This window comes from Mesocricetus auratus, unplaced genomic scaffold (assembly GCF_017639785.1).
Source record: "Mesocricetus auratus isolate SY011 unplaced genomic scaffold, BCM_Maur_2.0 Super-Scaffold_100028, whole genome shotgun sequence".
NCBI lineage: Eukaryota > Metazoa > Chordata > Mammalia > Rodentia > Cricetidae > Mesocricetus > Mesocricetus auratus.
This window is the reverse complement of record NW_024429209.1, coordinates 4,602,758-4,663,705: the sequence shown is the minus strand read 5'-3', so window position 1 is coordinate 4,663,705 and position 60,948 is coordinate 4,602,758. Positions and strand designations below refer to the sequence as shown.

The window sequence follows — 60,948 nt, the reverse complement described above, 5'->3', positions numbered from 1 at the left end:
AATGGGCCCTGATGCCCGTGTCCATGTGTGTGAATATCGGCCGCAGCGTGGTAAGAAGGTGAATCACAGAGGGTGTCCTCAGCAGATTCCATCTACTGACAGCCTGAGGACAGACAACGCAGTGGAACATCCATGCCTGAGGACATCCATTCTGGTTAGGGCTTACATCTATATACTGTCCCGCTACAGAGAAAACAAGAGGGTTAGACAAACAGGCACAGGGGCCTGGAGGGAGGGACTGCGTGGCTCATGATTTTAATTTGTTAACTTTGCTTGCTGGCTGGGCAGAGGTGGCTTGTTATGGAATAATAGTTTCAGATGTGTTTCATTTGTTTATGCTGTGGAACATTTGTTTAATGGTGCAAAGATGTGTTGCATTCTTTTATGTTGCATTTGTTTAACTCTGTAAAGCTGTGTTACTTTGCCTGCCTAAAACACCTGATTGGTTCAATAAAGAGCCGAATGGCCAAACAGCAAGGCAGGACACAGAAATAGGTGGGGCTGGACAGTAGAGAGAATAAACAGGAGGAGGAATCCAGGGAAGAAGGAGAGGAGCAAGCAAAGGAGGGGGCGATGGTAGTGGACAGCTACCCAGCCAAGGGCGGGGGGGCAATGAAGTGGAGAGCTACCCAGCCATAAGCCAGCCACAGAGTAAGAAGGAAGAAAGGTAGAATAAAGCCCAGAGGCAAAATGTAGTTAAAGAGAAAAGGGGCCAATTTAAGTTAGAAAAGCTGGATAGAAACAAGCTAACAAGCTAAGGTCAGACATTCATAAGTAAGAATAAGTCTCCGTGTGATTAGTTGGGAGCTGTGTGGCGGGCTACCTGAGAGTAAACATAACATAACCAGCCGTGGCTGCTCTGGGCTAGATTCACAAGAAGGCTGGCTGGAGTCAGCCTTTCATTTGCAAGAGAACCTGTACATAATTCATACACCACACAGTGTCCCCCTCACCGGGGAAAGACAGGCAGAGACAGGTCCTGAGCCTGGAGGCTGCAGGTGTTCCCTCTAGTTGCTCTCAGGGGTTTGCTGTGCCCTGTCTCCCATCTACCCTGCCCTGTGGAGACTAATGACAACTCTGGGCCTCACCAACTTCGTGCCTCCCACCCCCGTGAGCAACAAATTCTGTCTTCCATGGCCTTAGTGTCTCCAAGTTGTCACTCAGTCACTCCCACAAATAAACTTCCTGGGAACGAAGAGGGCAGGCCAGGGAAGGGTAGGTACACTGCAAGGTTTGGTTAACATAATATCTTTTTGTATCCATACATTAGGGACACCCATATGTCGTTGTGTCTGTGACATGTTCCACAACAAAAATGGGAAACGTTAGAATCATTTTTAATAGGGTCCCGTATAGCCCAGATTAGCCTCAGATTTGCTGTGTAGCCTGGAATGGTCTTGACCTTTTCGTTCCTCCTGAATTCGCCAGGTGCTGAGATGGCAGATGTGGGACACCAGGCCTGATTCATGCAGTGCGGGGGACCAAACTCAGGGCTTGGTGCATGCTCAGCAAGCCCTCTACCAGCTGAGCTACACCCCCAGTACCCATAATACTTTTATTTGCTATAAAATATACATTATGAGGTGCAACCCAGGGTCTCAGGCATAGTAGGCAAGCTGTGCCCATAAAACACACTCCCTGTCTTCCTTCCACTTTTTTTTTTTGGAACAGGGTCTCACAGGTTGCCCGGGATTAGCCTTGACTTTCCATCGCTCTGAGTAACTAGCACCACAGGCCCGTGTCACCAGGCAGAGTGCAGGTGGAGTGTATGAATCGCCTTATGCAAATGTCACGGTGAAATCCAGTGTTTGGTGCAGTTAAGGTACACTCATAAAATGTAGTAAGTGCTCAGGAATCTAGATTCACAGAGCCCTGGAGGCCAATCTGAGATGCTTGGATCCCATTCTCTGAGGCCTGGGAATCCCTGGAGAATTTTCAAAGGACAGGATGGGGCAGGGCCCAAGGATGTGCTGAGGTGCGGTGGGATATCTCAAGAATCTCAAATACTGTCCTAGATGGGGGAGGGAGAGCAGAACTTCCCTGAGGCAGGAAGGGGAAGGCATTGACCCTAACATGTGGTGGTGAGGAGACAGAGAGGGGAGCTGGGGAGAACAGAGTGTCCATTGACCAGCTGGGAGCTGGCGTGGGGAGAGTCCTACAGACTTGTTCTAGGAGAAGCTCTGGGATGGGAAGTGGGAGGGAGGAAAGAGAAGGAGGGCCAGAAGCTGCAAGAAGGGAGGCCTGAGAGCCGAGAGTAGGCTGTGAGACCATCTTCAAGTTTCCCCGTGCCTCAAGTCAACCTTCACTCCCCGCTGTCAGTCAGCGCCTCACCCCACCAGGAACACAGGCCTGCTTGTCTTCTCAGCCCTCCTGTCCTCACTGCCAGGAGAGGCCTGGCTTCCAGCAGGGGCGAGCTCTTTCCGCTTGGCATCTCAGTCTTTTCCGCTTTTAGGATTCTCTGTCTTGCAGTCACGAGAGACCTCCTCTGGGTCCCACATCTCTCTCCAGCTGACATTCTTCAGCCCGACCTCCTCAGAGTTTCACTTGTCTTCTTATCCAACTTCCACTCTACAGAGCTCACATCCGGCCTACCGTGGTCCCCTCAGTGGTCCAGTGTTGTGGGCGCCTCCTCAACAGTCTCCTCACTCTGGAGACTACTGCTCGGAAGCCCTAGGGGTAGAATTGTGCTGCTCTCTCAAAATTCATACACTGAAGCTAATCCTCAGTTCCACAGAAAGGAGACATATTGGAAGAAATATTTATCCATGGTGTTTTGTTTGGCAGCCCCGGCAAATTGACCCAGCATGCAAGGGTGGCTGAGTGTTGCCCTCATCTCTCCATTTCCTGTACCAGAAAGCTGCCTGTCCCACAGACGGAATTCAGTAAACAGTGGTAGTTTCAGTACACAAGGGGACATCTTTCCAAACTCAGTGGCTACTGCTTTGAGTCACCTGATACTTTAAAGCGGGGGGCAGTGGGTATTGAAGATACAGAGAGGAATACTGTGGAAATCAGGCCTCTCAGACCTCTTCCAGGAAAGCATCAACCCACAGTCGTCAGATGCAAAGGAGCTGGGTGGCCTTGTAACCCTGCCAGGGACTGTTCTGTGCCTAATTTGTGTTTTCTTTGTGGAAGCCAGTGTGCAAAATGACCTCCTTTCTTCCCTGTCCTCAGAGGGTGACAATCTGGGGGCTGTGACGAGATCTGAGCTACAAAGAGCTGCTGGAGTGCTTGGTCTAGGAAAAGGGCCTGACAGTCCCCTCTCACACCTAGGAAAAGGGCCTGACAGTCCCCTCTCACACTGACTAAAGCCAGCCAGTTAGAATGTTTCAGACACACATAGACTGTGACTTCAGATGCCGGGTCCCTGCCCTGGCCGTTTCCAGCCACCTTCTCTTGGGGTAAGTCAGTATCACATTGTAAAGCAGTGCCGTGGCCCCAGGTCTATGTGGAGAAACTGAGGCTTCCTGTGCAACTAGCAGCCACCCCTCCACCATGGAGGGGAGCCATGCTGGCAGAGGATCTGTCAGCCATCAAGCCTGCAGGCAGCACAGTCTGCCAGCATCTTAACTGCAACCTCATGAGAGGTTTGTGGCCAGAAGCGCCCAGCCAAGCTGTTTCCAGGCTCCCATCCTTAGAAGCCGTGGGAAGCTAAGTTCCCTGCTGTGGGAAGCTGCTGAGCTGAAGAGGTGCTGGACATCCAGCATCCCACCTAATACCACCTGGAGATTAGCGCCACCCAAGTCCTCTCACCGCCAACAAAGTACTTTGGACATAGTCCAGCCCGTGACTCACTAGGGGCATAACTCTCTACCACCAAAGTACCCTGTGACCTTACCCAAAGGGTTCTAGTCACTCTATGTAGGCTACTGGCCACTCAGTTTTCCTGTAAGATTCTGTCCCACTATCTAAACCCCTTCCTGCAGCCTGGGGTTCCAGCCTGGGCACCCTCTCAACAATCATAGTCACCAAGGATAGGGGGCCAAGTCCTCTCCAAAGACCCAGCATGGTGGCACCTCTCTGTAACTCAGATCTCTCCAGCATTCTGAATCATCATGCCCATGATAGAGACATCCCACAAAAGCCCCATCACTCTCCTCCCTCCAGCCTGTTCCTCCATCTTAGTAGGCACGTCTCTACTGAGCACCCCTTATACTGCTCAGCAAGAACAGGTGACCTGGCCCTGGGAATATGGCTCCCAGGGGGGATCCAATGGAGGAGACACAGACTGGAAGGAGAGTGAGTGACAATGAAGGGAAGGAAAACATTGGGAGCTGAGGCAGAGGCTGCACCAGACAGGTTGTCCCTCCACCTGGAGCTGAACATTCAGCACCAGAGGCTGAGGCCCCAGCATGTGCTGGCCCCACCCTGTTCCCATCCTGAAAGCCACAGCATAAATAGCATCAGTCAGGCTTTCAACACTACAGGGAAGAGGCCTGGGGCATCTGGGGTGGTTCTGCAGCCACACCATCCCCATCATAACAGCCCACATAAGCCCTTCCTCTCTCTAGGTGATTCTGACAGGCTCTGGGCCATAGGAAGGCAAAGGTAATTAATTCTGTTTTATTGTTACTGTTATTGTTTTGGAGAAAGAATCTTGCTACATAGCTTTGGCTGACCTTGAACTCACAATCCTCCTGCCTCTGCCTCCTGAGTATTTCAGGTGCATCTGCCCCATGCCCAACTCATGATATTATCAATTTGATATACAGTTGAGTTTATGTCTGTCTCTTTATTTTCAAGTTCAAGGTTTATACTTTTGGCTCCTCATCTAGTTTCTTGGATCATGTAAAATGCTTACATGTGTAGCACAATTAATAAAAATCCAGAGACAGATATTGGGGTTAAATCTGAAGATCAGAAAAGCAAAGTGGCCAGCCATTCGAGAATGCTCACCTCTACCAATGCTAAGACCAAAAGGGCGATCCTGTCCTCAGACTGCATCTCCAGACTGCACTGCTCCTCAGACTGCCTCAGACTGCACTGATTCCTGTCTCCTCCTGTCTTATATTCCTCTCTAGTTCTGGGATTAAAGGTGTATCATCCCCAAGTGCTGAGATCACCTTTGTCTGAGCTCTGCTTTTCTTTTAGACTGGATCAATTTTGTGTAGCTCAGGCTGGCCTTGAACTAACAGAGATCTGTCTGCATCTGTCTCCCAAGTGCTGAGGTTAAAGGTGTGTGCTACAACTGCCTGGCATTTTTTCTCTTTTAAATTTTTATCTCTTTAAAGATTTATTTTTATGAGTGTGTGTGTGTGTGTGAGAGAGAGAGAGAGAGAGAGAGAGAGAGAGAGAGAGAGAGAGAGAGAGAGAGAGAGAAAACGAGTGCAGTGCCTGTGGTGGCCAGAAGAGGGCATCATATCTCCTGGAGCTGGAGTTAACAGTGCTTGTGAGCTGCCTGATGTGGGTGCTGGGAATGACCTTGGATCCTCTGGAAGAGCAGCAAGTGCTCTTAACTGCTGAGCTCCCTCGTCAGACCCCTTTCTACTTTCTTAAATGAAAGGTAGCATATGCTTATATTTTACTTTTTGCTTATTAATAGCCACTGAGAAATCACTCAGTCAGTACAAGTGTATAGAGACCCTATTGCCTTTATGGCTACATAAGATCTCCTTGGTGACACCTCTCTGTAGAGTCATGGTTGATCTTCATGGTCAACTTGACTGGAGCAAGAATCACTTAAGAGACTGAGGCATACCTCTAGGTGTGCCTGTGAGGGTATTTTGCAGGGGAGACCTTCCCTGCATGTGGGTTGCCCTGGCCCATGGGCTGAGGGCCTGGGTGGAATAGAAGAGTAAAGAGGAGAAGGCAAGCTGAGTCTGGACATATTCTCTGCCGGGCTGTAGGTAAGAAACAGTGGCTTCATGCTCCTGCATTTGGCCACCAGGCTTTCCCTCCACAGTGGGCCACGCCTCATGGAATCCTGAGCCAAAGCAAGTCCTTCCTCTCACAAGTGGTGTCTTAAGTATGTTTGGTCACAGCACCAGAAAAGTACTAACAAATGGACATTTGAGTATTTCCGACATGTTGCTATTATAAATTCAGGAAGTAGGCTGTGTGTCAGACTTATTTATATTTGAGGAATTGTTTTGTCAGAACATAACCTAGAAGTAAAAGATCCACACTGGGGGGGGGTAAGTGTGTGTGCTGTTTTTTAGATGGTTCTCTTTGTGAGTCAGACTTCCGCTACTGTAACAAAATCAGACAGGAGGATAAAATGCAGAGAGGAGGTTATTTGCCTCATGTGTCCAGAATTCCAGCCCATAGTCATCTGGCCTGGCTGCCTTTGGACTTGTGGTGCAGAGGACATCGTATGCTGAAGGTGAGCTGCTCATCTCATGCGAGCAGTGAAAGAGGGAGGGAGGGGAGGTTGGGTTTCCTTCCCAGATACGCCTTCTGTGACCTCAGGCCTCTCAGATCCTTGTCTCCCGTCTTAGGCACTGTTCTATTGCTGTGAAGAGACACCATAACCAAGGTGACTCACAAAATAAACCATTGAGTAGGCTTTCTTACAGCTTCAGAAGGTGAGGCCATGACCATCTGGTGGGAGCATGGTGGCAGACAGACAGGCAGGTATGGCACTTGAGCTGTAGCTGAGAGTTTACATCCTGATTCAAAAGTTGGAGGCAGAGGTCTGGGCTGGCGTGAGCTTTTGAAACCTCAAGGCCCACTCCCCCAAGTGATGCACTTCCTAATCCTCCCCAAAACAGTATAGTGATCAACCCCTAAAATACATGCCTGTGGAGTCGTTCTTATTCAAACTACCACACTTCCTAAAGGCTCTACCACATACAGCAGCACCAAGCTGGAGGTGAACTAAGCCTTTCACATAGGTCTGCCACAGCCACCAACACTGTGATGGTGCCCAGTGCCAGGATTTGGAACCTCTGCCAGCATGGTGGAAGAGGTAGAATGCAGCAATACAGTCTGGGTTTACATTAAGCCTTCTCTCTGTGTGTGTCCCAGGACACATGCTGGGTAATCCCCAAAAGCTCCAGCACCCTGGGCTTGCTTCCGAGCCCTTTGGAGTCTGATAGCTGTGGTTGTTCACTGCATCTTTGGGGTCAGTGGAATCTCTGCACCGGGCCACTCCCCTTCTTTTTGGTCCTTGAAGGCAACCAGTCCTCCTGACTCCTCTCTCCACAGAAGGCCAAACTGCTCCCCCACTGCACACAGGCACACAAAGACAGCTCTGAGTGAGGAGTGTGACGCAGCCTCTGAAAAACGCTGGAGTCCTGACTTCCTGCAGGAGCCAGAGGCCAGCTTGGCTGAGGAATGGCAGAGCCAGGACCATGGCAAGAAGTGTGGGGGCGGGGAGCTGCTGGAGAGAACTAGGGCAGGAGACAGGGGGTTTCTTGTGGACCTCTTGGCTCAAGGTCATCAGTTCTGTCCTTCCCTGCTTGGCTGCTTGGGTGACCTGCCTAAAACTCAGAGGTGACCATGGCATGCAAGGATGATAAACTTATTCCAGATTTCCAGGGTAGTAAACTCGTTGGGATTGGAACCACTGTACTTTCCCAACTTCTAATACAACCTAATACACTCTTACCCATCCACCCACCCACCCATCTACATATCCATTCACTATTCATCTGTCCACCAACCTATCCACTCATTCATCAATTCACTCATGTGTCCACATGTTCACCCATCTACCCATCTCCACCCACTCACCCATTCACCCATTCACTGTCCACCCATGTATTCTCTTGTTCACCCGTCTACTCATATATCTACCTACCTACTCGCCCATTCACTTCTCATTCATCATCCACCCTTCCATCCATCCATCCATTCATCCATCCATTATCCATCCTTCCATCCACCCATTTTCTATTCACTACTCATCTATCTACTAATCTAGTCACCCATTCATTCACCAACCTGTCTGTCCATCCATTCATCCATCTACCACCCGCCTACCCATTTATCTATCCACTTTCTACTCATCTGTCCATTCACCAAACGATCTGTTCATTTATCCACTCTTCTTTTCACCCAGTCACTCATCCACTATCTACACATCTATCAATGTATCTATCCATCTGTTATTCACTTACCCTTCTACCAACCCATCTATCTATCATCCATTCATTCATCTACCAACCCACTTATCCATCCATTCGTCTATTCATCTATCCATTTATCCATCCATCCATCCATCCATCCATCCACCCATCTGCATCACCTATATAAAAGTCCATCTACTATCTACCCATCCATTCACTCACTCATCCATCACCATTGTTTATCTCTTGATATCTAATGAGCCCTCTCACACTCAATGTGGAATAATAGTAAACTTTCTTATTTCTTGGAGTTTCTGTGGACTGGGTTTTCTGGAGCAGCTTCACAGGGTGGTCCTGGCCCAGGGTCATGCATGGAGTGACAGTCAGGTTGCCATCTTGGGATGCAGCCACTCAAAGCCTTCCCTAAGATGAGGACCTAGTGAAGATGGTCCCATGGGTGCTGACCAATAGCAGCATCCCTCAGGACTCTTCATCTGAGCATGCCCACAGGGATGCTTGGGTGTTTTAGCCACGTGATGTTGGTGTCCCTATGGCACATCACCCAGAAAGCAGCAAGACAGAACCACATTGTCTTTTATGACATTATCATGGAAGTCACAATTCACCTTCCTTTATGTCTCAAAGTCGAGCCCACATCAAGGATCTTCTGCCCTTAATGAGAAAGGTAAGAAATTTGTAAGCATATTCCGTAGTTAGGGTTTCTATTGCTGTAAAGAAACATCATGAGCACAGCAACTCTTACAAAGGAAAAAAAACATTTAATTGGGGTGGCTTACATTTTTAGAGGTTTAGTCCATTATCATCATGGTAGGACATGGTGGCGTGCAGGCAGGCATGATGTTGCAGGAGGAGCTAAGAGTCCTACATCTTGACCCACAGGTAGGGCATGGTCTGGGACTTGGCTTGAGCATCTATGAGACCTCAAAACCCACTCCCACCTTGGCACACTTCCTCCAACAAGGCCATACCTATTGCAACAAAGCCACACCTCCTAATAGTGCTACTCCCTATGATCTTATGGGGGTCAATTATATTCAAAGTACCACAGCTTGTTTTAAAATCACCATGCTATGCACCCACCTAGTAGATAAACATATATTGAGCACCTGCTGTTTGCCTGGCTCTGAGAAAAGCTCACAGTCCAGACTCTGCAAGAGCAGATCATGTGGAATCATTGGTGGGATTCTGATTCCACTGGGCACAGGGGGCCACATTACTGAATAGATGAACAGCTGTGAGCTCTGGCAAACTGGAGAGCAGGTGCCCCGAGTTTTAGTTCTAGATCCACTCAAATGATAATCTTTTCAACTTTATGTTTGCCTGGTTTGATCCACTGCCAGCCTTGAAACTCTGATGCAGCCACGCTAGAATTCTGTCTTCCCCTCAAACATTCATTCAACAAACATAGGCACAGAGCCCCTTTCCAACCTTGTAGAAATGACTAGCAATGGCCAGTTGCATACATTGTTTCCTTGGCTTCACATGTCTCTCATCCTTCTCCCCATAGCAAACTTGTATTTCTCCTTGAAAACCCTAGTGGAAGTGTCCTTTTCTCCGCAAAACCTTCTCTGACTTGACCCCTAGGGGGTGTGGTTGGGTTCCCTCCTCTAGACTCCAGCCATGTTTGTGTCCACAGCTGAGCCATGTGATGTAGCCTCCCACAACAGAAGGTGAACTCCTGAGGGGGTGAGTAAGAAGCCCTGAGTGGTGACATCCGGAAGGATGGCAAGACTTCCAGAGGTCTTGATCTTCTAAGGAGGAGTAGATACTGGGAAAAAGTCATCTTCTGGGACAGGGGAGGACAATGAAGGAGGCAGGAAGGCCCAAGTAGTGCCCGGGGCTGGCGGGGCTGCTGTCCTTCCTCCCTCAGCTGGCAGCTCATAGCTGCCTCTCCTGATGAAGAGGGGCACAGCCTGCAGGCCTGAGTAGTCCTCCCTGGGTCTGTCCTACAATAACAGGACACGGCTGGGCTGGAAGGGAAAGAGAGGCTACAGGGTGTCTGCCCAAAGGGTAGAGGCTGAGGAAGTGCAGGGACTACCTCGCAACCCCCAGAGCCTGTGGGATCCACCATCCCAGGGCTGATGGTCTTCGGCCCCAGAGCAGCCCCAGTACTGCCCCACCCATCAGTTGGAGGAATCCCAGGAAACCCCTCTTTAGTTCACTCCTGACCTTTCACGCCTCCAAGGAGAAAACTCACTCCCTGTCTCACGACATGCGCTGCTCCATCTGCCTGTCCTACTTTTCTCTGGTGTCTGTTATTGGTCCATTATCTTGAAATTTTAACTGAAATTCTTGAAGAACTGAATTAACCTCTTTTCTTCACAAATTGTTCTGGCTCAGGGTATTATGTTACAGCCATAGAAAGTGTGCCAGGGAATATGTTCACAGTGGGCTGCCCACAAAGCTGGTCCTGAAGGTTCCCAGGACTCTGGCTATTACTTGAGGGGACCTCCGTGGATTGTATGTGCCTCTGATGTAGTATCTACTCATTCTCACTAGGACCTTAGGTGTATGACTTGCTATGCTGGGCTTCCTCACACATGCAGGGAAGTGCTCTACCACTGAGTCACACCCCCACCCTATCAGGGCTTTTAAGGCAAGACTCAGAGCCAGATCCACAGCCTTGGGAACCTGTCTTACACCATGTCAGCCCACACTAACATTTCAGACCACAGATGACAAGTGAATGTCAGATCCATGATCACTTACGCTGACTGGTAGCAGCTGCCTGTGCTGTACACTGAGGATCTGCGACTGCCTTTAGGTTCTACTGGAAGGTCTGTGATTGATTAGTAATGTCTGTCATGGACAAGGAAGGATAAGTGTGTACATGAGTGCCGAGTGTCTGGCATCCTCACGATAGGAACAAATATTTAGTAAGGGGATTAATAAATTCTAATTCCCATGACATTCTCTCTAAATTTGGTAACTCCCTTTTCTCAAGATGAGCTTGTGCCCCCTTGGTGAGGATTCCTAGCATCTGGCCCCAAAAGTCTCAAGGTCACAAGCAGAACTGTTGCTTAAGACTTCTCATAACCGAGGCTTGGTTTTCACCCTTCCAATGAATTATCTCAGGGGATTCCCACATCCTCCACCAGGACCATCTGGGACCTCCACTGCCCGCCGAGGGAACTGGCTCTGGGTAGGATGCAATCTTCTCAGGACCACTCAAGGAATCACCAGCAGAGACTCTTCCCGTGTCACCTCCCATCCTCTCTCCAACAGATGCCAGACATGAGTGGTGGTGGATTTGACTTCTCCAAGTCTAGCCTAGCAATTGGACATGGTTCAGTTACTCACTGGCTGAAGGGAGAGGATGTGAATGCTTAACCAACCCTTGGGAATCCCCTGGAAAGTCCAGAGGGACCAAGTCCAGCCCAAGAGTTGAGCTTGGATGCTTGGGGGTTGATTTTTACAACCATTGGTCCCTGCACAAGCCACATTTCTTTATGTCTTTTTTTTTTTTTTTGGTTTTTATGAGACAGGGTTTCTCTGTATTGTTTTGGAGGCTGTCGGTCCAGCCCGGCCTCGAACTCACAGAAATCCGCCTGCCTCTGTCTCCCGAGTGCTGGGATTAAAGGCGTGCACCACCATCGCTCGGCCTCTTTATGTCTTATAACTGAACTCTTCTGTGTCCCTGGAACTGAACAGAGCCCTTATATTTGCCTGCTTGACGAACCTTGGCAGTCCTGTGCACACAAAAGATGAATCTGAGGCTCAGAAGGGCATTCTATGACTCAGACCCTATAGGTGTGTGTGTGTGTGTGTGCGGGTACATGTGCGTGTGCACAAATAGAAGTGCACGTATGAGTGGACACACTCTTGGGTGTCTGTCGAATTGTCACACCCAATCAGCACATCAGCACAGCACATTTTTGGAAGAACACTCGCAGGCATAGGGTACGAAGCGTGCTGAGAGGCCCAGCAGTGCACTGCACTGGTGCTTGCCATTGAGAGGCCGGTTCATGTCTGCTCCCCCTCCTTTTAGGTGACCAGCTCTTACTCAAATGGAATCCCAGGCACACGTAGGCATGTTCTGATTAGACTGGCCTTGCAAGGCTTTGGAACAGTGACCCAGGCAAGAGGAATGTCTGGGATTCATTCAGGCAGCACACCAAGGTAGTTAATGGCATGATTTCTAGAACGGACAGCCTTGTTGAGCCAGGAATGCAGCTTTCTACCCGCCTGACTCTGCCTTGGGCTCTTCATTTGTAAAACGATGCCAGTGGCTGGACCCGGCCTGCAGCTTGCTTGCAAAAGTGTCTGATGCTCAGAAAGTTCCATTTTAGTGTGTTCATGACTTGAAGTAATCCCACCGGTTTTCAGGGGCTTCCAGATCATTCTGGGCAGTGAGACTCCTGGAGTATATTTGCTCCTCTGCTTCCCAGAGGAGGGACCCCAGGTTTCTCACAGACTCTCTGAGCACCTGAGGCCTTTTCGATCCATTTTTCTCTGCTTAAATAATTCACAGCCCTTCCTGTCTCCCATGATCCTGGGAAACTGACCATTGTGCCCATTGTCCATTGCTGTCCAGAACTCACAACCCCCACCTCCTAGCTGAGTTTGGCTTGTAAACCAAAGGCAGTTTTCTCTTAAATGAATGCATTCCTAGGTTGGGGCTCTTGGTAGAGTGCTTGCCTAGCCTGTATAAAGTCCCAGAACCAACTAACACACAATACGGTTCTGCATGTCTGCTATCGCAGAGCTTGGGAGGTTAGAGGCAGGACTGCCACCACCCCCACACACTCAGTTCTGGCCACTCTTGTTTTGATATGTGTGGGGTTATCTGTGTGCCATGTGTGTTCCCGGGGCCCTCTGAAGCCAAAAGAGGGCGTGGGGTCCCCTAGGACTATTAGTCACAGATGGTTGTGAACTGCCTTGTGGGTGTTGGGAATCAAACCTGGGTCCTGGAGAAGAGCAGTCAAATCTCCCAGGTCCCTTTGCTGGAGTTCCTGACCATCAACTCCATTCCTTCTCAGCAGGCACGCACGCGCGCGCGCGCGCGCACACACACACACACACACACACACACACACACACACTCACACACACACACACACGCCCCCAGGACAGGGTATCTCTGCGCTGCTCTGGCTCAGCACTTGGCACAGTATTTGATAATAAATGGTAACTCCAGAGTCATCCCACGGCGGGGCTTTCAAACAACACACCTTCTTCCATCATTCTTGGTTCCAGAGACCGGAAGTCCTGGGGCAAGGCATCGGCAGGGTAGGTGTCTGGGGTGCCCTGTGCTCTGTTTTACAACAATCGGGTCTCTGTCATGGGGGCTTCAAGTTCTTGAAGGCTGTGTGTGTTAGCTACTACTCCAAGCCTGAGATTAGGCCGTCAGGATCGATAGTGACCATTTCTCCCCGATTCCAGGAGAAGATGCTATCCTCACCAGCTTTGCCTCCACAGCCTCCCCATTTTACAGATGAGGAAACCGAGGCTCAGGTGACAAAAAGACTTGAAGATAGGGACAAGAAGCCAGCTCCGACTCGGCAGTCTTGGGTGGAGACTCTGGATGGAGAGCCGGGCAGCGTTAAGCACCCCTAGCTCCGGTGGCCTCGGCAGGGGGTGCGGGGTGGGCGGAACGCTGTGCTCCCATCACCCGCGGCGGCTGCGGCTGCGGGGCGGGCACAGGGCGAGGCGTCGCACAAAGGGCCGCTGTCCCACCGCCGCCCCGCCCCCCGCGGGTAGCTCGCCTCTCCCCACTTCCCTCTCTCAGTCTGGGTCCCCTCTCAGCTTCCCTGTCCCGGGCAGTCTGCCTCTCGGGATGAGGCCGGGTTGGGAGTCCTCCGCCCACAGTCCACACTAGGTCCAGGGCTAGGAGAGCCAGAGTTACGCTGCTGCGGGACAGAGACTGCGGATCCACGCGGGGACCAGAGGAGCATCACCATGGTAACGCCCTCCTGAGCCTGGACCACCGCATTCTGCTGGGTTTTCTCCTGGCACAGCCCCCGGGTGGGTGTGGGTGCAGGGACCCACAAGTTCTTGTTCTGTTTCGGTGCTGAACTGCGCAGCCCCAGCAGGGCTAGGACTCAGATCCACCCCTGGGCCGCGTCCTGTCTGAGCCTCTCTGCAGGGATGCACGCTTTCATCTGGCTCCAAAACAGAATGCAAATCTGAACTGGAATTCCGGACCTTGGGCCATGCAGAAAACTTGGGTTGTTTTTAGCGTTTCAAACTTTATACCGATTTGACAGTGCTGTGTCCTGTAAAGGGTTTGGAATGAGGTGGGAATAGAAGTCTCTTCCCAGCACGGTGCTGGGAGAGGGCGGACCTTGAGGGCAACAGAGTGCCTAGGAGGGAGAATCTTGCATGCCATTGCTATTTTAGATGCCTGAGTTTAGCAAGTTAAATGTGCACATATTGGATGTTGGACTGTGGGGTGCTCCCATGGGCGTGAGGTGTAGAGGCAGCCGGGGAGAAGGCAGAAGGGTACAGTACCTCTGTGCCTGGGCTTCCTGGACCTGCACCCTGGGAAGGGGACCTTAGGGAGAGTGGTGCCTTTGTGCCAGTATCTGGGAAGAAGGAATCAAAATGAAGCCTGTTCCAGACAGGTTCAGGATTGGGCAGAATTCACAGGAGCAATTTTGCAAATCTCAGGGGATTTGGACAGAGCTGGGAGACAGGCCGGGGCGTCCACTCCTTGATTCACCATGCTGGCTTGGGTGGGTTTCCCTTCCTGTGCAAGTCCACACCCAGAATTCTATAAAGAGGTGTGTTCCACCATGCAAGCGCACGCAAGTCCCTTTCTGCACACTGCATACGGGCACACAGGCCTGTGTACATGCCTGTTCACGCTGAAATATGAACAAACACCTGTGCACACAGACGGCACAAAGCCAGACACCGGAAGCATGTGTACACACCGCTCTTGGAGCAGTTTGAAGTACTTCGGAAGCCTCTCTAGTGAGATCCGGTGCTGGGCACTCTATGACTAGGGGACATACCACTCCCACCAACTCTAACTGTAGACAGTGGCCTCTCACTGCACAGATGGGAACCTGAAGCCCCCGGACCCTAGGTGACCCACAAAGTCACCCTTCCAGTAAGTGCGAAGTGCCACATCCAGAGTTCTAACCCCACACAGCCACCTTAGTGCCACAGCCAGAGTTCTAACCCCACACAGCCACCTTAGTGCCACAGCCAGAGTTCTAATCCCACACAGCCACCTTAGTGCCACATCCAGAGTTCTAACCCCACACAGCCACCTTAGTGCCACAGCCAGAGTTCTAATCCCACACAGCCACAGCCATCTATTGTTGAAAGTCTGGTTTTGATGGAACCACTTATCCATTTTTAATTTGAGCCCCCCCCATGAACCTCAGACTTTCAGGTCAGGGACCAGACCCTGGGGTGCTCCTCAGAATGACTGAGAAAGCATCTCTTGAGTGGACAGGAGGGGTGTGCTTTCCTCTTTGTCTTTATGTGCTGTGATGGGAGGGAATGTATGTGTACACATGTGAGGTGTGCATGGTGTATCACGTGTGTTTGTACACGTGCCTGAGGAGGGCCTGGGCTTGGGCAGGGTCCTCCTCTATCTCTTCCCACCTAGTCCTTAGAGTCAGGGTCTCTTCCTGAGCCTGGGTCTTGCATTTTATTGGCTAGGTTGGAAGGCATCAAGATCCAGGGACCCTCCCTTGTCTGTCAGTGCTGGGGTTAAAGGTGATAAATGAATCGACAGCCAGGTTATGTGGGCTCTGGGATCTATACCACTCTCCTCTCTCTTTAAATAGTGAATGTTGTCATCCACCCACTTCTCTGATCTCCAGAGACACTGTCTCTGGATGACAGGCCCACAGCACCACACACGGCTTTCTACAGGGGTGCAGAGAATCTGACGTCAGATCCTCGGGTCATACTGATAGCTCATTCGGCAAGCACTTTACAGTCCCAATCCCTGTAGGAAATGACTTTAAAAGCTTATTGCATAGCCAGGTGCACGCCTTTAATCCCAGCACTAGGGAGGCAGAGGCAGGGAGATCTCTGTGAGTTCAAGGCCAGCCTGGTCTATAGAGTGAATTCCAGGACAGCCTCCAAAGCTACAGAGAAACCCTGTCTCAAACTCCACCCCCACAAAAAAACCTTATTGCATTTTTATTTATTTGTTTTGTGTGCATGTATGTGAATGCATGTGTGTTGCAGCACACACATGGAGGTCAGAAGACAACTTGCAGAAGTGGGGTCTCTCCTTCTATCGTGTGGGTTCTGGGGATCAAACTCATCATCAGGTTTAGTGGCAAGTGCCTTTCCTTGCTGAGTCCTTTTGCTGGCCCCTGGAGGAGATTTAGTGCTGTGATTTTTAAAAGTGATTGAACCTAGGGCCTCATGCATGTTAAGCAATTGCTCTACCGCTAAGCCACGTCTCCAGCCCTCTTTTTACTTCCTTTGTTTGGAGACCGGATCTCACTAGGTTGCGTGGGCTGGCCTTCTACCTGCAACTCTTTCTCATACTTAGAGAGCAAGTAGGCGAGCCCAAGCCGAGTCTGTATTTCTTGCCTGTAAGCACAGGTGCTATGGAAACCCAGAGGTGGTGTTCTGTCAGGACTCTGCAGGGTGGTTAGGAGTGGTACAGTGAGAGCTGAGAGGGTGCAGTGTGAGCAGAGAAGACAGATGCCCGGGAAGGGATGCCATAGGTAAATGAGGTGGCACTTGGAGGAAATTTTTATGGAAATGATTTAATGGCACAAACACATGACGATAAATAAAGCAAATTTATTCTGAAAATGGATGGGGAGGAAAACCAAACATTAAATAATGAAGAATAAATATTAAGCAAATAACAAATCCAGGTAATGTGAACATAGCAAGAAAACCTTACTCGTGGGGCAAATGGATGAAGGGCAGCCCTGGCTAGAGCAGAATCCATTTAGGAAGCAGGGAAGGTAGAATGGGAGCCCTAAGCATTAGACGACCAGCTGCTGGGGCATAGGGAACCATGTGATGCTATTGAGGGCCACAACTGGAGATCTGTGCCTACAGGGAGTCTCCAGGGAGCCTCAGGAGAAGGTTCTGTTCTCTGACCAGAAGGACAGCATGAGCCTCTGCTTATTAACCTGTAAAATGGGGATACCATACCCAGTCCACAGAATTATCAGGGCAATCACGTAAAATCACACATGGAATGGACTTAGCGCAGGCCACACCCTGAAGGCTTGTTCAGGGCAACTCAGAGGCAGCCCTAGGAATCAACTTTGTCACCTTCTGGTTTGAGTGTGAAGATGTGTCCCAGATTAGAGTCCCAGGAGAGAGACAGGGACACACATAAGACTAGGGAGGGTTCAGAGAAGAAGAAATAATTTGCTGGATGCCACATGACTGAGCTGGACTTGAATGTAGCTCTTTTGACACCCACTCCTGTCCTGGTTCACTGTAGCTGGGCTGTTCTTCCAGTTTTGAAAGTTTGTTTACAAAGAGCTGATTTGAAAGCTGGTTTATAAAGAGCTGAAGTCTCACCCCAGCCTCCATCCACCCACACACAGACCAAAAGCGCAAGCAATTTGAGTTGGATGGGAGCAGGAACTTCCTAGCAGCCAGGAAACTGACTTTGGGACCTCAGCCTAGACAAGTTCAGGAGTGTCCCGGGAACTGAAGATGGCAGCCAGACACCTGCTGGGCAGCAGCTGGCTCACAGCTGTGCTTGCTTTGGCCAACCTTCAAAACGCTGGGAGACCACTGAGTTCTCAGTAGATCATCCTAGGCGGGGCCTCAGCGACGCTTCACCCTGTGTCTCAGGTCCACTGCTCCTCTGAAGTGGATGGTCAGGGGTGTTCAGCCAGGGTCTGTGGGTGGGCTTTTTCACATTCATCTGCTTCTGGTTTTCATATCACCCGCAAACCCTCTCAGTAGACTGTCCCCAGCAGGAGCAGGGACATGGGATGAGGTTGGACCTTTGAAACTTACCCAGCAACTGACAACTAGTCCATTTAGAAACCACATCCTTAATCCACAACCTCCTGAACAAAATCATATGGAGAATTCTAGAAGAATCCTAGAATAGATATGCCCAGTGCTTTTTAAAAATTCTTTGAGAATTTCATGCAAGTATACAGTGTGTTCTGATCATATTCACCTTCACTTTCCCAAGCCCACCCCCTACCTCCCACCCCACCCCCAATTCTGTATCCTATGTTTGTTTGTTTTATAACCCATGGAGTCCAATTTGGGCTGCCCGTATGCTCACGGGTGTGGGGCCATCCACTGGAGATTGATCACTCTACCAGGGGCTGCCTCCTCAAAGAAAACTCCACCTCCTGCAGAAGTCATCAACTGTCAATAGTTCCCCTCAGCAGGGGACGGGGAAGACTCATGAGTCTCTCCCCCCAACTCAGAATGTTGACTGGCTTGATCTTGTACAGGTCTTGTGCAGGCAACCGCAGCTGCTCTGAGTGTGGCAATTCTGTCATGTCCAGGAGACACTGTTTTTCCCAGCAGTTCTGGGGATGCTCCTGGAACTTGCCTAGGCTGAGACCCTAAAACCAGCTGGTCATCTCCAACCTCTGGCCCTTAAAATATTTCCTCCTCATCTTCCGCGATGGTCTGACCCTTGCAGAACAGGTGTGACGTGGATGTCCGTGTGTGGCCGAGCACACCACAGACACTTGTTCTCTGCACTTTGAGCAGTTGTGAATTCCTACCTTGACAATTGTCAGCTGCACAAAGGAAAGTCTCTGAGGAGGTCGGAGCACTCTGGCTTTTACAAGCGGGGAAACTGTGGCCCAAGTCACCTGGCATGGCATAGTCAATGTTTCACCTTTCTTAGCTTTTTCCTTCTCCTTCACTTGTGGTGGGAGATGGAACCGAGGTCTGTACACAGCGGGCAAGTGCTCCCCACACCCGAGCTGTGGCTCAACTTAGGACCCTGCCCACACCAGCCCTTCCTACTCCTTTCCCTTCCCAGGAGGAGGAGGAGGAGGAAGCAGCCCTGCCAAATCTTGGTCCCGAGGAGTCAGTGGGAAGATCTGGACCTTTAAGACAGCCCAGCCCACATCTCAGAAGAACAGCTAACAACATCTGGCGAGACCATTTAAAAACGGAGCCAGCCTTAAACACACATGATCACACTTTTATGTTTTCCCCCTGGTTATGAAAGCTACACTCACTGTTTCCAGAATGTTTGGAAAATATAGCAAGCTCAGAAGAAAATTAAAAGACCACTTTGTGAGGCCCCTGCCCCTCGATGCCTCCAGGGCAACTTTGCTTAATGCCCGCTTGGGCTTTGTTTGGACCTAGTCCCATTCTGGGGCCATACCATATGGAAAATTTTCCTTAAAAGCATTTGCAATCAAGCTTAGTTTTAGAAATGAAGCTGTTGACTAAGAGAGAGTCTCTTTGTGGGGGTGACAGAACTCCTGTATATTGAGCTGGGTAATGGTTGTAAGGATCAGTGCCTAGGTAAAAACATATTCATCTGCGTACTTTGTATTTGCTGACTTTGCTTGATAAAATTCACATTTGGGATGACAACAGTTCACTCACTGCAAAGATGCTCTGATATATGCGTACAGGTCACATCAGTGTGCACACCTGCGATCCCTGCACTTAGAACGCAGAGGTAGGAATTGGAGACCAGCCTGAGCTACATAGTGAGTTTGAGATTAGTCTTAGCTTCTGGTGAGATCCTATCCTAAAAGACCCAGGTTTGGAGGCATGGCTCAGTGGTGAAGGTCAGGGGCTGTGGTTGTAACTCTCATTGGCACGCACAGACCCTGGGTTCCACCAGCTCTTCAAAAAGAAAATGAGGGCTTCGTTTCATATATCCATCCCTGGCTGGTGTGCTGGGCTCTTTCTCTGTTGCAAAGAGAGCTGGTCCTGCCTCCCTCCTTTTCAGCACCCATCTATGCCAGGCTCCTGTGAGGAGCAATAGACTGCTGGCTGGGCTGCCTTACTGGGAAGGAATGGAAACCTGTCTATCAAGTTTCACAGCGATCATTTAGAGCCTGGCAGCAGCACTTGGACTCCTGTGGTCCAGGACTGGGCTGCTCAGTTCATTTGTGATGGCAAGAGGCCAGCATTCCTCCTTGCAGCCTCGGGGGCCATTCCACTGTGTTCTTCCTGAATTCTTGGACAGTTCTGAGTCCCAGGAGTCAAGCCTGTGTTAGGGAATGAGCCACCAAGAGTGTAGCCTGTCCACTTGTCGAAATTTCCCACTGTCCAGCCACATCTGAAGATGGCTAACGTGTATGGCAAGTGGAAGCAGCCTGTGCAATCCAACGGAGGCTCAGTGAGCAAGCTTTGCCTTCCTTCTTGTGGTTTCTTTAGGCACCACCAGAATCCAAGACAGACCACCATGAAAGGAGTGGATCCCAGACTAAGCAGGGAGCCAGTGGCTGGAGGCTGGGCAGGGAACGAGCTGTTTTCACCGCCTTGGGTCTGGGTTGGATTCACACTCTGTCTTTCTTCTTCTCCCTAAGACTCTGGGCAAGCTTGACTCCAACTCTTTACCAGCAAGATGGAGTGCACAGGCTTAGCAGTAGCGTCATTGTATGTGACACTGAGCAAGAGACTGTGAGTGTAGGGTCTCTTTCTCTCTCTCTCTCTCTCTCTCTCTCACACACACACACACACACACACACACTTTTGAGATAGGAACACAATTATGTACCTGTTATTGTTTGAATAGAAATGGCCCCAAAGACTAATGTGTTTGAATGCTTGGCCCATAGGGAGTGACACCATTAGGAGGTGTGGCTTTGTTGTAGCAAGTGTGGTCTTGTTGGAGGAAGTGTGTCACTGTGGAGGTGGACTTTGAGGTCTTGTATATGTTCAAGCCAGGCCCAGTGTGGCAGTCTCTCCCTGCTGCTTATAGATCAAGATGTAGAACTCTCACCTCTTTCTCCAGCACCGTGTCTGCCTACATTGCCATTATATTCCACTATGATGATAATGAACTAAACCTCTGAACTGTAAGCCAGCCCCAGTTAAATGTGTTCCTTTATAGGAGTTGCCATGGTCATGGCGTCTCTTCACAGCAGCAGAAACCCTAACTAAGCCTGGGCGTGAGTGTTGACACACACCTTTAATCCCAGCACTCAAGAGGCAGAGGCATGTGGATCTCTTTGAGTTTGAGGCCAGCCTGGTCTTCAGAGCAAGTTCTAGGACAAGTTCCAAGCTACACAGAGAAACCTTCTCAAAAAACCAAAAAAGAAAGAAAGCTTAACTAGCAAAGTACCTTTATGCAGAGTGGGTATATATGTGTCTTAGTTAGGATTTACCATTGCTGTGAAGAGATACTATGACCACAGCAACTCTTATATGCAAAATAAAAACTGAGGTGACTCACAGTTCAGAGGTTCAGTCCAGTTATGATCATGAAGGAGGGCATGGTGGCATGCAGGCAGATGTGGTGCTGGAGTGGAGACAGCTTTACATCTCGACTCAGAGGCAACAGGAAGTCAACTACTGTCACCCTGAGTGAAGCTTGAGAAAAAGACCTCAAAGCCCGCCCCCACAATGACACACTTCTTTCAATAAGGCCACACCTCCTAATAGTGACACTCCTTTTGGGGGCCATTGTCTCTCAAACCACCACAACGTGAAAAACAGAACAACAGCTTTCATAGTACAGATGCTGAATATCATGAGTAATTGCATTTCCAAAAACGAAGCCAGCAGCACAGCTAATGATGAGGCCCAGACAGAGCAGGTCCCTAGTCAAGGCCTCAGAAGGAGGCAGAAGCCATGTAAGCTGGTGTCCCAGCATGGACAGGGTGGAGAAGGCATGAAAGTATGCAGCCCAGCAGACTCACTGTGTTTGGGTCCTTGGATGGCATTTGTGATCTTTCTCCCACTGTCCCCAGGTTGGTGGGAGTCATAGCTACTTTTCTATTGTTGTAAAGATGCCACGATGAAGGAAACTCATAAAGAAAGGGTTTATTTGAGACTTACAGTTCCAGAGGATTAGAGTCTATGGCCATCAGGCAGGAAGGAATGGATCTGGAGCTGAGAGTTAGTTTGCATCTTATCTACAAGCACAAGGCAGAGTATGCTAACTGGGAATGGCTTTAGCCATTGAAACCTCAAACTCCATCTCCAGTGTCACACCTCCTCCAACAAGGCCACACCTCCTAATCCTTCCCAAACAGTTCCACCAACTGGGGACAAGTAGTCATTCTCACTCGGACTATGGCAGTGGGAACAGGGGGTGGCTGGTGGGTGAGACTGGGGCCACTAGTAAGGCCAGCAGTGAACCCCTCCCTGTTCTACCACACCAAGGATCCTTCCCCCAGCCCATTCCCACGCCACAGCTCACAGGGTGCCAGCATTGTGACCCATTCTCCAGCAGAGTGCAACTATAAGCATGAGTTCTTTCTCTCGTTTGCTAATTCTGCCAGCATTAGGGGTGTTCTGCTCTGGGGAGACTACAAATGGGAAGGACCAGGGCCTCTGGCTTTGGAATCTGGTGGAGAGCAAGCCATGCCTTCTCCCCTGCCTCAGAGTCCCTGCTTTCTTGCCTTCTGTTCCTCTTTGCCTGTATTCACAGGCTGTGGAGATTTGAATGTGGGCACCTTTGGGGACTGTCCTTTCCACCCCCACTTGCCATTTGGGGGCCAGAAGTCAGTGTGGGAACTTCTCTGAGAGGGTGCCAGAGGAGGGGACATCTCTCTGGAGAGAGGCAGAGGTGAAGCCAGAGTGCAGGCAAGGGCTGGCCTGAGTCTTGAGTTAAAGGAAGAAGGAGTTTCCAGATGAGGTGAGAGGGAAAGAGGCAGGCAGGCAGGTGTTTGAGAGGAAGGGACAGCACTGACAAAGGTTGGAGGTAAGATTCCCCCTCCTATGGCGGAGGCATAGACAGAGGCAGTGGGGCTGATGGAGGCTGGCGTCAAGCAAAGGGGGAGCCCTTGAGGGATGTTGAGCAGGGGCCTGATGTGTTTGAGAAAGGCTGATCTGGGGTCCTGGTGGAGGAGTTCGGAAGACTAAAGGCAGAGAAAGAGGTTGCATGAAATTGATGCAAGAACTTGGCAGGGAAGGCATCATAGGTGGGTGAGCTAGAAAGGGAGGGGGTCATTGTGGCATGGCTGAAGGCTGTTGGGGGTGGGGGATCAGGAAGACAGCCGCAGAAGGAATGCTGCCTTGGAGTCTTGTTGTGGGAATTCATTCCGCCCATAGCTTTGGGGTACCGGCCTTAGGGCATGATCTGGGATGCTATGTGAGGGACGGATAACCCTGAGAGGAAGCAGGATCGTGCTCGCTTGCTTGGGCTTGGGCTCAGCATGGTTGGACACCAATTGGTGGAGAGGCTGCATGGAGTCAGCGGTGGCTGGATCAATGGCAGCTTCTGCTTTGTTCTGTATTTCCATAGCACCCTTAATAAATCGGTTTTTATTATCTCTGTGAGTTCATGTACCATCTGACACCCAATATGGGGCACAAACCCACAACCCTGAGATTAAGAGTCTCATGTTCTACCGACTGAGCTAGCCAGATGGGATGAATTCCCACAACAGAATCTGGCCGGGTTGTGGGGCTATCACTGGATAAAGGTGGGGAAGTCGGGGAAGTACATACAGGGTTGAGAAGTTCCTAGGTTAGGCTGGAGTGAAGTGAGGGTGTAGCCCTGGCCATTGGAGTCAGTAAGGCCTCACTCACAGGAGTCCTGGAGGTCATAGGAGTGGTCACCGCTCCTATCCTCACTGCTACTATAACTGCTCTCCCTCCCTGTTGTTCCCAGCAGGACCCTTCAGCCCTTGACATGGCCATCCAGCATGCCCTGGCAGGCCTCTATCCACCTTTTGAAGCCACTGCCCCTACTGTCCTGGGCCAAGTGTTCCGGCTACTGGACTCCGACTTCCGGGGAGATGGGCTGAGCTTCCTCCTGGATTTCCTCATCCCTGCCAAGCGCCTGTGTGAGCAAGTGCGGGAAGCAGCCTGTGTAAGTTGGGGACATCTTGTGGCTGCCATACAAACTCTCCCAGAAGGTCAGAGGACTGGAATTGGGAATGGAGGAGGTGGGCAAGGTGTGTCTCCCCAACAAGAAATATGGTGACTGAGGGGAGGCTTCCCAAGAACCACTGCTTATCCAAAGGGAAATGCCACCTGTCCATAGAGAAAGAGGGTTACCTGACTCATGGCCCTCTTACACTAGGGGCCAATGACATTTATATTCTATCATCAGGGAGGAAATACAGATGTGCAAGAACCTGGCCCTGGGGACCTGCCTGGGTGTTGGTACCATCTGGTTCTGGCCCTGGTGAGGTTGCTTTCACAGAGGCAACAGAGAATGTTCCAGAGCTTTCCTGAAGACACTCTCACTTTTATCCCTGAAAACCTCTTGAGATTTCAGGGAGGCAACTCCTTGGGTGAAGTGGAAAGGAAAGTGTTTCAGGCAATAGAGGAAAACAACTTAGCCCCCACTCAGGCCATGAGTTTACCCAGTCAACCCACTGGAAGACACACGCTGCTTCCTGCTTCTCCCAGTTGGCCAGCATCCACAGCAGCTCTCAGGAAGGATCTTGATTGGCCAGATTGTGGTCATATGTCCATGGATGGGCTGTTGACCAGAGGAGTTGGGTATTGTGGTTCTCTCTCTCTCTCTCTCTCTCTCTCTCTCTCTCTCTCTCTCTCTCTCTCTCTCTCTCTCTCTCTCTCTCTCTCTCTCTCTCTCCTGCTTTAGGAAAACAATGGAGAGATCACCAATGAGTCAAAGTTCTGATTCCCTCCACCCTCCTCCCTCAGGGATTTGCCAATGCCCCTGAGCTACTTTTAGTTACCCTGAAACTACTGCCACCCGGCATCAAGAGCCACACAGCCTATCTTAGGACCCACAGCACCAGGTGGGAAAGCCACCATGTCAACTGGTCCTGGACCGGAACAGTAGAATGCAGTGTCTCCCAGAGCCTTTGCCGCTGGCCTCGCCATGACCCCCTAACTTTGTTTCATGAAGATCCTCCTCCCCACCTCTTTTTTCCTCTTTCTGACAAGCCACACAACTGTCACTTTGTTTGGCTGCTCAAAACACATTTGCAGGGCTGGAAATGTAGCCCAGTTGGTAGAGTGCTTGCTGAATATGCACAAACCCCTGGGCTTGGATCCATTCACATAAATGGCATGATGATGCTTGCCCTGTGATGCCAGCCCTCAGCAGGTAGGAAGAAGCAGTTGGATGAGACATTCAAGTCATCTTCAACTACATGGTGAAATCTAAGCCAGCCTGTGCTTCATGAGACCCTGTCTTAAAAGAAAGAAAAGAAAGTCAAAACCACTTGCCCTGTCCTCCTCTTTCTCCATGGCGAATTCACAGCCTTTATTTTTAATTATAGGCACATTTGATTTGACTGTCATGGATAAATTCATGTCACCTCAGACAGGAGCAAAGAGGGACTCACAGTAGGTCCTTTGAGGTCAGGTTCTCTGTTTCAAACCAAGACTTGATCACTCATGTTACCTCTTTGAGAAGCAGCATCACCACCCCGACTCCCATGGCTAAGAGAAAGAGACTATGATGACAGAATGTAAAAATGGTGGTGGCCTTTTTAGGGTCATCTGGCAAGACTGTGGCAGGGTCAAGTCTCCTGACTTTCCATTCAAAACTGTTTCTGTGTCATTTTAACAGTTCGACTTGGGACTGAGGAGGTGACTCAGTTGTTAAAAGCTCTTGCGACACAAGCCTGGTGACTTGAATTTGATGCCTGAAACCCATGTAAAGATGGAGGGACCAAACCCTGGCCACTAAGTTTTTCCCTGACATGGGCACGGCCTGCTATGCACACACATCCACACACTCTTTTTCAAAGGGCAGGTATTTTAAAAAGGAGTGAATTCAGTTTCTCTGAACACTTCCCAAGCATTGTGTTTTTTTTTTTTTTTGCATCTGTCTTAGTTTGGGTTTTTATTGAGGATACTGGGTTCAGTCCATTTATGATCAAACAAAACTTAAGTCCAAAAGGATCGAAGACCTCAACATAAATCCAACCACACTGAAACTCTTAGAAGAGAAAGTGGGAGATACTCCTCAACGAATTGGTACAGGAGACCACTTCCTGAACATAATACCAGTAGCACAGACACTGACATCGACAATTAACAAATGGGACCTCCTAAGAAGCTTCTGTAAGGCAAAGGACACAGTCAACAAGACAAAAAGGCAGCTCACAGGATGGGAAAAGATATTCACTAACCCCATATCTGACAGAGGGCTGATCTCCAAAATTTACAAAGAACTCAAGAAGCAAGTCTCCAAAACACCAAAGGATCCAATTAAAAAGTGGGGTACAGAACTAAATAGAGTCCTTACATCTTGACTCAGAGACAACAGGAAGTCGACTGACTGTCACCTTGAGTGAACCTTGAGAAAAAGACCTCAAAGCCCCCACAATGACACACTCCCAATAGAAAGTGTGACCCGGATTAAAGGTGTGCCCTCCAGCCTCAAGGCCTGGGATTAGACACATGTGTCATCCAAGCCTTCTCCAATAAGACCACACTTCCTCCAACAATGCCACACTTCCTAATAGCGCCACTCCCTCTGAGCGTATGGGGGCCAATACATTCAAACTACCACAGCACCCATACTCAATCTATCTCATGTCAGCCTAGGAATACTGCTGTATTTTATTTATGTAACTCCAATTTGCACATAAAGAACTCAGATCTCAGAGCAGAACAGTAATGTGTATAAACAACCCATTTAGACCTCTGATACTTGCCTTCCTGGCTTTAAAGGGAGGGGAGGATACGGCTCCAGCTGGGTTAGGAGAAGTTTGGGGTAGATGGGGAGGAGAGGGTCATGAGCCAAGCAGGGTTGCCATGGAAGGTACCTGCTGATTAACTAATGTACCTGGAGCACCAGACTTTTCTTCAGGCCAGGAGGCTGGCAAGCATCTTCAAAGCCAATGCCAAGGGTAGGAACAAGTGGTCCCACATACCCTGACAGCAAAGGCCTCCCCAGTACCTGGCTCTGGGCATCTCTCTTGCCTTTGCCTATTCCCTGGATGTTTGAGGTCCCATGTGGGAAAGGGAAGGGAGCCTGGAGCCTGTGCCTCTGACGTCGCCTTCTCTCTGCAGGCTCTCTATACCCACTGCCTCTTCCTGCATGAGGGCTGGCCACTGTGTCTTCGGGATGAGGTTGTGGTCCACCTGGCACCCCTCAACCCACTCCTGCTGCGTCAGGGCGACTTCTACCTTCAAGTGGAGTCCCAGGAGGAGCAGTCTGTCCACATGACACTCAAATATCTCTCCTCAGACCTCCGCAAGGTGGACAACAAGTCTATTCCTGAGACCTCCTATTCTCTGATTTTCACCCCAGAATGGCTGGAAGCTATTAACAGTGACTTTGAGGGACGTCCCTTACACAACTGTCTGGTGGCTTCAGAAAATGGGATCACATCTGTGCCTTGGACCAGGATTACCAGTCCAGAGTTTATAGATGACAAACCTCCAGTAGTGAATGTCCCTTCCTCAGATGGGGACTCCTGTCCACTAGAGGCCCTCCATCTGGGCAGCTTCCAGGAGCCATACCAGGCCAGCTCTCTGGGTAGCGAGGGGTCTGCGGCCCAGGGCTGGGCTAAGGATAAAGGGAAGTTGTCTAGAGACAAGTATCCTGGGCTCATCAAGGTGGCACCAGCAAGGCCAGGGCAGATGCCCTTTAGGATGGACAGTGAGGCCAACCAGGGCCTGGAGGGGGACTATGTGGCTCTCCTGGGCTTTCCCCAACAGTGTAGAATGGGGTCTCCAGACAGGGAGGTCGCAACACTCAGTGTGGACACTCAGGGATCACAGGAGGAGATATCCAGAACTAAGGGGGTACCTATACCCAGAACTAGGGAGGCACCTCTGCTTGGAAGGGTTCTACATCCCCCAGGGCCTGATGAGGGACCTCCCTTGGGAAGACTGGCATGCATGAAGCCAGCAGATTCAGGAGAGACACCCAGCAGCAGGAACTCAAGAAGAAAGTCTAGACACAAAGCATCTGCCCACACTGGTGCCCTGCAGAAGCCGCTGAACTGTACCTCTGGCCTGGGAGAAGATACTGAAGGTAAGCTAGCAGTCTCTAAGATGCAAAGGACTTTGGGAACGCCATCAGCCATGGTCCAGCTCAGGCCTGGGCCAAGACAAACATTCTCTCTGCTCCTGTCCTCAGCTGCCCCTGCAGCCCTAGCTTCCGAGACAAAGACAGAGGAGACCACACCAGAACACAACAGAGCTTCCAAGCCCGAGGCTTTTTTCTGTAGGAACACCTCCGTTTGTGGGTCCCTGGCTCCTGGGCTCCAGTTCTCCTTCTTGAAATGTCAGAGGGCACCCCTCTTGCCCCCAGAGAAAGTCCTACTCCAGCATGTCAAGAAGGCCCTGAACCCCCTCAATTCTCTGCAGCCTTGTGGAACCAAGGCCCCAGGGAAAGGTAAGAGCCCACACTCAGCAGGGCAAGAACCTGACTTATCTGGTGGAGGAGGCTCTGGCCATGAGAAACAGGGGCCATATGGTTGTCACAGTCTCAGGGGGCTAAGGAGGTCTCCCCAGTGTAGAACTGAGCAAGGCTATTCATTAGGTCTGTTTGGGTTTATGTTCCAGCTTAACCTCATGCAGTGTGACCTTGGCCAGACACTTAACCTCTCTGAGTTCAGACCTCCTTCTCTGCTGGAGGGTGGGTGGCGGTGTCTTTTACATCACAGAGTTGCTCTGATGGTTCAAAGACAAACCAGAAAGAAGGGACTTAGCATCACCTGGAAGAGAGCAGATCATGCTACAAGCTGTATTATCGTTTGGGTGGAAGACAAAACACTGTCCCTGGGAAAGTCTCCTCCTGTCTGACAGCCCTGGCTTTGTTGTTTTTCCCCAGATGGAACAGCTCTCCCCAGAACATCTGGCTCAGCCCCACTGTCTGGGGAGCTGACTGGCTTCCGGAAAGATTCTTCAGGTCCCTCAGGAGGAGGACTTAGCCTGGAGGAGTGTTCCAGGATTGGGACTCTGGGAGTCAAGCTTCTCCACTCCAGGATAGCCTGCGTGCCAGGTTCTGGGGTTCAGGGGAGAGTGGAGGGGGCAGAGCATACTCAGCTGCGGGTGGGTGAAGAGGGGGAAGGCCCAGTAGGCTGCAACGTTTCCAGCAAAAGGCTTGGATTAGAGGAAAGCCATTCCTAGGTATCCATCCACCCATCTGTCCACCCATCCAATCATCTATCCATCCATTCATCCAGACTTCAATGAGGAAGCCAAGGTGTGTTTCAGGCTTCCTCAAAGCTGAGCTTGAGACAAAGATTCTTGGGAAAGCCCCATGAGAATGGGACAGAGCAAAGCAGAGGAAGGGACAAGCAGGGTGGTGCCAGGCCCCGGGGAGGTATGGGTTATACCAGCTGGCTGGCTCAGGCGTGGGGTCAGTATTTAACATCTGGGCCTGTTAGACATTAGCTGCAGGCTGATCCTGGGTGTGTCAGTCATTACTAACGGCAGGCTGATCCTGGAATGGGTTGTGGGGTGAGCCAATAAGCTAGTACAGCTAAGGGCAATTCTTCAGGGAAGGAAGCATCTATAAGCCTCTGTTAATAGTTCTTCCGGCCTCTGGTGAACAAGCAAGTGCCACACCCACCAAGAGGCTTTGGACCAGACATTGACAGCTTCCATGCTGTGAGTGTCTTACTCTAGATTCCTAGCTTTTCTTTAACTGTTTCCCCAGCCCTAGACACAGCACTGTGGATTGTTAGGAAATGAGTCTACGTGGCTCCTGCACCCACACTACTTTATTTTAGCATCAGAGAAACGTCAAGGAAAGTGTCTAGAAAATGGGAAAACAGATAGTGCCCCTGGCCCAGGCTTCCAGTAAGACAAACCAGGAAAGCTTAGGGGTTAACCTCTGAAATGTTGGGAGCAGCATTTCAGAAACAGGAAACAGCAATGCAAAGGCCAGGAGCAGTAAGGACCCTGATGCCTTGGGGACTCACTGTCCTGCCACCCTGCTATCTCGGACTCCACATCTCCCCGGTCCCAGATCCCTGCGGATCCCTGAGGCGCCATCTGCAGGTGTCCCAGTCATCTGCTGATGCTTTGTTGAATTTTCCAGTAGCTATAGGAGCCTCCTGCCCTCCCACCTGATGTTCCTATCTCCTTGTGACATGGGTCACCCAGCATGCCCCTAGCAGAAAGTTTTTTGGGGGCTAGAGATGGTGTTTCTGGCACTGCCCACCAGGCAAGGGCAGTGTTTGGGACACAGAGAGCTCCTTGCTCCAATGAAGAGCAAATCAGGTGGACAAGAATGCCTCCTGTGTGGATGCTGCCTGTTGCCCTGTTCCTGACCCAGGCAGCTTTTGGTGGGCAGGCAGAGCCAGGCTCTGGTCACATGGTTGCCGTGTCCCAGGGCACCGAGCATCTGACCCTTTTGAACTTGGTCCCAGGGACTGGCTCCATCTGTACTGCTTGGGAGCCAGGGAGAAGACGCAAGCTGCGGCACTGGTTCCGTCTCACTCTGCAAACTCCCAGGCTTACAGGTTTGGGCTGCCTTGCTCTAACATCCATGTGCTGGCCACCTCCTCAGGCATCCATCCATGCTCTGATGCTGTCCTGAGCCAATCCCAGGAGGCGGTGGAGTTGCCGGGGCAGCTTCCTGCAGGACCCCGGGCTGGGGAATATGGAAGTGATGCCTTGGTCAGAGCATCGGACAGAGAGGATCTCAATAGCTGGAGACAGGAGGGTGGGGCACACCAGACAAACAGAGCTGGATGAAGGAAGGTCCTGCCAGCTAGGCTGACTTCCTGGGCCATGAGCCCTGGGGGATGACAGTAAGACACATGCCCCCCCTTCCTAGAAGAGGAAATGGTCGGTCAAGAGTAAACAGCTGGAGAAGAAATCACAAGCCCAGCCTGCTGTAGCCTGTGTGAGATGGTGACAGAGTCCAGTTGCCACGAATGTACTCACTGCTCCTGGTCGAGCGCTGGACACTCTCCGGAACTGAGGCCCTTAGTCCCCAAAGAAACCTCACCTACCCAGAACTGAATTTGCCATCTGTCTGTCTCATCAGATAGATGAAATTAAAGCTCGGAGAAGCATAGACTTACAGGGACACACAGCAGGTCAGGATGTGAATGTGTTTGTGTGACCCCGGAGCTCACCGCACCAGCTGTACTTCCTGGGGTGCACACACTACAGTATGGAGCATGTACCGTACAGGGACAACCCCGCATAGTGAGCTAACTGTGCTGGAGAAGAATTCAGAGAGACTTTTCTCCAGAAGGCTTTGAAGCTGGGCCTTTGGAGGATGAATAGGAGTTTGGGAGTCACAGAAGGAAGAGAAGAAAGGGCATTCCAGGCAGAAAGATCAGTGGAGGCAAAGGCTTGGAGAGTCACAGAGGAGGCTCCCATGGAGGGTCCCCCAGAATTGTCATTGCTCTTGTGTCTTCTCTCCTTCAGGTGGTAGGGACAGAGTGGGGCGGCCTCTGCTTCTGGTGTCGACCATGCACGAGGCCTGGAAGGTACCGTGGTGTACTGCTTTGGAGGTCACGGAGTTGCTGTCCTACTTATGCAGTGTTCCTAGGTAAGGGGACGTTATCATACCGTGACTCCTCAGCCAGGTGTGTAGTGAAGAGGCCCCAGGTCCTTCCATCCGCCAGGTGTTCACAGAGCCAGCCACAGCTGGGAGTTGGGTGACAGACGGGCTCTGTCCCTTCAGCCGGGGCCCTCCTGGGTTGGTGGGAGAGAGGGAAAGCGTGCATGGAACATCCCACAGACATGCAGCGGGAACCCACCGCTGTGGCCTGACAGTGCACCCGAGTCATAGAATGGCTAGACGAGCTGTTGAAGGCGTTCGCTCAGCTCGTCCCCAGCACGTCTCACTCAGTGGGCCTGAGAATCTGCATTTCTGGTAAGGCGCCTGGCGACTCCGGTGTGGCTGAGTGGGAGACTGACCTTCGAGAAGCACTGTTGTAGTGCAGAAAAGCCGAGATGGTTCGTTTCAGCCGGGAAGCCAGGGAAGGTTTCTCCGGGGCGGTGGCATCTTAGATAGAAATGCTGTTGAGTAAATAAGAGACAAGGAGAGAGCGAGTGAGTGGGTGAACGAGAGGCTTAAAGAACAGGGTTTGGGGCCACAGCTCAGTCAGCAGAGCATTTGCCTTGTAAGCAAGGCCACCTGAGCTCTAACTCAAGAAACCCCGGCCACGTGCGTGGTGGGGCGCATCTGGAGGTACAGAGAGAGTAGCCATTTGGAGGCCAGACAGAGTAGCCTAACTAGCATGTTCCAGCCAATGAGAGACCCTGTTTCAGTGAGAAAGGTGGACAGGCCCCGAGGATACCCAAGGTTGTCCTCTGGTCTCAGCACTCCTACATTCAAGCACCTGTGCACACATAAACACTCAAGGATAAGCATGGGTGATGCATGGCCCAGGCTGATTCTCAGCCCCTGGCCTCTCCCACTCCTACCCCCTCAGCCTACAGTTCAGCCTTCATGGTTGGGGAGAGGCCTGTCTGGCTTCTGAGACACAGGCTCCTAGTAGGACATGCAAAAGTGGCATTTCCTTACTCTGGAGCTGTAGAATCCCAGCCAATTGGAGGTTCAGCATCTAGGGAGAGGTAAGGGGGCCATGAAGTTCCTTGGAACCTTCCTTGCCACCCTCTTCCCAGAGTTCCCTGTCCCCTGCAGGTCACAGGTCCACTGCAGGCCACCAGACGGCAGATTTTTCTGCAGGTGGAAAATGGCCACCGTCTCTGAGAAGCGGCCCTGTGGTAGACAGAGAGAGCCCTGGAACATCTCCCCATCCTCTTTGCTCTGTGACCTTGTGGCGATGACTTTCCCCCTCGGCGGCTCACCCTGCGCCCTTGAATGACCAGGGAGCCCGGGTAGGGTCACAAGCCACTGGGATGAAGGGAATACATGATGTCAGCTCCTCACACAGTCTGCTGCCTGGCTAGTCTGTGTCAGTGTCCCCACCCAGAGAGGGATCTCCCATTTGACATAGGGAAGCAGCCCCATCCACCCTCCCCACTTGGGTGATAAGAGCAGGGGGCATTCTGGGTGCAAGCGGTGTAAGTTCAAGTTCAGAATAGCTTCTGGTTGTCTGCCTTGAGGCCAGAACTCTTCATTTCCCTGTATGCGTTATAGTGATTATACGAAGCAGGGGGTTCCTGCGTCTCACTTGGTTGGTTATCTCTCGAAGTCTTCTGAACTGCTTGTCTCTGTCTTCCCAGCATCTCCCTCCCTCCTTTGAACAACTCCTTAAAGGAGAAAATAGATTCAGTTAACTTTCCTCATCTCACTGGGGAAAGATATGTCATATGACTCCACCTAGCCCAGTCATTGGCCATGGAGTTTGGGTCACTAGTGTGGGCTCTACAGCTCAGAAAACCACAGGTGGGGGTGGTGAACCCCAAACAAACTGGGAGTCCTGCCTACACAAAGAAATAGACAGGAGATTTTTTTCCATTTCATTTATTTTTCGCTTGGAACTCTGGGAAAGGAACCCAGTGAGGCTCACACACAACCTCTGAGCCACGTTCCTGACCACAAAAGGGTGGTGACTGCAGCCACGTGGTGACCATGATGATGAATCACCTGGGGCCTGTGAGGTGAAGGGGGGGGGCTGTGGATTGTGCAGGAGGAATCATGGGTGCTTCCTGGAGGAGGCATTGGTCTCCAGAGTGAAGAAGACTTCTGCTCACCTGTTTCCCTCACCTTCCCACCAGGTCCTCCTGAGCCCCAGGCTGCCTTGCAGGACCTGATTTCTGTCTTCTACCCCCAGGCTGGACGATAAAGTCAACGGGCTACTGGTGGTGATTGATGCCAGGAAAGGGCCCCTGAGTCCTGCTCTGGTCAGTGCCCTGCAGAGCACACAGGTGAGTGCCAGGTAGGGAGCCTTAGTCTAGCTGGTCTTGGGAGTCCCCAGGGGACTGTGGCATGCCCAGAGCCTGGTGGGCTTATGGCTTCGCAAAAGGTGTTGGCTGGCTCAGTATCATAAAGAGCTTTAAAAGTAGTAGCCGTGAGTGCTGGAAGGGATGCTGGTGAATGACTCCCTTCAGAAAATGCATTGTATCATGGGGCCTTTAGGTGAGAGGTAAAACTTTAGAGAGAACCGGTGCATGATGGGAGAGACAGACACGACAGGGACCTTAAAGAGAAGGGGGAAATTCCCTTTAGAACCCAGGGAAGAGCTTCATGAAGAGTGAGGAAGAAAGAGAGTGAGGGAGAAAGAGAGAGAGAGAGACAGAGAGACAGACAGAGAGAGAGAGAGAGGAGTCTCCGCAGAGACCCCCAGAACTAATCCTGCTAACAATCGCAGGAATAAGAGAAGCATCAGACCTTTAGAAGTTTGGGGTAGTGGGAAGTTCTTCATCACGCAACTTAGCTCAATACACTGTACGTGACAGAGAGCGAGGAAGAGCCAGGCACCAACTACAAAGGAAAATCAAGTCACAGACCACTTCTTAGCTATCTGACCCGGAGAGGGCTTCAGGAAGGCGTGGCCTGGTCTCTTCAGGATCTGACTTTTTAAGAGTGAGCACTGTCATAAGGGCAGCCCCTTGTTCTAAAAGCCAGGAGTTGCAGCACGCAGTGCGTCTGGCCCCATCCAAGGGCTCAGGGAGCCCCACTATCTCTACCTCTGCCCAGGTCCTCCTACAAGGCTGCCACTGTCTCTACCTCTGCACAGGTCCTCCTACAAGGCTGCCACTGTCTCTACCTCTGCACAGGTCCTCCTACAAGGCTGCCACTGTCTCTACCTCTGCACAGGTCCTCCTACAAGGCTGCCACTGTCTCTACCTCTGCACAGGTCCTCCTACAAGGCTGCCACTGTCTCTACCTCTGCACAGGTCCTCCTACAAGGCTGCCACTGTCTCGCGGCCTCATTCCACTTGGTGGCAGTATGGCTCCCAGCAGTTTGGAAATCACAGTCATCGTGGGACACCGTGGGAGAGGTCCCAGCCAAAATTTCTCAGAGAATCATTAGTGTTGATTGGCTTACATTGACTAAGCCCCATGTTCTGGGGATACATGGCTCTGGCCTTGGGCCATGTAAACCCCCTGACAGAGAACAGTCTTGACTAGCCAGTATGTACAACGGAGCAGGTGAAGGTTTGGCGTACGCTTACCTAGCTGTCTAGCGTCTGCCCTCTTGTCTTGTAGATGGGGAAACTGAGGGCTCAAGGAAGCCTTGCAGTACAGCTTGGGTTTGCTTTCTCTTGATGCTAGTGGCTCACTCTAAACACACCACACAAAGTTCCCACCCGGGGGACCCACCAGGGAGAAGGAGGAGGTGACAAGGGGGAGAAGAGACAGAGCAGCCCTGAAGAGGCTCTCTCCTTACAGGCTCTGACTCCAGCCTCCATCAGTAAGGTGCTCCTCCTGGTAGAGAAGGCCTCCATTCTCCAGCCACCTGCACTGCCCGTCCAGGTGAGTAGAGGCCTGGGCAGCAGCAGTATTGAAAAAGAACCAGGCTCCAGAAGGATGAGTTCTGCAGTCGATTGATGGTGTCTGCCTTGAACGCAGACTTGGAAGCAGCAGTATGTGTGCCCTGTATGTGCCGTTCCATAATCAGTCTGGTTCAAATGATTTCTCAAAGCTTCCAGACCAGACTTGCTGCTCAGAGCACCACTCCAGACCTTCCCAGTGGGAGATGTGGTGCTTCACAGGGATCTAAGCAGGACCTTCTACCATCTCTGGGGAGAATCTTCTGCACCCTCTGACTCTCTTTTTATCTGCAGGTGGAGGTACTGACTTCGCTGAAGGCCCTCAGAAACCATGTGGACCCTACCCAGCTGCCTGAGGCTCTGGAGGGCCCGTTCCCCTACCACCACAGCGAGTGGGTGCAGTTCTTCCAGGTGTCTACCCTAAAGCCTTCAGTCTCTAACCCTGACTTCTCCTCTTCCCTTCACTGCCTGCCCCAATGGGTCCCTCAACTCTGTCAAAAACAGCGTTCAAGAACAGACAGTCATTCAGCAAACATATACAGTGAAGGTACAGAGTAGTCCCAGTAAGGCCTTGAGCTCTGGGGCCAGCTTTCTGGGTTCCAGTCCAGCTCTGCTCTGACTTTGGGTAAGTCTCTGAGCCTTGCTTTCCTCATCAGCAAAATGGGGGATGGAGAGGGCACTCAACTTGCTTTGTTGTGGGATTCTTATGAGGATGGCACTAATGTTAGCAGAGGCTACCTGGCACACTTAGAGAGCTTTGCTGTTGCCAACTGAAAGTAAATTGACTGTGTCTGCTCCGAGGAGCCATGGGCATGTCACATATGGTAGGTTAGCATGCATCGCCTCCTATAGGGCAGGGAAGGAAACTACCCTGGCTCCGTCCCATCCTCCCCCAGCCCCACAAGCAGGTATTCTGTGCCTGGTTTAACCACGAGGGAGGGGTGGGCAGCACATGGAATAGTCTATTTTGAAGGTGCTGAACACATACCCAGGGCTCCTCCACCCAGCTGCCCAGTCTGGATCTCTCAGCTAGGGCCTGAAGGTTCCTTTTTGCACTGCAGTGTGACCGGCAGCCCACTGACTCTCCCTACAAGGTGTGACAGCTTCCAGCCAGGGTGGGGGTCAAGGTCACCCCTCCATGGAGAAACCCTGTCTCTACTGACAGTGTGATAATGGTTGTCTGCTGTTCATGTAGGATGGAGAAAGCCTGTCTCTACCGTCAGTGTGATAGTGGTTGTCTGCTGTTCATGTAGGAGACCTTGTGGGAGTGTTTACCCCCCCCCTCCATGGAGAAACCCTGTCTCTACTGACAGTGTGATAGTGGTTGTCTGCTGTTCATGGAGGAGACCTTGTGTGAGTGTTTACCCCCCCTCCATGGAGAAACCCTGTCTCTACTGACAGTGTGATAGTGGTTGTCTGCTGTTCATGGAGGAGACCTTGTGGGAGTGTTTACCCCCCCTCCATGGAGAAACCCTGTCTCTACTGACAGTGTGATAGTGGTTGTCTGCTGTTCATGGAGGAGACCTTGTGTGAGTGTTTACCCCCCCTCCATGGAGAAACCCTGTCTCTACTGACAGTGTGATAATGGTTGTCTGCTGTTCATGGAGGAGACCTTGTGTGAGTGTTTACCCCCTTCCCCCTCCATGGAGAAACCCTGTCTCTACTGACAGTGTGATAATGGTTGTCTGCTGTTCATGTAGGATGGAGAAAGCCTGTCTCTACTGACAGTGTGATAGTGGTTATCTGCTGTTCATGGAGGAGACCTTGTGGGAGTGTTTACCCCCCCCATGGAGAAACCCTGTCTCTACTGACAGTGTGATAGTGGTTGTCTGCTGTTCATGGAGGAGACCTTGTGTGAGTGTTTACCCCCCCTCCATGGAGAAACTCTGTCTCTACTGACAGTGTGATAATGGTTGTCTGCTGTTCATGTAGGATGGAGAAAGCCTGTCTCTACTGACAGTGTGATAGTGGTTGTCTGCTGTTCATGTAGGAGACCTTGTGGGAGTGTTTACCCCCCCCCATGGAGAAACCCTGTCTCTACTGACAGTGATAGTGGTTATCTGCTGTGTGATAGTGGTTATCTGCTGTTCATCTGCTGTTCATGTAGGAGACCTTGTGGGAGTGTTTTGTTCGCTTTTCCTTTTTCTTGTCAGTGACTCGGATATGGAACCCAGGGCCCTGCATGAGCTGGGCAGGTGATGTACCCAAGCTTACAGGCTTGGCACTTGTTTTTCTGAGACAGGGTTAGAAGCATAGCTCAGACCAGAGAGCTATATATTCTTTGGAGTCCAGTTGGCCTTAAACTCAAGAGCCTCCTGCCTCCTGCATCCCAAGTTCTGGGGTAACAAGCCTGCGCCCCAAGTCCTGCTGGTGTCTGGTGTTGAGTGCAGTGTAGCTGTGGAGTCAACCAACACTGGGATGAAAGTATTTAGGCTTGCAGTCCCAGTACCTGAGACATAAGGATCCAGAGTTTAAGGTCATCCTTGGCTACATAGCCAGCTCAGGGCCATCCTGGGCTACATGAGACCCTATTGTAAGAAACTAAAACAAACAAATAGACCCAGAGAAAGTGCCAGCGAGATGACTCAGTGAGTAAAAGCGTCTGTCATGCAAACCCGATGACCTGCGTTCCATCCGTGGGACCCACGTGGGACCCACGTAAAAGTGGGAGGAGAGAATGAACTCCATGAACACCCTTTGGCTCCCACACGCACTGTGGCACGCACACCTCTCTCCCAACAAAAAGTAAGCACCAAATAAACAAACAAAAGAGCCAGGCAGTGGTGGCTCGTGCTTTTAATGACAACTGTTGGGGAGGCAGAGGTAGATGGATCTCTATGAGTTCTAGGTCAGCCTGGTCTGCAAAGCAGGTTCCAGGACAGCCAGAGCTACACAGAGAAGCCCTGTCTTGGAACCCCCCAAAAAATAATCAGCAGGGTAGGGAAGGGAGGCATTGCATGCCATTGGACTACCTACAGACGTGCTTGTCTGAAAATAAACAGCTTTCAAGGCAGTGTCTACCTGGCATCAGGTAACTGAGTCATTTTCAGCCAGTTTCTAATCCCCAAGATGTGTGCATGGTTCGACAGGACACTCCCATGGCAGTGGCATGTCCTGCTCCAGGTTCCCTCTCCAGATGCCTCCCATTAACCCAGTAACCTTTGAACTTCAACTTTCAAGCTGTCCCTTCAAGTGAAATTTTACTGGGAGATCCAGAGTATAAAACTAATAGTGATCTTGAGTCTGGCATGGTCTAGGCTGTATCCTAAATCCTGTACATAAATTAATCCAGCAAACCCTCACCCCACTGTGAAATACGTTCTATTGTGATTTCCACCACTCAGAAGGAAAGTGAAGCCCAGAGACACTAAGCAACTTACCTGTGGTCTCACAGCTAGTGGATGGCTGAGCTGGGCCAAGGGTGTTTCTCCACCCCACCTCTCACCCCCATCCTGCCCCTTCTATGAGGACCCCCAGGGTCTTCGAACAGCTCAGGCCCCTCTCTCTCCTCTGGCTCTTGTCCCCACATTAAAGGGTCCCCTGACCTTGCAGCAGCAGCACTGTGGCTTGCAGACTTGGTAGGTGTTCTCAGACTGCCCCAGAGCACTGGCTCAGCTGTGGGTTGGGGTGGGCTAGAGGTGGCAGTAAAGAGGGCCGGGGGAGCTGTCTAGAGCTCCACTTTCTCCAGCTTGCCTGGCGGTTCTGGTGGAGTGTAAGTTCTAGAAGCCCTGCTTGGTGCCTTCCCATGTCCTCCTGGGGAAAGACATCTCTCCTCTTGGTCACCCAGGCTGAGTCCTGCGCTCTGGTGCCTGTCCTTGCAGAAGCTGGGCCCATTCCTCACCGACCTTCGCCAGGCCTCATCCCTGCTGCAGGCCTCCATTCAAGAGTTTGAGAAGGGTGACCCCCCTGGCGGGATGCAGGTAAGCTTGGACCACTGTGTAGGGAAGCCTCCAGCATACCTCAGCCTCTAAATACCAAGGGCACTGGGAAGGAGGCACCCAGGGTGGCCACTGTTTTTCACTTTGTCACTCAGATAATAGTTCTAGGGCGTCCACCATGTGCTCTGCACTGGGGACCCAGCCTGACAAGCCAGCTTGCCTCCGCTCTGGTGAGGCTCGTGGCGCAGAGACAGAGTGGCTATTTAAGGGTAGTTGTGAGGGACTGGGGATGAAGATCAGTAGTAGAACTCTTGCCTGGGATACAGGAGACCCTCAACTGGAAATAAAAAGAAGGAGGGTAGTTGCAAATTGTGTCAAACGCCATAAAAGGGGTAAGAGTGGGGAAGGTGAGTGGTCTTTGAAGAGATGGTGTTTAGTTGAGGCCTGAAAGAAAGAATATGTCTTTGAGCGGAAATGAGCTCCAGGCAGAGGGCCACATGTGCAAAGGCCCAGAGGCAGGGTGTAACTGGATATCTGTGGAGCAGAATAAAAAGGAAGGAGCTGGGCAGTGAAGCCCTGGGGAATTTGAAGCAGGGGATCATGGGGTATGCCCTTTGATGTCCTTTTATTGCTGCAGGGGAAGCTGGAGGGCATCAGAGAGCTCAACCAAGAGTCTAGGATGGGTATTCCCAAGAGAGGATGAAGCCCCTGAGGTTACCATGGTGATAAGAGGGTCATAGCTTCAGGAGATGTGCTAGAGATTAAAGGGCTACATCCTGGAGATGTTTGAATATCCAACTGGGAGAGTCAGGGCCCTGGAAGGCTACAGAGGAGTGGAGATTGGGCCTCAGGACAACCCCCTATGTTGGCAGGAGGCCACCAGGTGCCTGAGCAAGTCCAAGGATCTGATGGAGGCTGTGCTGAGGGATCCGGGCCTGCTGGCTCTCCAGAGGGAAGGTGGCGCTACTCTGGCCAGGTTACAGCAGGAGGCCAGCAGGTTGAACACCAACCCTGATGTCAGGTATAGACACTCAATCTCCCCTCCTTCATTTTCTGTCAGCTCAGAAGTGGGGTCACCCTGAGAAGGGAATGTATAGGGTAGGCACAGCTGGGTCACAGGCTCCTCACTCTCTGAGCCTTGGGGATAACCCCGCCATCCCCTGGCCCTGCCAGCCCCTCACCCCGCCATCCCCTCACCTCGCCAGCCCCTCACCCCACCTTTTGTTTCCTCCCTCCACGCCCATTTCCAACCCAGACTCTGGTCCAAGCCCTTCAAGACCTGTCTCATTTGTTCCTGGCAAGAGCCTGGTGCTGCCCACGCCACTCTTACTTAGCAAGAAGAAGTTGAAACTGAGCACAGGGAAATGGCAGTAAGGCCCATAGGAACCCAAGGCTGGGCAGCTGGGATGCTAACTCTACAGGTCTGTCTTTGCCATGCTCAGCCTGGGGGAAGCCAGGAGCCACAGGTGGGTGACAGACCTACCAGGATGACAGCTTCCTTGACTGAGTGAATTGGGACCTCCACAGTCTGAAAATCAGATGTCCTGCCTGTTCTAAAGTCTCAGGGAGTCTGGCACAAGTGAGGAAATTACAACCAGAGAAACTGTGCTTCATATTCAGAATTACTGAAATGATTGTACAGAATTACTTTCAGGCTGTGTGTAAAGATGTATCTGAAATGCAAATGTTCCATTGCCCATGTATATGTATATATTTGGGAAAACTCCAAAATCCGATATGCTTCTGAGCCCAAACAAGAGATACTGAGCATGTCATTGCGTTGGTCAGTAATTAGAAATATTTGCTTTAGTAAGACATGGGCATGCCTACTCAAGAGCCAAATGCAAAGTTTATACACACACTTAAGAACAATTTGTGCACTGAACCAACATGTCATCTGTGTGTACATTGTCCTAATGAATTGTAAATATTAACTCATTTAACTCCCACTTTTGTTACAATAGAGGAAGGGTCGCTGAGTATCCTGGGATCACACATCTGGAATGTGGTGGGGCCAGGAAGTAGGTAGAAACTGGCAGAACACATCACCCTGAGGTGCACCCCTAGATGCTGGGGGCGGGTCATTGCAGGTGGAGCTGAACAATGGAGGGCCCTGGTGTCTCGAGTGAGCCACCTCCTGCCCCTCTTGTTAACCCAACATGCTCCTGCCTCACCTGCTTTGCCTACTGCCTGTCTGCCTGAGATCCCTCTAGACCTTGAACTGGTGCTCCACCAGGGGGCGCTGTGGGCCTACACTCACCACAGTCCTTCCCTATTTAGTGCCTGTCAGGTCTCTGCAGCCCTCGGGACTCGCGCCTTCTTCAGGAGTCTTGGACTTTCCTCTGATGTAGGACCCGGGACAGGTGTCCCTCGGAAAGGCAGCCTTTCCTTTCATCATATTTGTGTGAAAACAGGTTCCCCAGGGCAGTTGTGGGGAGACTCCAGTTTCTCCCTTCACTGAGCACGTCCATGAGAGAAATTCCTTCACAAACCTGCTTTAGATCCCAGGCTTTGGCCACTTTAGAAATGCCTGGCAGGCAGTTGGACCCCAGGTTCAAGGTTATCCTTGGTCACATAGGAGTTTGAAGCCAGCTTGGGACACCGAGACTCTGTCAGAGACAAAAGGCCATCATGGGTTACAGTTGCCAGGTAGGGTGAGCGCCAGCCAGCCCCTGCTGCCCAGCACTCCTCTGAGTGTTTCCTATGAAGAAGGGAAGGTCCCCTGGCGTCTCAGAACACCCTAAGCAGCACTAGAAAGTTCCGCTGTCGGGGCCTCGTGCAGAAGCCTGGGATGGAATGTGGGTGCTACGCTTCTGGAAGCCCCTGTATCGACCACTTAGCTGCTAACAGCCACTCTGGGAAGTGGGTTCTGTTACTATTCCCACTTTACAGACAGGGAAACAGAGGCCCCAAAGTGGTGATGTTGCACGAGGACCCACACTGGCAGTAGCAGGACTGGGGTTCTGACTCAGATCCACACAGCTGGCTTCATACTCTGCCAAGTTCCTGCCACATCCATGGGTTCGTGGCTGAGGCCCAGAGTGGGCTAGGGATCTGCTTCAGGTCACACAGCAGGTCAGTGGCTGGCAGCCCAGCTGGAGGGCAGGCCCATGTCTGGTGAGAGCACTGCGGGGGGGGGTGTCTTTTCATCCTCCCCTCCCCCTACTCCTCTGCAGGAGCCGTCTGACAGAAGCCACAGCCCTGTACAACCTTGTGGACGACCAGCTTCATGTCCTGGTCACTGCGTCCAATCACCTCCTCGGAAGGCTGGAGCTCCGTGTCCGCCTGGGCCGCCTGGAAGCTGCCATCCACCAGGTGAAGGGGAGGCTACTGGGGGACATGGTGCTTTACAAGGGTCACTTTGTTCTGGACTTACACACAGGCTGGCAGCTCTTGGACTAGAGTATTTGTGAATATTCTTGTCTTCCAGCGTGGTCTCTTACCAGTGACATAGGAACTTGTGGGATTCCCCACCACACATGGGGAAACCGTGGCAGGCAGATGCCGCCCACTGTGGTTGCACATCTGGAGTCTGAGACTGGAGCTGGGGAAACCCCCTCACCTGGCTTTAGCACTTAAAGTCAACCCATCCCTGTCTGCCCTGGGCTGGGTCATCCCTGCTGAGCAGGTTGACCCTCAGGTTACCTGACTGTTCAAGCCTCTGTGCCCTCATTTCTAGCCTTGAGCTTTTTGAGGACAAAGTATCTTTGTTGGTATCCCCAGAGTAAGAATGCCTTATTTTCTTTGCCTGTTGATGTGATAAAAAATATTCTTACAAAAGCAACCGGAGGAAGTTTATTCTGGTTTTCAGTTCAAGAGTGCAGTCCATCACGGTGGGGGTCCAGGTGGAAGGATCGTGACTCACCCACAAACAGGAATATACAGTCCAGGATCCCAGCCAGGGAATGGCGACACCCACAGTGGGCAGGTCTCCCACTGCGATTAATAAAACCAAGACAAACCCCAGGGGATCTTGCATTCTGTGATGTTCAGGATTAGCACTAACCACCACAGGCTCTGTCTTAGGGTTTTTATTGCTGTGAAGAGCAATAAAATAAATAAATAAGGTGTGCAGCTCCTACAGAGCAATACCCAAGTTGATCTCTGGCCTTCACACCCAAATGCGCTCACATACACCCACCTGCACACATACATACATACATACATGCATACATACTTACATACGCATGTATGCACAAGCCCATGCGTGTAGACACACACAGGAAGTAGACAGTTGGCCTGGGATGGCTCCTTGGTCACCCATCACAACTGAACCACAATCTTCTGCACAGGTCAATGACTGGATGGAACGGGAAGGAAGCCAGTGTCTACAGGCACTTGCCCCTGTTGATCTATGTGCAGAGAAAGTCGAGAAAGTCCACGCCGAGTTTGAGGATTTCTTCCTGCAGGTTGCGGTATGTTCCAGGGCCCAAGATGCCAAAGGGGTCTGCTAGGTCCCAGATGCAGGGGTGGGAAAGTGCAGGGGAGCTTCCAGGGGCATCGAGGGGGACAGCCTGGACCACGGAGGCATCATCTTAGGATCTGACTCCTCCAGGAAGTACTCCAAGACCAAGTAAAGATGTCAGAACCCTGGAGGGCTTCTTAAAAGGCAGGTTCCAGGGCCCAGACATTGGCCTGCTGGGTCAGCTTGGAGTGACAGTCAAGGATGCCACATTTGTGACAGACACAGGAGGCTTTGGCCTGTCACAGCCCTCAGGGAACTCCCAGGCAGTGGAGGATGGCCTGGACACAGCAGAGGGGACTGTGGGGGATCAAAGCCTCTGACCCAGGCTTTAACATCACAGAACCTTCCAGAAGAATGTGAAGTTCCAAGGCAAAGTCCTGGACTATTGGGCATGTTAGCCTTTGAGCATGGGATGAGCTTTGTAGATAGGGAAACTGAGGCTCAGAAGGCCATGGCGGCTCCTGACTGCTGGGCGGATCCTCGGGCAGGAGCTGAGTGGATGCCCTTTTCCTTCTCAGGCCCAGTACCGCCAGGGCCTGGAACTGTGCAAGCAGGCAGCGCAGCTGGGCGCTGCAGAGGAAGGGGCCGGTGACACGGGGTCCCCAGACCTGGCAGCCTTCGCCTCCACCCAGCAGGCCTTTCAAGCCAGGCTGACACACTTCTACATGGCGGCCGAGAGGCAGCGCACTGACCTGGAGACCCTGCTCCACCTCCACCGCTTCAGAAGGAAGGTGAGCAAGCCTGGTGACCCATCAGAACAAGCCCACACCCTCCCGCTGGGGCGGCACATGAGATCCATTCCCACGGTGGCCAGGGGGGACAGGAAGCTCACTTGGAGCCGGTGTGGCCTGCCCTGGGATGTGCCTGGGTCCTCCCTCCTCCAAAGAGAGGCTGAGGGGCAGCAGGCTCCCTTATCCAAGTAGGCAGGGTGAAGATGAGGCAGAAGTGGTGAAGCCTGCCTGAGTGCGGACCCTGCGTGTGAACACTTCATACTTGCCTGTTTCTGGGTGAATCCGGCCCACCTGCATTGTGCCCATTTTACAGAGTAGAAAACTGAGACCCAGAAGGGGTAAGCTACTCAGGCAGGATTAAATAGTCATCGAGTAGGATTTGACTTCAAGGCTTCACCTCCTAAATCCATATAACCCAGCCCCCACTTTTCTAATGGAAAAACGGAGGCCTATGGACAAGAAAGAAGGCAAGACGAGCTGGATCCCGCCTAGGCAGGAAGGCATATGACTGCTCTGTGCCCTCGGCTGCCCCGTGGACTTGCCATGAAGGACAGACATGGGAGGAGCTTGACCCCACCCCCAGCTGTTGGATGTCTGGGCATGAAGGGACAGCTGGGGACATAGGATGCTTCAGAGGGCGGTGGAGGGAGCCAGACCACTCACAAATGCCTGGGGACACGGAGGACAGGGCTTCTCTGTCTCCTTGGGTCAGGGACAAGGCAGGCAGAGGTCAGCAGTGGCAGCCAAAGGACACCCTGCTCCTTCCTCTCCATCGAGAGCACAGGAGGACAGAGTCCAGGATTCAGGACAGGGGCCACACGTGCCCATGTGGGCTGTGTGACCTCAGCAGCTGTCCTCACTTCTCTGAACATCAGCCCCTGTTGATCGTAACAATGGCTGAAGCTAGCGTAGGGTCTGTAGCATGAAAAATAAAAGACCCAGAGCCTGATATTGGGGCTCAACCTGAAGATCAGGGAAGGAAAGCCGCCGAGCTCCCAGAGAGTCGTTACCTCTAACAGGGCTGGGGCGTTCCTGTTCTCCACGTGGCTGGGGAATGAATGCCTGATTCTAAGACCTTGTTCCTGTCTCATATACCTCCCTAAACTAAAGGTGTGAGCTCTAATTCTCTTTTAGACCAGTTCACTCTAGTGTATCCCTGAGTGGCCTTGAACTCACAGAGATCCATCTGCCTTTATCTCCTGGATCCTGGGATTAAAGGTGTGTGCCACCACCTACTCTATAACTTGTCCATGACTTTTTTTTCTGAATCCTCAGGTAAGCTTTAATAAATCAAAAATAATATATCACCGCAAGGCTCTCTGGTGCCAGGCTGTGTTCTAATCACTTCACTGTCATGCCGATCCTGTGCTGAGGTTCAATGACTCACCCAAAGTCACAGAGTTGGCAGATGGCAGCACTGTAATTCAAACTCAGACCTTTGGCTTGAATGTGCTCCCAGCCAGGCGGTAGGAGAAGCAGATTTGGGCTGCAGAAATGGCTCAGTGGTTATGAGCACTGCTCTTCCAGAGGTCCCAGGTTTGATTCCTAGCACCCACACAAAGGCTCACAGCAGGCCATAACTCCTGTTCCAGGGAATCCAATATATGCTTCTGGCTTCCTCGGGCACTAGGCATTCATGTGATGTACAGACAGGCATGCACCCAGGCAAAACCCTCATGCATGGAAAATAAAATAAAATTTTTAAAGAGAGGAAAGATTAAATTTGAGGGCCCCCCCAGAGCAATGCACCTAGCATCAAGGCCATTTGGAAGCTTCTCTTTGCTCAGTGATGGCTGCCCACTTCCTCCCTGCAGCCTTCCCGGAATTAACCCAACTCCTAGCATCGAGGCCTTTGCACCTGCTTTCCCACTGCCGGGAAAGCTGCTCCTTGGCCAGAAAAGCCAAGGCCTGCCGTGGGCACTACACCTGCCACGCCCTAGCTTCACAGTGCCCCTCGGGATCTGAAATGATCCTCTGCTCATCACTTGCTTCTCTCTGGTGTGCCCTCTGGGTTGTGAGCTCCCTGAGGTGTCGGGGCACGCTTGGTGTCCTAGCCTGAGACGTAAAAAGGGAGACAGAGAGAAGAGGTCAGGCTGGGCCTGGGGCAAGGTACATTCCTCCTAAGTAGAAGAGCACCATGGAAGGGAGCAGGCCTGACCGTCCCTTGCCCACCTTGGGCAGTTTGATCGGGGCTGGATACTGCTGCCCTGACCATTCCTCTCTGTGAGGAGGAGTTAGAGATGGTGTCTGGGTCACTGGCCATGACTGCCAGGCTTGGCTGGGAAGATGGGGACTCAGACGGGACTCTGCCCAGGTGGGGCGCCCGAGTGCTGTACGCTCTGCCCTAAATAATCCTAACTCGATTGGCTGCTAAGGGAGATTTATGGTGCTGTGGGTTCTGAGTGCTACTGTGAATATGAAGCCATTTATCTAAAGACAAGCTCCCTTAATCCACGGAAAGATACCTCCTCGCAGCAAACGGCCCTGCTGTCCCCTGGCCAATGCTTGCTCCCAGCCCTGAATTAATGGAGAGAGATTATTCTTTGCATCAGCTGCTGTAGCGTACAGTGGGGGTGGCAGGGAGTGGGACAGGCAGAGTCACAGGATGGGCAGAGGCCCAGCCGGTGTATGGGCTGTGGGGCCTGCTGGGATGACTGCCTACCCCTGCCTGAGCCAGCTTTTCTTTGGGCACAAGAAGGCAGGTTGGATCCAGGATAGGATTCCACCCCCCACACACACCTCACTGTGTGACTTGGGACAAGTGATTTCATTGTGTCTCAGTTTCTCCCTTTGTGAAATGGGCTACTAATCCAGCTCATAGGAGTGACCGGGGACACTCGTGGAGCCAGGCAGGCAGATGACACTCTGGGATGTATTAACAACACTCCTCCCTCAGTGCCTCAGCTCCCCCACCCCGTCAACCCACCCCAGGCTGGGAATTAAACCTAAGGCCTCAAACACTCCGCCACTCTGCCACCAAGTCACACCCCTAGCCTTGTGACTTTCTGAGACAGGGTCTCCTTAAATTGCCCAGGCTAGATATGAACTCACTCTGTAGCCCAGCAAGACTTTGAATGAGTCATCATCCAGCCGTGAACTTTGGAGCGGCCAGAATGACAGACAAGTTTATACTAACAGGCCTAGCTACACTCTGTGTGTGTGTGTGTGTGTGTGAGAGAGAGAGAGAGAGAGAGAGAGAGAGAGAGAGACAGAGAGAGAGAGACAGAGAGAGAGACACACAGAGAGAGAGAGACAGAGAGAGACAGAGAGACAGAGAGAGACAGAGACAGAGAGTCAGAGAGAGACGTGCTATAGAGGTCAAAGGACAACCTCAGGTATCAGTTCTCACACCACCTTTTTTGAAAGTCTCTTGTCATTTGTCACAGCATGCCACGCTAGTTGACCCTGGAGCTTGCAGAGGCTGCCTTGTTTCTGCCTCCTGTTCCACACCAGGAGCACGGGGATTACAGTTGCAAGCTCCCCTGTGCAGCTTTTACGCGGGTGCTGGGGATTTGAACTCAGGTCCTCATGCTTGTGTTGCAAGCACACTATCCACTGAGCTCTCTCACCATCCCGGTTCTCGGTTTTGAAGAGGATTTTCGAGTAATTTCTCCAGCTCTTGTTTTATCATATGTCCTGCTGGCCTGTGTGTCTGTTTGAAGGGGCCTGAAGAGCCTGGGGGTACTAGAGGCTATCTGAAGGTGGCAGGGGTATGGATCCCAAAAGAAAGAGGATAATGGTGATGACAGTCACAGGAGATCATTGTTGCCCTCCAGGCTGGGCACCTAATAGTTCAGTCAGCCGAGCTGACGCAAATGCTCTGACTCACAGTCTCATCCTGTCTTCACGAGTCCCCACCTCCCTTTCTCTTTCCGTCCCTAGATGTCCCGGTTCCACGTGGACTGTCAGGAACTGCTGACCCAGCTCAGGCTGGGCAAGATGCCGAGGAGCAGCCCTGGGGACCAGCTCCACCTCCGCCTCCACTGTTACCTGAAGCGCCTGGCATCTGAGTTCCAGACGGAGAAGCTGCTGGCCATGAAGCTCCAGGTGGCCTCCCTGAGCTGGGCCGGCCTGGGCCAGGAGTTGTGGGAAGAGGCCCAGGAGCGACACCAGGAGATCCAGGGCTTGCTGGTGAAGGCACTAGCCTACTGCCCTTGCCCAGAGGTCACTGCTGCCCACTCGGTACACACAGATGGAAACAGGCCAGCGGCTAAGGGCCAGGGTCTGCCTAGAGAAGTGGCTTCCAAATGGGACAGGTCCCTACAGGACTCTCTGGCTGCAGATCATGTGTCAAAATCCCACTGGTCTCCCCATGTCTTCCAAGGGGAGCAGAGCAGAAACGTGTGGACAGGCCTGCCACCCCAGGAAGCTAGCCAGACTGTGGACACTGAGGAAGGCAGAGGAACCCCAAAGCCCCCCGAGCCCACGCTGGAACGGCTCCTTGCCTCTCTCTTTTCCTGGCATCATCTTTCCAGACAGAGCAAGACCTCCCACCCAACTGGGGGCAGTTTTTCCTCTGAGGGGACAGACTCACAGACATCCCTGGAGGATTCACCCTGCACAAGCCCGCCTGCGTCCCTCTAACTGGATCTGAACCATCATATCAGCTCTGGGGACTGGAATAGGACCAAGAGAGGGGATCTGCTGAGCCCATAGCACCCTATCAGACATGGCCAGGGAGCAGAGTGAGGAGGCCCACCTTCTGGCTCCAGAAAACTCCAAGATGATGGATTCTAACCCTCACAGATAGTGCTGGTGGGAGTTAGAATCCAGACTCAATCGGAGGCATTGGGCTGTGACAGCAGAGTCTCATATGGCAAGGCTGACTGGGGCCACCTTGGCAAAGTCTTACCCATTCTACGACTTGGGTTTCACAAGGGTAACAACGTAGTGGGAGGAGCCTCTTGTCTTGAGCCCCAGAGTAACAAACCCTGAGACAAGGACTTTGTGACTTAGCACAGGAGCCACTGGGGGAGAGTGGTAAGCAGGGGGAGGGAGGTAATCAGGGGGAGGGAATGAAAGGCTTTTGTCCTGCAAGCTCCATCCTGCTGAGATCTGCTAGGAGACAGCAGGGGACTGCCTCAGGCCTCTGAGACGCCCATCTGAGAGGGGAGGCAGACCTCACCTCCTACTCCCTGGAGCTGACCCTGGCGGACCAGGACAGGAACATGGCGGAGGAAGAAACTGCTTGGTGCAGAGTTCTCCCTGGGACTGGGCTCCCATCCCAGACTCAAGGAACTGCATGGACTCTTGTCCTTGCTCTCCACAGACACCTCCTGTTCCCATGCTTCATCACAGTGTCCCACATTCAGTGTCAACCCCCAGTGTCATCAGGGACAACCGTGGAGGGGAGTGGTCTTTGAAAGCTGGTGGGAGGGTGGATACAGTGACTGTTAGATCTATAGCACCTAGCTTTTTATAGGGTGAGTGTGGCGCCCCTAGTGTCACCTCTGAGCACTGACATGTTGAAAGCATTCACAAGGCTCTCAGTCTTGACTAACCAAGATGGCCTCCTGGCAGCCCTGCCTAAGTTTTTCAGGCCCTGGGAGGAGGATGAAACACCCGCCCCACCCCCACCACCGAGGCCATGTCAGGGAGGAAAGAGGCCTGAACCACTCTCGGGAGAATGAGGTGCCACAAGAGACGTATCAGCCCCAAACAGCTTCAAGAATCTTCTCTGAGATTCAGGATCTCTCCAGGCAGGATTTCTGCCTGCTGCAGAGCCACCAGTGAAGGTGGCTGTAAGGAAGCCTGCCCAGGGAATGACATCCTCTCCACAGCACACACTAAAACCGGGCTGTAGGCCTGGGGAAGGCTGGAGACTGTGCTGGGGCCACCTGCTCAGGTGTTTTCTAGAGCATTGTGGTCCATTCTGCTGCTATCAGAGATTGCCACAGGCTATGTGACTTGCAAACAGTGAGAGTTTATTGGACTCACAGTTCTAGAGTCTGGGGAGCACAAGGTCCAGGGCTGCCTCTGGTGAGGACCTTCTTGCGTGCAAAAGCAGGGGAAGGGGCAAACACACCCTTAAAAGAGGACTGCTCCCACATTCATCTCACAGGAGGACAGGGGGCACCCTCAGGACTGGCTACTTCCATCTAAGTTCCCAGTGCGTGAATTTCAGGGGACACTTGAGACCTAGCATGGGTCCCTTGGGAAGTTCCCAGGGCGCCAGGTCCCAGGCAGCTCAGACTTTGCATTCCTCTCCTAGGCCTTGTATCCAGAAGGCTGAGGATGCTTGAGGAATTTGATCAGCCATCTCCATCCAAGCTTGTCACCTCAGAGGGGGGCCTAAGGCTCTTAAGCTGTTGTTGCTATAGAAACAGCATCCAGTCAGTGGAGATCACAGGCGAGGAGCAGGAAACCTGGGGAGCAAGAAGGAAAGCTGACTATAGCAGGACCCACAACCACGGCTGGGAATGAGGAAGGGGAAGAAGGGATGGGTGAGCCAAGAATCTTTAGGGAGGAGGGGACCCCAAGATCTTGCACATTCTCCTGTTTGCAAAAAAGAAATCTACCCCACCTATTGACCTGCTCATGGCAGTTTCTAGGGAGAAAAGGTGCAGAAACAGAATATACATAAATGACTGCATTCAAAAATGAGGAGGGGCTGGAGAGATGGCTCAGTGGGTGACACCTGAGCTCAGATTCCAGCACCCATGTAAAAGCTTGGTGTGGCGGTACACGCCTGTACCCTGGAGCAAGGGGCTTGAGACAAGCAGGTCCCTGGGGTTCACTCAGCCAGCCTAGCTAAATCGCTGCGCTCCAGGTTCAGTGAGCATTCTCTATCAAAAAGTGAGGTGGAGAGAAAAGCCGCTATTGTCATGTCTGGCCTCCACATGTACAGGTGATGGCTCCCAAATGCACATAAACATACATGCAAAAACTTAAGATAGAGGAGGAGGAATCTGCTGGTGTTTCAATTGCATCCAGCTTTGTGATGAGAAAAAGAAAAAGAAAAAAAACCCTCTGCAAGGCTTTCTGACCACATCCAACAGCACCGTGGAGTTGGCATTAACTTGCCATCCTTTTCCTGAGGAGGAAGCCAAGGCTTCTAGTGGCATGGGGATGTCTTGTTCAATACAACAAGTGACAGAGTAGGACCTTGCCTGTGACACTGATGCCTTGGCCACCTGTAGGAAAGCTGGGGCTGATTGCTGGGTCTCAGTGATTATGGATTTGTGTCCTTTGTATTTCTGCTGTCCCTGGCCATTGCCGTGTGTCGGGGGCCATGGATGGGCTGGGCTTGGTTGTCTGGGTGGCACTTACACCAGGACTTCTGTTACAACATGAGCATGGCTAGAGAATAATTAATGATGAAACCTGGAGTTGACTGACCAGGAAGCATCAGTCACAAGCTGTGTGTCCTTGACCAAAAGAAGTACCTAGCTCTGTCTCTTGGTTTCCTTACCTATAGAATGAAAACTGCAAGACCTCAGAGGCATGTGTTACCTAAGTTGGCTTGTGAGAATTCCTCAGATAGCCACTGGAACATAGTAACCTCTCACCAAATGACTGGAAAATAGTAACTGCTCACTCAATACAAGTATCAAGACTCAGACTTTGGCACCAGACCCACCAGACCCTGCTTTTGTTACCTGGAATACCCAGGAAGAAATCTCTCCAGAGCCCTAGAAAAGTTCCCTACTGACTTCCAAACTCTGTCACTTTAAATCATACAACTTCCCATGTTTTCTGAATCCCCAGTTCTCTTGAAGGTCACAGGGACCTAATTTATTGGCAAGGTGGGAAGAAGGCAAGGAGCTGCCATGTATGGGAAATTGCCTGGTGACTGTAGCTTTGAATAGCAAAGCCACGCCCCCAGAGACTGCTCTGAGAGATGGGGGCTGTGGTGTCCCTCCATGGGACATGAGGCAAAAGTTTGTAACCTGCTGTTGGAGGAAGGAAAGTAGAGTCTTGGGAGGCTGGGCACAGATGAAGGAACACAGTCTGAGATGTTGGGGTGACTCCCAGCAGGTGGCTCCTTGTCTCTGATGCCCTGACTCCCTCATCTGTCCAGTGGGTGCTCTGGATAGATGGAAACCCTTTCCACCTTGGCAAACACAAAACCCTGGCTTTGAACCCAGGCTCACTAACCTGGTGATCTGAGCAGATGGCTACCCTCAGTTTCCCTATCTATCAAATGGGTTGGTAAAACTACTGGGTCAGAAAATTGGTGTCTGAATCCCCGAGCTCAGCACTGGGCCTTTCCTTTTTGTGGGTGTCAGTCTTGACAAAGCTTTTAGAGCGAGACGTGCAGAGGCAGGACTGAGCCCAAAGTCGGAGCACTGATGTTAACCTCAGCCCTGATGATGCCACAGCCATCCTCCAAGACACATCCATTTCCCAGGCAGGTAAATGGACGCCTGATGACGGGACCTGTCTAAGGCCAAACAGCTAGGAAAGGGATGGAGAGGAGGGGGCTCTGGTTCACATCTGTCTGATCAGTGTAGCATCCGGGACAGCACAGAGACTACCACAGAGTGCCATTCCACTCTGGGGTGGGCAACGCACAGTCTGTGCCCTCTGACTACTCACCCCAGATGTAGACGGGACAGCTGGCCAGGGTCAAGGCACAGTCTGCCCTAAAGAAACAGGGCTGCACTGTTCCCAGGGGCTGTAAGCTGGCTCCCTGCCCAGGACAAACTGTCCAGCCTGGAACCCCACCCTCACCCAGCTGAAAAACAGTGCAATAGATGTGAGCCAGCAGGACCCTGAGGAGGAACTCTGAGGACAGCAGCACTCCTGGGGTGTGGGTGGCTCTGGAGGGTGAACACTGACCTCCTCAGGCTTCACTGTCCCCATCCATGAGATGGAAGTGTGGTACTGTGGTAGACTCAGAACCTGGCCCCTGGCCCATAGCTTCTGAACCCCAGCAAGTCTCCAGAGGGGTGAGGGGGTCTTCAGAGTGTGAACAAGGAATAGGGCTGATCACCAGCCCTCAACATCCCATCTATGGACCCGAGGAGGCCTGAGGGGCCTAAAGTCACACTGACCGCCAACGGCCCGCGGCTCACGGTGATGGCCGCCTTATAAGATGTCTATAAAAAGCCCAAGGCCGGGTCGGGAGATGCTACAGGCTGGACACTGGGGAAGAGAGGAGGGCGGAGAGCCCAGCCAGGGCACAAGGTCTTTGTTCCTTTCACTTGTCTTGTCCTGTGGGTAGCTTCCATCAGGCCATTCCTCTTTACCTTTGTAGTGCGTCTGTGTGTGAGTGTTCCCAAGCTCTGTGATCTGTCTTGACAAAATGATGGAGTCTGAGGAGGGACGGGGACTCCCAACTTACAGCTATTTGATCAGAAGCACAGATCAAGCTCAAAGCATGTGATAGGCATCCAAAGCAGGGAGAGTAGTTTTGTGGGCCCAAGACGGTGGCCTGTGCCATCTGACTGTGGCCCGGGGGTGGGGGTGGGCAGTGCCACCCTGGTCTGAGTTGAAGGATGCTCCCAGGGTCTTTCAGAGAACTGGTGGTTTGTGGCAGAGCCCCCACGGCTTTAGCTTTTGAGAGAGATCTTATTAGTGGCCTGTAGGGAGGGAGTGGAGGCAGGAAGTTGGGATGGCAGTGGGCATTTGTCATCTGCAGCTCTTGTCTGCCCTCCCCATCCTGCCTCACTCTCCACACACCAATAGCCCATCCAGGCACCAAGGGGAGAAACAACATGTCCTCAAACCTCTCCAGAACTCTAAACACGCTGTAAAAAGAAAAAGGAAACTTACAGGGAAACAACATCAAAAGAGCTTTCAAACATGGCGCTGACCCGTCCAGGACTCAGGCACGAGCCCAGCTGCTGCAGTGCGGTCTCCGGCTGCTCCTGACTGCAGGCCACGGGGACAGGTGTTGCGCTGTGCCGAGGGGTGTAAGTCAGGAGGTGCACATACTAATGATTCTGATTTTTGTTGTTGTTAGGCATGGTCTCATGTAGCCTCTAACACTTCTGAGCCAACTGCTTCCTCATCCTAGGTGCCATGATTGCAGGCATGCACCACATGATGTGTGCCAGGCAAGCACTCTGCCCGCTGAGTCTCGCCCTCAGCCCGGCACTAGCCACATGGGCATCGCTGTGTGAAACACCCAGTGGAACAAATTACAAGGAAGATGGAGTTGTCTTGGCAAGGGTTTCTGAGGGTTCAGTCTGTCAGGCAGGAAAGGCCTGTTGAAACAAAGCGGTTGACATCGCAGGGACCAGGAAACAGAAGCCTTGCTGGGGATGATATATCCCCAAGCATGCAAGCCCAGTGACTTTCCTCCTCCATTTAGGTCTACTTCCAAATTTTCCAGAACCTTCTAAAAACAGTTCCGTCAGCCGGGGAAGCAACCGTCAAATGACTAGCCTATGGGAACATTCCAGCAGCATACCAGACCTCCGTTTTGTTGTTGTTACCTCTGTGATGTAATGTCCTGACGAAAGCAACTTGGGGGGAAGGCTCGTTTTAGCTCACGATGTCAGGTTTCAGCCCTCGTGGAGAGCAGCTGGTCACATACACAGTGGAGGGCAGAGAATGATTGTACATACATTTTTCAGTGCTCAGCTCCCTGTCTCCTCACCACTCAGTCAGAGACCCAGGCCAAAATCTTGTGCCTTCCACATTCAGGGTGTGTCTTCCCCCTAATTAATCCACTTAAGACACCCCCTCCCTCTAGACACGCCCCAGAGCCAACTGCCCAGCCCTCGTTGAGAGTCCCTTCTCACGGGACTCTAGATTGTGTCCAGGGACAATTAAGACTGACCATCCCCTGCTGCTACAGGAAGTTCCTAGCCTTGGGCTAGATGTCACTTTGCCACGCACATAGTCCTCTGCCAGTCACAAAACCCTGAATCTTCCCCACAGCTTTGTAATAAGTCACACAGTCGCTCCCTCTGAAATTCTCAGAGCGGTCCAAACACGTTGCCCAAATAACTAAACCACGTGGCTCCAACAGCTCACTGGATAGTTCAAGACTGGATCTCAGACCTAACAAAAATGTTACTAAATGAAAGGTTCATTTTGAGTTTACCTGTAAAATAGTATGTGTCTGATGCCTAGAGGCAGAGGTTCTCAACCCCTGGATCTCGACCCCCTCGGGGGCTTGCATATCATATATTTTCATTATGATTCATAGCAGCAGCAACATTGCAGTCATGAAGTAGCAATGGAAATAATTTTATGGTTGGGGTCACCACAACATGAGGCACTGTGTTAAAGGGTCACAGCATTAGGAAGGTTGAGAACCACTGCCCTATGGTGTTAACTTGTAGGATGGTTCGGGTTTACATACTTTTCAAATGTTAATTCTGAATTAATTAATTAATTGAAACTGAAGCTGGAAAAGTTCTTTTATTGTTGTGTGGGTTTCCGGGAATATTCTTTTCTTAGAATTAATTTAATTTACTGTCATTGTATGTGTGTACATATGTGCTGCAGGGGTGCACATGTGCCCAGGTAGAGGTCAGAAGACAACTTTTGGAAGTTGTCTGCTTCCATTGAGGGTTGCCAGGGTCAAACTCAGGTGTCAGGCTTGTAGGGCAAGTACTTTTACTCACTGAGCCATCTTCCTGGCCAGATGCTTTCAAAACTTTCTTTTTAATTATTCTTTGTCTTTTCACATCATGTGTCTTGATCCCATTCATCTCCCTGTCTCTTTGTATCCACCCTCTGCCCCTTGTACCCTCCCCCACAAAATAAAATGTAACAGAAAATTTTAAGAAAGAGAAATCTCATCATGGAAGCTGTAGGGTGACACAGTGAGTCACACAGTGCATCCTTTAGTCCCTGTAGCTTTACTTGCAAGTGTGCATTGCGAAGATCTGGTTCAAGGCCTCTGGTTTCTGCTACACCATTGATACAGGGACTCCTCTAGGATATCCTGTTGCTGCCCTGTGTCCTGGAGATCCTGAAGCTTTGGGTCTGCAGGACCAGCCCCTTCATGTGCTCCAGTAGATCACAGATGGGGTGGATGTTGGGGTGGGCCAACTCATAACCTTGGTTCTGGGCCTGGGTAGTTGCAGGGTTGGTCAGCCCGCCAGCTCTCCCCCGTCTTCACCACCAGGGTGCGCTCTCCTGCGTTACTCCAGCTAGTTCACCCTATGCAGCAAGGAGCAAGGGACGGGGCCAGTTCTCCCGATTTCACACCCTCAGGGCCAGCTCTCCCACACCTGACCGGTCAGGGCCAGCTCTACTGTGAGGTGCAGGGCTGGTTTTCCTGAGTGCTGCAGCTGGTAAGTGGGCGGGTCAGCTCTCTTGCCCACCACAGGTGGCAGGGTGAGGGGGAGAGGGTATCTTTCCCTCGACCTCACCACCACATGGCAAACAAGATGTGCCTTGACCAGATATTCTTGTGTCTTTTCTTTCTTTCTTTTAAAGATTTATTTGTTTGTTTATTATGTATACAGTGTTCTCTGTCTGCATGTATCCCTGCAGGCCAGAAGAGGGCATCAGATCTCACTACGGATGGTTGTGAGCCATCATGTGGTTGCTGGGAATTGAACCTGGTACTCTTAACCTCTGAGCCATTTCTCCAGCCCCTTGACCAAATATTCTTTTTGTTTGTTTAGTTTTTGGGTTTTTAAAAAATTTTTGTTGTTGTTTTTCGAGACAGGGTTTCTCTGTATTGTTTTGGAGGCTGTCCTGGAACTTGCTCTGTAGACCAGGCTGGCCTTGAACTCACAGAGATCCACCTGCCTCTGCCTCCCGAGTGCTGGGATTAAAGACATGTGCCACCAACGCCTGGTTGACCAGATATTCTTAAAATGAGATTGATAAATGTAAGTTCTGTAGAAATCCAGTGTAAGTTTTTATTAAGGCTATTATGCATATATGGAAATATATATGTATATTTTTATGTTAAATCTTTTCAAAATGGAATTTCCAGGAGAATTCAGTCCCTACAAATAGTAGCTTTCAAGACTTGGTAAGCTTACCCTGAATATAATGGAAAAGGGACTTATTATTAAGTCCTACCAACAGGAGAGCTAAAGTCTTGCATTTGAGGGAGATTCCAGTGTTAAAGTATGCTTTTTTTAAGTGCTCAAAGTTCTCTGAGCCAGTTTTTGCCAGGCAAAGTTAAATATGTAAATTTGAAAGATGAATTTTTATATTGACCCATATCTAGAGATAATTTCTACAAGGTTTCTGGGGTTTGTTCCATATGGAACAGACATATATTTTGTCAGTGTTGAAATATGGAATAATAAAGTTGCTGTTCAGCATTAATTGGTTGTGAGTAGATGATCTATTTTGTTATAAATAATGTTATGAAACTGGATATGTTAATATCTAACTTGGTATATATGTACACTGCAAAATTATCAAGATCTTATGTTTTGTTAGGGTTGTTTATGTTTTCTGCTGATTTTGCCAAGTTTTTGAGAAACTGAGTCTCAACAAAGTCAAGGCTCATTTAAGTATCTATTTGTGTTAAAGTATTTTGAATTTCTTCTTTATACACAACTATTTTGAAGTGATTTTAATGCATTTAACCTCTTATAACTTGTGGTTAGAAGTGCATGGAGTGCTGGGAATGAGCTTATGGCTTTATTTATTTTGTGTGTGTTGTGCACACATGTGATCTTGTGCATGTGAGCAGGCCACAGCCCACATATAGACATCAGAGGACAGCTTACAGGAGTCACGTCTCTCCTTTCACCACATGGGCTCCAGGAATCAAACCCAGGTCATCAGGCTTAGCGGCAAGTATCTCTTATTTTCTTTTGGCAGCCGTTTTTCTATATATTACACAAAAGCTTACAGAGCTGAAAGCATGTAAATCTGACTGCACAAAATGACCATTAAGTTCTCTCTTTGATATGATATGTTTTATATCTGAATTTTTAGCACATAGACTGGCCAAGAAAATTCTCCTGGTGTTGCTACCATTGTTAAATCAGTACTGTTCAGATTACAAGCTTACCACATGGGCAGGCCTGCTATTTAAACTCTGGTCCATGCCTACTTGCCTTGACTAAATGTCTCCTTTTACTGTGTCTAGGGGTATACCTGCACATAGAAAGCGGGTCTGTTTGTTTTCACTAGTGCTGTCTCTTGCACTTTTAAGCGGTCTAATGTTTGGATGTTTGTCTGTGCAGTGACACTAACTGTAGCTGGCTCTTCTACTTGTTCACTGTATGTATGTCCCTCTTTTGTTGTCTCAGCCTTCTAAGATGCAAAGCATAAGAGAACACTTTACCAAGCTGGTATGCTCCAAAAAAGAATTGTGAGCATGCTTACCTTTCCCACGCCTTTCCTTGTGTGTTCCTAATTGTATCATGACTGTTCTCTCAAAGCAAGGATAATTAGACAGGCCCTGGCATTGTGCAATCCAAGCACTGCTTCCTAGCAATTAAGAGGTATTAGACTTTGGTCACTTAGGGAATACTCCTGTAAACAAGCAGTTAATCTGCAGGCTAGTTTTCCTTAAATATTTGCTCCTGTTAGTTGTGCTTTTGTAAAATTGTATAACTGTTGTCTGATAACAGTCTGCAGAATTATAGCTGCACTATTTGGGCTTTTGTTTGCTTGTTTTGTCTTTTTTTATGCTAAGACATCACCTACAGAATAGACAGAATTAATTCTCTTGGTTGCCTGCCTCAACTTGGCAGAAGACCCTATTGCTGAAGATACTGCACACTTTGGTAACAGGACTTTCAGAAATCTAGATGGTACTGACCTGGCAGCCTCACCCCGAGGTCAAGCTGTCAGAGTGACAGAAGGAGCTATGCAAACTGCCAAGGGACAATGTTCATCAACAGCTCTATCTAGCTGTAAAGTCTGTGAGCCACCACAACAACTGGCCCGCCAAGAAAGCCTCAATGATGCAAAAGTGGCATGTATATCTTGGGGACCACCAAAGCTGTCTGATTGGACTTAAGGCCTGCTCTATAGGAGGGAACTTGTGCCTAGTGCTGTAAACCAAGCCAAGAGCCTGCAACTGGAGAGGTCATAGACCCTAGGATCTGCAACTACCATTTTACTAAACTAATATTGTAGACAGAATTTCCTGTTCTAACTGGTCTCACAGCCATTTAGCCCCAAATAAACACACAGAGATGTTAAATATAAACTGTTTGGCCAATGACTTAGGCTTCTTACTGACTAGCTGTCTCTTAACTATTAACCCATACTTTGTATTTCTACATAGCCTTATCTTACCAGAGAATGTCTGGACATCCTACCTTCCCGGTAGCTACATGGCATCTCAGTCAGCTTCCTCCCTGCCTCCCCTCCCTAGAATTTTTCTTGTGTGGTGGCCCCGCCTATATTTTCTGCCTGGCTACTGGCCGATCAGTGTTTTATCCATCAACCAATAAGAGAAACATATATTAACAGCATACAGAAGGACATCCCCATCATAATATAATTCCCAACTGCCTTCTAAATACGTACCCTTATGCCCATAGGTAAATGCAGCTCCTACCCCTCATCAAAGTAACTGTTATAGGTCCCAAGAATTAAAGTTTCCCCACAGCCTGGGGCTGAGACCTGGTGCAGTCAGAAATGAGGAGCTTGTCTCCCAGGAAGAGATTCTGCACACTTCAGATAACTCCCCCAGACCGACCCTCTTGTGGGACAGACTGGGACAGAGACGGTGATGGATCACTGACAGGCAGAGACACGCCTGGACCAGGACCACTTAGTTATGCATACCTCTCACCCTCCACTTAGTTATGCATACCTCTCACCCTCCACTTAAACCTAAACCTCATCCCAGAATCCCTAAAATAGACTTGGGTGGCATTGGACCTTTGTCTTTTCTTCTTCCCAATGTGGCCACATTGAATAAATATCCCATCTCCGTTCTTCACTCGTGTCTTCAATGGGCTTCTTGAGGTTGGGTGGCCGAGTCGAGCTTGCTAGAGCTGCCAGAGCCCAAGTCTGTGCCTGAAATCTCTGGTAGCAGGAAGACTACACTGCTAAGAGCATAGACCTTGGCAGCTTACAGGTAAGCCTCACACAATTCCTGCGGGCTCTCCTGCACAAATAATACAGCCAATCTTCAAATTTACATCAAACTTCAAAAAGCCTCAGGCAGCCAAACAACCTGAAAAAGAAAAAACTGAGAACTCCAAGTTGCCAGTTTAAAGGCTTACTATAAATCTTACTATAAATTTAAAGACTTACTATAAAGACCTGAAACAGCGCCGTGTTGCCAGAAGAACAGACATGTGAACAGTGACACAGAGTAGAGAGACAGAAGGGAAATCACGTGTCTAGGACCGATTGATTTGACCAAGATGTCAAGTCTATCCATGAAGAAGGGGCCGCCTCTTCAGGGCCGGCAAGATGGCTGGCTCAGTGGGTAAAGGTGTTTTCAGCACAAGCCTGATGACCTGAGTTCTATCCCAGGAGAGAAATGATGACCTGAGTTCTATCCCAGGAGAGAACTAACTCTGTGAAATTGATCTCTGACCTCCACGTGCTTGTTATGGCACACATGCACCCAAGCACATAACCACATACACACAATACTAAATCAAACAAAAATTTAGAAATGAAGTGTCTCTTCAGCAAATGGCTCTGAGACTACCTGATTTCCACACATAAAGAATGAA

General features: G+C 50.9%; 1 protein-coding gene across 3 annotated transcripts; it reads left to right on the top strand.

Moving 5' to 3' along the window:
• The first annotated feature begins 13,745 nt into the window (after nucleotides 1–13,745).
• Nucleotides 13,746–51,996, top strand: Kiaa1755 (KIAA1755 ortholog). Of its 3 annotated transcripts, XM_040732840.1 has the most exons (15): nucleotides 13,746–13,931; nucleotides 23,704–23,904; nucleotides 27,036–28,005; nucleotides 28,111–28,368; nucleotides 28,807–28,977; nucleotides 31,365–31,488; nucleotides 33,686–33,779; nucleotides 35,248–35,331; nucleotides 35,643–35,759; nucleotides 39,170–39,268; nucleotides 40,099–40,247; nucleotides 42,403–42,541; nucleotides 43,519–43,641; nucleotides 44,210–44,422; nucleotides 48,305–51,996. In XM_040732840.1, the coding sequence occupies exons 1-15, from the start codon at nucleotides 13,929–13,931 to the stop codon at nucleotides 49,004–49,006; spliced, it is 3,447 nt and encodes a 1,148-aa protein (XP_040588774.1). In that variant the 5' UTR covers nucleotides 13,746–13,928; the 3' UTR covers nucleotides 49,007–51,996. The 3 variants fall into 3 exon arrangements, with proteins under 3 accessions (XP_040588774.1, XP_012977949.1, XP_040588773.1); XM_013122495.3 differs by having other exon boundaries at nucleotides 23,707–23,904; nucleotides 27,036–28,368; XM_040732839.1 differs by having other exon boundaries at nucleotides 27,036–28,368.
• Nucleotides 51,997–60,948: the final 8,952 nt, after the last annotated feature.

What these genes read in the sequence shown, in the direction of transcription:
- Kiaa1755 (XM_040732839.1), top strand. An exon ending in TGGAAGCTGCCATCCACCAG is followed by an intron (nt 42,542 to 43,518) that starts GTGAAGGGGAGG and finishes TCTTCTGCACAG; the next exon opens with GTCAATGACTGGATGGAACG. An exon ending in TCCACCGCTTCAGAAGGAAG is followed by an intron (nt 44,423 to 48,304) that starts GTGAGCAAGCCT and finishes TTCCGTCCCTAG; the next exon opens with ATGTCCCGGTTCCACGTGGA.